This window comes from Pituophis catenifer, unplaced genomic scaffold (genome assembly GCF_029215685.1).
Source record: "Pituophis catenifer annectens isolate HBS135680 unplaced genomic scaffold, rPitCat1.0.hap2 SCAF_3, whole genome shotgun sequence".
Taxonomy (NCBI): Eukaryota; Metazoa; Chordata; class Lepidosauria; order Squamata; family Colubridae; genus Pituophis; species Pituophis catenifer.
The window spans coordinates 180,424,613-180,496,701 of NW_027256883.1; the positions used below are offsets into that span (position 1 = coordinate 180,424,613).

General features: G+C 38.4%; 1 protein-coding gene across 2 annotated transcripts; it reads right to left on the reverse strand.

Annotated features, from left to right (window-relative positions):
* Positions 1 to 10,058: 10,058 nt before the first annotated feature.
* Positions 10,059 to 55,725, reverse strand: ADORA1 (adenosine A1 receptor). Of its 2 annotated transcripts, none has more exons than XM_070939905.1 (3): positions 55,465 to 55,725; positions 50,452 to 50,635; positions 10,059 to 10,851 (listed from the first exon to the last, which is right to left on the reverse strand). In XM_070939905.1, the coding sequence occupies exons 2-3, from the start codon at positions 50,568 to 50,570 to the stop codon at positions 10,242 to 10,244; spliced, it is 729 nt and encodes a 242-aa protein (XP_070796006.1). In that variant the 5' UTR covers positions 50,571 to 50,635; positions 55,465 to 55,725; the 3' UTR covers positions 10,059 to 10,241. The 2 variants fall into 2 exon arrangements, with proteins under 2 accessions (XP_070796006.1, XP_070796005.1); XM_070939904.1 differs by having other exon boundaries at positions 50,452 to 50,828.
* Positions 55,726 to 72,089: the final 16,364 nt, after the last annotated feature.

Below are 72,089 nucleotides of genomic sequence, written 5' to 3' on the forward strand. Positions count from 1 at the left end.
AATTGAAGTTACAAATTCCATCCTGACATAGAGAAGAATCTGCCAATCATTATTATTGGCATAATGATTGAACAGGAAAGATTCTGCTGGATACATCAGGTTTTTCATAGGTCAAAGCTATTATTGGGGCTAATGTTGTAAAACATCTGGACATGGGTTGCACTCCATTATATTCTTACTCTCTAAAGTGTTAGAAACAAACAGTATTTATGACTCAATTTCCTAAAACAAATTGACTTATACAAATTCACTATTTAGCAAGCCACTAAACAGGTAGCCTTGAATGATTGAGTGTTACCAAAGCAAGCCCACTAAGTAGGAAGCACTAAGTGATTGAGCACCGAGTCTTTGCACTTCATATATTTACTCTGCTACAAAATAAAGTCAAATTCAGTTCCTGGCATCAGCACAAATGACTGCTCTGTGCAGTTTTCTTGACAACAGAAAGGATTTTCTGTAGCTTAAGAGATGCATTTAGTAGTTAAGTGCCTATACTGCTTCATAAGAAGTCATTCAGAAAGGCTTCTATTGCATGTCCATTTTCTGAATGTCTAATAGAAGAGTATCAAGTACCATCAAAATATTCTGTTCTTTATTTGTTAAATTTATATCCCATTTTCATCCAACAACTCCAACCTCCAATTCTCCCCCATGTCATAAAAATATTCCAATAAAAGAAACAGGAAGCAGCGATACAATAAACAATTCTTACTTTAAGATTCAGAGGTTTATTTCATGAGCAATTTTGAAATGAACAGCCATCATAACACAACATATCAATAACCCATTGCAATGAGATCCAGAGACGATATCTAGGTCCAGCAAGGACCTGAACTCATCCCAAGACATTTTTTTTATACTTTTCTGCATGTATTTCACAACTTACTTCCTTGTTCTTCCTCACGGACAGACAGTCTCCATATATACCCGTGTACATCTATTTATTTATTTTATTTGTTTGTCAAACCTGTACAAGATAGCAGGTATGAATATGAACATGAACATGAATGAAGGAAATGAATACAAATAAATGGGGACAGTAGGACAGGGATGGTAGGCACGCTGGTGCGCTTATGCACACCCCCTTTACGGACTTCTTAGGAATGGGGTGAGGTCCACGGTAGACAGTTTAAGGTTGAAGCTGTGAGGATTTGAGGATGTAACAATGGAGTTGAATAGAGCATTCTAGGCATTGACCACTTTGCTATCGAGTTTGGAACTTGATTCCAGAATCTGAGCGTAGATACAACTGAGTGTATCTACCAACTGACAACATCTCAAACCTCTATCCATCAGCTACTTTCAGTTCCCTATTTCTCACAGTTTCAACGTTCTAATTTCAAATGTATTTCAAAACTACATACTTTGCAAAATCGCATTTCATAGCAACAGCTCAGCAGGATTACAAATAGTTCTGATACACTTAAAAATCTTTCTATCTAAAACTTTGGTTCATGTAGCTTTTTAGGGTCTGCTATCCTTCTGAGACCTATGGACTCTGGTAGTCCAATAGGCTTTTTGTCTGTTTCTCACACCCACAACTTTACTCTGAAGGTGATGTATATGAGTCAATTTCTATAGCAATTGCATACAATAATGAGCTAACATTTCTTACATCATTTTAGTACAAGGAATCACTTTTCAAAAGATACAAGAAATGGAGAAGTTATAATTTGGTGTAATGATCATGTTATTCAGCTGAGTTAATTTTCTAGTTTGCTCTATCCAGGAATAATCATATCACAACATCAATCAGAAAAATCAAGCAGGATACATTTACCATAGAAATTGTTCACTAATTCCCTTAATTGTCCAGAGTGTGCAAATCTAGTCAACAATAAACTTCCTCCCAAAGATCATGCATTAGCATCAGTTCTGTGATGTGGACATACATACACTGAAATATCGGAACTCATATACAGTGAAAGGAAGGCAAACAGCAGTATCAAACAGCTATCATATATGAGAGCCATCTACAAGAACACTTCTGTGTAAAAGGCTATGAAATATAAGAAGTGTAAGAAGTATGTAAGTATAACCTAGATTTCTATACAAAACTCATATGTATAACCTTGTAGGAAAATGTGAAATTTGTATAAATACATTTTTATGGATGGTACCCTTTATACATTATAGGTTTTGTCCTTACTGTTACAGCATTTTTTTTCCCTCAATATATCCAAGTAAGGAACTATCAACTGAGTGTATCTACCAACTGACAATAAACACATAATGTTTACTGCTTAGTTAATTTAGTTAATTAGATTTAGTTAATTATTATTGCATTCTGCCCTTTCTCCGAGAGCTCAGTTGAGTGTACATAAGAGTGGGAGGTCTCTCATTTTATCCCAAGACCCTTTATGTCTGGTTGCACTGTGAGAACAAGTAACTAGAGTCAACCAGTGAACTTTATGCTCAAGTTCACGTCCTTAAATACTACACAACATTGCCCTTTTGCCTCTTATTTAACAAAAGGAGATATCACAATAAATACTGGAGTTGTTTAGGGTGTCACAAGGACCCATCTCCTCCCTTTAATTGTTAAATTTACTTCAAAGAATAATCAGTGTATAATTGATCTTGTGTTCTGACCTTTCTATTTTTTTTTAATTGATTCATTGCAGCATTCCAAACCACATCGAACTGACATGCATAATTTAGGAAGGAGCAAAGAAACAAATTTAATAGGCCACCAAAGTTAAACCCTATTGTAAGTGCTTTTGGTTTCATTGGGGATTTTATCCTGAAAGAAGCATTTCAAGCTATAAAAGAAATGAATAAATAAGACAAAGTGTTTTTTGAGGTCTTAGAAGTGCTTAACTGGCTGAGTGACTCTTTCCCACTTTTTTTTGCAATGATTTCAACTGCTGTTAAGTATAAATCATTTACACTGCTTAATTCAGTTCATTCCCATTCTATCCATAATTTAAATTGACTAGTTGCTGTTTGGTTCCCAAATAAAAGGGGGTGGGGTTTGTTGTGAAATTACTGGTTTTGCTGTTGATTTGAATGGTAGAGCAGGAAACATTTCTTGAAGAAACTCTCTCAGACAAGAGTTCTTGCTTTACACTATTTGGGAACAGTGAACTAGAATGCGTCTTCCAAGGGACCTCTCCAAATATGAAGGTAACAGCAGAGAATATACCAGGGATGAAATCCAGCAGGTTCCAATAGGTTCTGGAGAACTGGTAGCGGAAATTTTGAGTAGTTTGGAGAACCAGTAGTGGAAATTTTGAGTAGTTCAGAGAACCGGCAAATGCCACCTCTGGCTGGCCTGAGACTGGGGTGGGAATGGAGATTTTGCAGTATCCTTCCCCTGCCACACCCACCAAGCCACACCACACCCACCAAGCCATGCCCACAGAACCAGTAGTAAAAAAAATTGGATTTCACCACTGGAATATACCTCTTTTCCTTAGACAGAGAAGAGAGGGAAGGAATATTTTCACTTCCAAATTCAAATCATTTATCTTCCACTGCTGTTGATAAACATTGCAACAGCTGACCACTTACACCCAGGAAAGTTTCCTCTTTTGACAGGAAAGGATTTTTTGAATTCTGGAGAATGGGGGGCTTTCCCTTATTGTACAATACAAAAATATTCAGGACCTGTGCTTTTCTTTCCAGCCATTGGTTAGATAAGATTTGTTTGTCAAAAGATACTCTTTGCATTGTGATTCTTTATTCCTCCACATACAATCAGTTTCCCATTTGTCATCCTTAAACTCATCAGAGGCTCAGCAGGTTGAGGTGCCCAGCTGACCACATCTAGGCCTGGAAGCTACACAGGAGGGTTGCATTTGGTTAGAAATCCAGTGAGGAACTGTATGGCTATAGGCTTCACTGAAAAGCAGAATAAATATCCTAGAAGAAGCTGTGGAAACCACTTCAATATTGTTGCTAGTAACTACATGGAGGCATCTGTGAAGTTACCAGGAGCTGAGCTTGATTTCAAGGAAACTCTACAAGCTCATCAGAATATAACCCACTGAATCAGGGGTGGGTTCTACTTACCTTTACTACCGGTTCACAATGGAAGCTTCGCTCGCACATGCACTTCTGCGCATGCGCAGATCATCCATTATGACGTCCGGGCGGATAGGCGGAGCCTCCCACCACTTTTACGAACAGTTCGCAAGAACCGGACAGAACCGGGAGCAACCCACCACTGCACTAAATCCTAACAAAGACCTATCTACTTTTGCATTCTGCTTTTTTGCCAGGCCAGCAGCAAAAAAAAAAAAAAAGAAAGAAAGAAAAAGAAAAAGTAAAGTAAAACAGAATCCTGCTGTTTATACTTTCCAGTAACTGACATTTAGAGTTAGTTTGGCATTGAGCTGTATGATTATGATAAAAGAAGTATCCATTGCACGGATAATTTTGGAAACCTTTATCATAATCTTCGATATTCATCTGTTTCTTTTGCTTTAAAAAAAAAGCCTAAACATTGTGCTATAGCCTATTGATAACTTTGGTTATCTATTTCAGCGTTTTCTCTAGTTTGGCAATATCCTTTTGATTAAATAATCAATAATTTTAAATTATTATGGTTAGATTCTTAAAAGAGAGTTACGTGTGTTGCCTTGTGATTTTTCTGAAGAGGAACCAATGGCAGAGGAAGATCCTTACTGGATTTACAGGAACAATGCAAAGAGTTATCTTATGTGTGACTAGAAGGACAGAAAGAGAGTAAGACAGAGTGGAGGACCCAATACCATTCTTTTTGTCTTTTTCTCTTCCCAATTTTGTACTTAGAATAATGGAAGAGTCTTTCAGGGAACTTCTGAGACCTGCATGTTACTATGTATTCATCTTTTTTCTCTGCTTATTTCTAGAACTTGTCTAGTCAAGGGGAAAAAAGACCAGGCAATTCAGTATAAAACAAGAATAAAGAGACAAGACAATCTGGCTGATAGCTACTTCAAGAGAATCTCTGTTCTTATTATCAAAAGCTGGTAGCCTGCTTTCTCTTTAGGCATGAATTAATTAGTTGAGAACTGTTGCTAAAGTATTTTAAAGCAACTGGATTATTTGTCTTCTTTCTCCACTGGGGGGAAAAAAGAGATTCCAGCACATTTCAGAACATAGGACTACCTTATTTCATGAAAGGCATGGACATTTATTAAGCCGATAATCATACGGAAAGGAAGTTTGGTGCTATGATATGTGCACTGTTGAAATGGGAGTACTTTGAAACAACAATACAAATGGAAACAGAATGCTATTGCTTGTTAATTGGACTCTTGGTGCAGACAGGCTTCTAACCATCCTTTGACCATGGCAGTTTCTGGACCCTTCATTCTTCAAACTGCTGTAGATTTGCAGTTAGGTTAGGTAACCTAAAATAATAGGACTGTATGTTACTCTGAAATCAAGGTTATTCATGGTCAGTAGAAGCAAAGAAATATGTAGAAGCCAGCCTTCATTGATTATACGCTCTAAGGCAGTGTTTCTCAACCTTGGCAACTTTAAGACATATGGACTTTAGCTTCCAGAATTCCCCAACTAGTCAAGTTATGCTGGCTGAGAATTTCTAGAAGTTGAAATCCACATGTCTTAGAGTTGTCAAAGTCGAGAAACACTGCTCTATCAGCTAATTGTCTTCAATTTTGTAGAAGTGATAATTTTATAATATGTAGGTCTCTCTGGTCTGCATTAGTTAGTTGTACTGCTCAGATTACTAAATAGAATTATTTTTCATAATATCAATTTAATACCTCTGATGAAAAGAAAGGAAGAAATGTTGCCTGCCTATATTGTTAATTAATCTACATTAGTTCAACAATCAAGACTGGAAAAAACTAAGAAAGAAAACACAAGTCACAATCAATTTCATGGCCTGGTCCTGTTTTGGCTTCTTGATTATGTCCATTTTGGAATTCACTGATATTATTTGATCTGACAGTTCATTATCTAGTCAGGTGCTTCAATATTTATAGATTTTTTCAGGGCCTGAATCCTCTTCTTCCTTCCCAAGAAAGCTACTGTGATATATGATTAGTTCTACTTATTTAGATGCATAGGCAGTGGTGGGATTCAGCCAGTTCGCACCGCTTAGGGAGAACCGGTTGTTAACTTTCTGAGCAGTTTGGCAAACTGGTTGTTGAAAGAAATCATTAGGGCAGAGAACCAGTTGTTAAATTACTTGAATCCCACCACTGTGCATAGGTAGTCCTTGACTTATGACTGTAATTGAGCCCAGAAGTTGAGGCAGTCATTAAACATCAGTCATATCCAATTTTATGACCAATTCTGTGTTTGTTATTAAGTGAACACTGCAGTCATTAATTGCATGCTGAAGTCATTAAATGAATCCATTTTATCCAATGGGCATTTTTTTGGCAGAAACCTCAGAAATCTTGGGAAATCAGCAAAAAATGTAGTCATACGAATGCAGAACAATAGCCCTAAATGCAAGACAATTGTCAAGAGCCCAAGATACAATCACATGATAATGGGGGAGGTGTGGCCATTGAAACTGGGCTGTAAGTACCTTTGGGGGTCCATCATAACTTCTCATAAAGTGAGAACTACCCATAGTAAGTTATTTCTTATAGGTAGGGAAGCTGAATTTAATCTCATCTGCATGTCTAGATCAGTTATAAAAGAATCTGTTGACCTCTTCCTCATGAATTTAGCCAATCATCCAGGATACTCAAAATTGTAATCCAACATCTGGATTGGAAGACCTGCTTCTTCTAGTTATTCACTTCTAGGAAGCTCACTGAAACAAATCAATACAGTTTAAACATTTTCCTGACTGCAAGTGTAACTGCAATCATGATGCATGTATTCAAAAAGTGAAGATAGATGTTTTTGCTTGACAAAGTGAGATGTCTAGATAAAGGTGGCAGATTTTTTTTTTTTAATTTGATTTATATGCCGCCCTTCTCCGGAGACTCAGGGCGGTTTGCAGTGCATTAAGCAATAGCCTTCATACTTTTGTATATTTTATACAAAGTCAGCTTATTGCCCCCACAATCTGGGTCCTCGTTTTACCTACCTTAGAAAGGATGGAAGGCTGAGTCAATCTTGAGCCTGGTGAGATTTGAACTTGCAGTAATTGCAGGCAGCTGGTGTTAATAACAGTGCTTTAGTCTGCTGTGCCACCAGGGCTCTTTGAAGCAAATGGTCAATTAATTTAACATCTTAATCTTGCATTTCTGTAAAAGATATTTTAAGATTTTTATCTTAAGATATCAAACTGTCCTTAGAACTGTGCATATCCAAATTGGATATAGATGGTATTGTTGTAAAGAGGAAACTTGAAATGAAATCTTAAGACAATTCCTTCGCATCAAGGGCTACTAGATATAGAATAGAATAACAGAGTTGGAAGGGATCTTGGAGGTCTTCTAGTCCAACCCCCTGCTTAGGCAGGAAATCCTACACCACCTCAGATAAATGATTATCCAACATCTTCTTAAAAACTTCCGGTGGTGGAGCATTCACAACTTCTGGAGGCAAGTTGTTCCACTGATTAATTGTTCTCACTGTCAGGAAATTTCTCCTTAGTTCTTAGTTGCTTCTCTCCTTGATTAGTTTCCACCCATTGCTTCTTGTCTTGCCCTCAGGTGCTTTGGAGAATAGCTTGACTCCCTCTTCTTTGTGGCAGCCCCTGAGATATTGGAACACTGCTATCATGTCTCCCCCAGTCCTTCTTTTCATTAAACTAGACATACCCAGTTCCTGCAACTGTTCTTCATGTTTTAGCTTCCAGTCCCCTAATCATCTTTGTTGCTCTTCTCTGCACTCTTTCTAGAATCTCCCCATCTTTTTTTATTTTTTTATTTTTACAGAAATACAAAGACAATACAAAACAAGCAAAACTTCCACCACCCACAGCATCCACACAACATTCTACATATATATTTTTTGTCATCAACAATATATATAATATTTTTCTTTGCATGATAATAAGAAAATAATATTAGATTCTTAATTCAACTACTTAAGACTTAGTATGTATTTACATCCTCTCCTTATTACTTAATCTTTCACCATAGTTGTTATCGTCTACGGTTATGTTTATTTTCCTTTCCAGCCATTGGTACCATTGGTGCCACACCCGGTAGTATTCACTTTCTTCCTTGTCCTGGAGTTCCAGCGTCAATCTATCCATCTCGGCACATTCTGTTATCTTTGAGATAATTTTATCTTTAGTTAGGAGTTGGTCTAATTTCCAATTTTGAGCAAATAGTAATTGTGCTGCTGTCAGGATATGTATAATAAGGTATTTCGTCTCTTTGAGGTATTGTGCTGTTATCATGCCAAATAGAAAAAATTCTGGACTATCTTCAACTTGTAGATTTGTTATTTCCTCAATAATTTTTTTGATGTCTTGCCAATAGAGTCTCCCCATCTTTTTTACATCGTGGCGACCAAAACTGGATGCAGTATTCCAAGTGTGGCCTTACCAAGGCATTATAAAGTGGTATTAACACTTCACATGAATGATCTTGATTCTATCCCTCTTTTTATGCAGCCTAGAACTATGTTGGTTTTTTTGGGTAGCAAAATTCTTTTTTGGGGTAGCAAAATTTTGGGTAGCAAAATTCCACACGATCACCAGGTGGCAGCAAAGAGACACAAAACCCCCAAGATGTATTTATTTGTTTGTTTATTATTTATTTCATCTTATATGGCACTCCAGTTGATAACAGCTCTGCATTGTTTACATTGTCAGTACTAAGATAAATTGCAATCCATACCCATCATTCAAAATTAGAAAAATGTCATTAACCCACAGTCAGCTGGACCTAGCAAGGGAGCCAGCCTTTATTGCCAGTGAATCCAATAGGTTACTGTGCCTTTCCCATGGCATACTTAACTAATCTCAAAGTGCTTAATCACTTACGCTGTATAGTACAATGTCAGACTCCCTGTCAGCTGTCCTTGAGCGTAGATACCAGAAAATTTCCTACCCAGAGAGGCGATGCCCCTGTGATTCTGAACTCACAGAAACAACACAGCATTTACTCCTCCAGTGCCTGTATTATAGAAACCTCTGTACTAGCCTCATCTCACTATTATTGCATAAATTCCCAGGGTACACAGGCCAATTCTATACCTCCCTGCTGCTTTCAGATACTAAACTGCTACAACACACAATGTTGCCAGGTTTCCCACAACAGTGCTTAAAATCCACCACATGATCTGTAATAGATTTAGTTTGCCATATTTAACCGTATGCTCTCCTTCACCAATCTAATGTTTTATCCCTCCTTTTGGGCTTTTGCTTTTATATGTATTTATAGTTTTCAGCATTTTATAATGAATATTATTTTTAAAAACATTGAGGTATTACTTCATTCTTTTAATTAGCTGTACCCCGTTCTCTTTATGCTGGTTTTTTACCATAGTAGATATTTGATTTTACAGTCAACTGGCACTGTCTATACTCAGGACCATCACAGCTTGCTTGTCTCAAAGATTGTCTAGAAAACTCAAGTTTTAATAGACATCAGCAACTGCAACAATGATGGGCCAACCCTATCTTCAGGGACATCCTTGTCCAGAAGAGGGGAAGCACCTCAGGGAAGATTCCGGCTCCTTGATGGAGTTAGGATCTGCAGAAGGCCTTTTGAACCTCACCAAGTTGGCAGAACCCACTGTCGTCTATTATTCAGTTGTATTTTTGCTGATGTATTGAATTAATGTAATTGAATTAATTATATGTGTAAAGATTTATGGCAGAAAGAAAAAAAGTCACATAATACTTAGTGGCATCTGAAATAAGCTTACAATTGGCACTAAATTGCTGAACATATGAGGATATGAATTGCTTCTCTGATTTTGCTCATACAAACTCTTATTAGCTATTATACTTGTCAATATTAAATATAGATAGTGCCTATGTTTTACAACCATTGAAGACAAGATTTTCTTCCATATTTCTCTTTGTTTTTTCCTCTGGATTATTTTATATTGAGGACTTCAACATTTACTACAGTATATTGCAAATCCCTACAGGAAAAACAAAACCACTGAGATTAATTTCCTCTTTATTGGAATGAAAGATATGTCACAGCTTTTTGTTGGTATATTTCTCCTTTAAATATGCCAATTTAAGAATAGAATGCCAAGTGGTACAAGGAATATTGCTAGTAGAAGTAATAAATAATACTCTTGGTTGCCTCTGAGCTTTGCCTACTCAGAGACAATGGACAATGAAAGGAATATTTATAGATCAACCTGTACAGCATGAAGGTTGCAGCCCCAAACACTGCAGCCCATGACTCCTAAATAGCAATGTCAGTATTACCAATATTGTTTGCATTCCTGTCCACTTTGCAATAAAAATACTGGTTCCAGATTTGCAGGAATGTGGTCCTGAATTTTTTAATCCTAAATGCATAAACAATAGGGTTCATGGCTGAGTTCCAATGAGTCATACATATAGCAATAGAGGTGAAGGTGTGCAAGTGCTTCAATTTAGGATCTAATAGGGTGACAAAGTTGCAAATGTGCAGAGGAAGCCAGCACAGAGCAAAAAGGAATAGCACCAAGGCAAGAGACTTGGCAATTTGCAGTTCCTTCCCGTAATATTTTTCTGGGCATGCTGAACTGGATCCAAACTTTTTGCTGAGTTGTTTGCGAATGATCTTGAAGACAGCTATGTAGATGATGAGCATAAGGACCAGGGGAGGCAACACCCACCCGAAGAAATTGAAATACACCATGTATTTCATGCTGATGACGTTGTCAAATTGGCAAGTGACATTGGAGGTGGTGTTTCCCTTTTTGTGTTTGTTCCATCCAAATAGCGGAGTCATGCCCACAAGGAAGGAGATCAGCCAACAGCATCCAATAGCAACGCCTGCACGTCTGGGGGTCACCACATTCCTATAACTGCAGAAAGAAAGAATAAGATTGTGGCATTACAGACATAACTACCCTTTGGTCTCTCCCTTCTTACTTCTAACCATCATTCATTTATTAAGGCAGAGTTTCTCTGTATGATTTGAAATTATTGTTTCTAAGTTTTCTGCCATCATGTTTGCTGATAAGCCCTCAATAGTTCCCCTTCTATCTCTAGATTGTTCACTTCCATTACTTTCCCAGCCTTCCCACAATCTCTCAAAAGAGAGCTGTTTTGTTTATGAAATTTTCTTAAAACAATGCACAATCTTTTATTTTTCCTCCCTCTCTCCCTCCCTCCTCCAGGGCACATTCTATCCTTCAAACACTACAGAAATTACCCAAAGAAATTGATTCAACAGGACAAGACTTTAAGTTCTCTATCTGCTATTATTTTTCTCTAAACCCAAGCTAAAACATACATCCAAATAATAATTGAAAATTGTATGGATTTGAAATCGTGTTTGACATTGTCAAAACAAGATGTTAGCCCAGAGGTTTTCTGCAGACTTTATTAGCAATTTTATGTAAACATGTTTTGTATTAAATAATGAACCAGTTGCATTTATAAAAAAACCACATATAATCAATGAGTATATAAGCATATATAATCAATGAGTAAGGAAAATCCCAAGACAATGCTTATTAAACATCTACATGTAATTTTCCAATTTTGTTTGCAACAAATTAAAAGAAATAAAAGAATAGCGTGCGAATTCTTTTGATCTTTTTGTTAAAACACACACTGTTCACTCATTTCCTTTTTCATAGAAGCTAGTCATTTTCTTTCAAGTGCTGCCCATTTAATTCTAACATTTCCCTGCAATCTCTCCTATTATTATTCCTTTATGTGGAATCAGAATGAAGTGTTATGAATGTATTTATTTATTTGGTAAATGCATATGGCTGCCCATGACTAACAATTAAATACAAAATAAAAATAGGATAAAAAAGCCAAAATGAAAAACAAACAAAATCCCCCTATCAATAGCCTAGAACAGCTTTTGAGAATATCCGATGTCTCCCATTTAAGTCAACATGAAATGGGCTCACCCATACTGCCAGGGCCACAGAGGAATGGCACAGCCTGATTTGCCAAAGGCCAGCAGGGTCAAGCCAAGTCTAATCTCTGGAGGAGGATATTCCAGAGGGTAGGCATTGTGGCAGAAAAGGCTCTCTTCCTGGGTCCCACCAGAGGGATTTTAGCAATTTTAAGAAAATCATGCTGACTGGGGAATTCTGGGAGCTGAAGTCCACACATCTTAAAGTTATCAAGACTGAGAAACACTGCTCTAGTGGATAGGAGCCAGACAATACCACTCCTGTATAATTTACTTATTTTCCAATACTTGAGTATCCCCCATATTTGAGATTAAAAACAAAACCCCCAAAAATAAAAATCAGGGCTACAGTTGGAAAGCAGCATCCCAACAGCTGACTTAAAGTTAAGGCTTTTATTTTAGAAGTGCTAAAAGGACACTAAAGGAATGATACTTTTCCATAATGTTATTCCTTTCAATTTTAGTTTAGAGAATTCTGTGTATTAGCTGTTTGCATAGTTTTCATAACTATAATGCTTCACCAACACTTCTAATTTTCTGAGTGTTGGCAAATAACAGGAAAGGAGGATACTGTCCACCCTGAAAAAGATTAGCCCATCAGGGGTAACCCATCTTTTGGCAGCCAGACCCTGTACTTAAACACAGGGCAGAGTGGAGGGTAGAGAAAATTAAGTAAAGATACAAAATGGAAAATTAAGTAAGGATATAAAAGGGGTAATGTCATGCAACTCTGTCTAATAGCCCATAGTTTTTGCCAATATTCTTGGTGCTAATGTTTAGATTTTAATTCCATAATCCCCACATTATGAGGATTACACAATTACATGAGAGAAGCTAATGTCCAACCTATGTGATGGTACTCTTGAGGTTTATGGAAATGAAAGAATTTCAGTTCCAGACAAGCACTGAAGCAAACATGCAAGATGAGCTGGAACTGATTGGAATTAAGATTACCTAGACTAGTTCACTGCCAACAACAGTTCCCTACAGCTCAGAGATCACTCTGTGCAGTGCAAAAATCAGGGTACCAGCATCACTGAGAAAGAGAGGAGGGTACAGTTGAAAGTTGCTGGCAGAGCAGCTAGCACCAGATGGCTCAAAGAAGTAAGCCAAGTCACATATGAAAGGAGAGGAAAAAAGTCCTTAAAAAGAGCAAAATTATTTCCACACCTTGCAAACAGTTTTCACATTCACTTTTGTGAAAATTCTTTAAATTAGGCAGAAAAAATAAGATACGTCAGATGCCAGTTACTGCTAAAAAATACCGTTCTCTATCCCCCACATACCACCATCTGCTATAGTCCTGTTCACATTCTGAGAAAACTGAATTACCAGAATGCAATGTGGCTAATCTAGCGTAAACATCATCAGGTGACAGCAATTATTCTATGGCTCTCTCGGACATGGCTTCTCAGAGGCAAATGCTCATTTACCCCATAGAGAAGACGATGATCTCATAGGGGAACAGCCCAAGAGAGCGCCACAGTCAATCAGGAAAAAGTCTTCCCTCAATATACGGTTGGGCTTTATAGAAGAACAATCATTCTAAAGCCTGCAACAAAAGAAAATGGGAATGAATTTTCCATCTTGCAAAGTGCCAGGCCAAAAGCAACAAAAAACAGAGGTTTCTTTAGCAGGGTCATAATCTATCTATCTAGCTGCTGTGCTTCATCTCAGTGAGCTGCTCTGCATCATGGAGGCCAATCCTGTGTCCTTCATTGAGATATTTTATGTTACTCAGAGACCTCATCTTCCTCTCTTTTCTTTCTTTTTCTTTATCTGTTAAATTTGTATGGTTGTCCATCTCACACAAAAAAATAACTGAGGAATTATTGCAATAATCTCTCCCCCAAAACGGATAATGTCTATGACAATGGGTGACTCATATTTCTCCAGTTTGTGGTCTATAATGTTCTAAGGAAGATGGTTTACAGTTCAATGAAAATCTGACTCAATTTTTAATAGCAAGCCTTAGCACAGATAATGGAAGAATCTCAGAACTTGAGATTTTTCAAGATCACCCTAGAAGCTACCTTCCTAGCTTAGGGGGGAAGATGTTGAGTCGCAAACACCTAACAGGGCACCCATGTGATGTTTGAGACCCAACACCAATAAAAATTCTTGCAGCCAATTCCCAGACATTTTTTAATGAGATGATATTCCACTACTTCTCTGTCCTCCTGATTCTGTGCTATTATCATCTCACTTTATGAGTAATTAGGCTTACTAAACCCTCCTGTTACTAAAAAAACAGGAAGCCCACTCTCGCCTTAAGGAGTATTTCCTGGATCTGGATAACTATCATCCACTGACTAACCAGTTTTTAGCCAAGAGTTAGAAAGAGTGCTCCTGCTTACCTACAGACTTTAAGAAAGCTGAATATCTAGAAGCATTCCAGTCTCACTAGAAATCTGGGTACTGCACCAAAATAATCTTGTTTGCTCTGATTGCGGTCAGAGAGAAATGGGGAAGTGGTATCATGTTGAACATCTTAGATCCCTTAGCAGATTTTGCTAGTGTTGATCATAATATTTTGTTATAGCAGGAAATGTAAACATTGTATTACTATTACTATACTCTGTTCCTCTGTTCCTCTGTTCAGCTGTTTACTAATGACTCACATTCTGATCTTCTATTCCATTTGAATTGGGAGATGTTGCACAAGTGTTGAATGGTTGCTTGGAAGTGAAGGCAGCCTGAATCAAAAGAAATACACTAAACTAAAAATGAATGTTAGCAAGGCAGAGGTCAATGGTTATTCTTGGACCTGGGAGCTAGAAAAGTGACCTACTTCACTTCCTGTGAAGACACAGATTATCACTTGAAGTTTCAGCAGAGCTGGTTAATGTTTTCCCCATGATCAATCAGGGAGCACCAAAATTGGCCTCCTGCCTAGACCATGCTACATGTTGCTGGGTTTGCACAAAGTCAAACCTTTTCAGAAACATGGGCACTGCTTGACTAACTACCCTTGAAACACCAAGGTTAATTCAGTGGTGAAATGTAAAATTTGTTACTACCAGTTCTATGGGCGTGGCTTGGTGGGTGGGGTAATGTGACTGGGTGAGCGTGGCCAACTTTTTTTTTTTTTTTTTTTTTTTTTACTCTTAAAAGCATTTTTTCGGCCGAAAAGGTTGTAGAAAAAATGCTTTTAAAAGTCTCTGACGATCCCAGCTGAGCCGCACGATCATCAGAGACTTTCAAAAGCATTTTTTTTTGGCCGAAGAAAAAATGCTTTTAAAAATTAAAAAAAAGCCTCTGAGGATCATGCGGCTCAGCTGGGCATTGGGGGGGGGGGGGCAGAGATTTTTGCTACCGGTTCTCCAAACCACCCGCCACCATTGCTACCGGATCAGGCAATCCGGTCCGAACCGCAAGCATTTTTTCACCCCTGGGTTAATTGCGTGGGGAGAAGGCCAAGAAATCACGAGATGGGGCTTATCAGGAGTTCAGCCCAACCCTAACCCTCCTTTTTCATGGCTGTGCTTGCCCTCTGGAATGATCTGCCCATCCAATCTCTTGATAGACAGACAGTGAAAGCCAGTCTCTTGCCTTGAGCATTTGGGTCAGGATGATTAAAGCTGCCATCTGGGAGACTGCAAAAAATTTAGTTTCTAAACACTGAATAACTGCTTGCATTGGTTTTCTTATATTGTTTATTTTGATTTAGATATTTTTATTGACTGGTTTATTTTATGACAACTAATACTGCATTGTTTGAGTGGGCCCTAAATACATAGCTACATAGAACTTTCAAGACTGAAGAAAATCAACTCTGCTGCTTCACAGAGCAGCATGGAGATCTGGGGCAAAGTGATGCTGTCAACCTACAGTCAAAATCCCATGGAAATATAAAAAGAGGGAAATGCAGAAACATCAGAGAACGGGTGGGGGGATTCAGGACAGCTGTTGCAGTTGTGACAGCTGCAGCAGAGTTCTTTTTAAGAACCAGATCTAGATATTTAATTGATTTATCTCTAGTACTGTATGTATTGAAGCCATCAGGGTACGTGTAATATGTGAGGACAAGATGATACATTTAATTCTGTTGATAATCTAGTCCGGTATTATCTGCTTTAGCTTTTGGTGGATAGATTTTTTTAAAAAGTCATTTTAAGTCTTGCCAATTAACATTTACCAGCTTGATGCCTTCCGATACTGTACATTGAACAATATTGTCTATTGGCCAGGAGTTAGCCAACACAGCCATTAGCTGCTTCCCCCCCCCCCCCCCATTCTGTATTAGAGATTCCTGGAAGTTCCGGGGAGATCAACTGTGAGTTGATTAATCAAGTTCTGGGGAGATCAACTGTGAGTTCATTAATCAAGATTAAATTTGCCAAGTGAGAAAAGGTGCTAATTCCTTTAATTCAGTGCAATCCCACTGAAAATTTCCCTAACGATAGTATTAACACCAACAATCTCAGTTCCGATGATATTAGTTGAACCTTCTTTTTGGAGCAAATAACAGCTTCAAGTAGAAAGCAGCATGCATGGGTAGAAAGCAGTGGTGGGATTCAAAGATTTTTACTACCGGTTCTGTGGGCGTGGCTTGGTGGGCATGGCTTGGTAAAATCTCCATTCCTTCTCCACTCCAGGGGAAGGTTACTGCAAAATCCCCATTTCCTCCTGATCAGCTGGGAAGCAGAGAATAGATGGTGACGGGGCCAGTCAGAGGTGGTATTTACAGGTTCTCCGAACTACTCAAAATTTCCGCTAACGGTTCTCCAGAACTGGTCAGAACCTGCTGAATACCATCTCTGGTGGAAAGGTATAATAACTCTCATCCTCATATGCACAATTCTGATTAAAGCATTTTTTAATTCAAAACTTTAGGGTGAACAAATTTCAGAGGATCAAGGGTTGCAACAGGCTTCCTTCAATCAACTGATGGGCTGCATGTGACATTAACAGTAGAGGGGGAAGCTCACAAGGAACAGCAGAAATTATTTTTCCATGCAGCTTGTAACTTTTGCAACGTAAATGGGTATCAGAATGGAAAGTCTGTAAAAGGAGGACTCCAAATTTCATCCATACGAAGACTCCTTCCCCCCCACACACACACACACTCAGAATCACATTAACAAAATTGGGTAGCAAAATGATTTTGGAGTGGGGATACCGGTAGTTTAAGAGTGAAAATAAGACCAGTTTGTCTCTCAGAGGGACCTATTTTTCTATCCCCCCCCTTTTTTTGGAGCAACATAATATTTGCTATTAATAATTGCATATTCTACTATCAAATTTTGAAAACATGATCCTTAAGGTATTAGGAGACCGCAAGTGGAATGCTGGGGTAGTCAGATGCAGTTATCCATCCTGCATTAAGGGATCACATGTATCATATGCCTAGTATTTTTGTTTCACAACTCCTTGTGGAAAATATGGCTGAGAAATGTCAGATTACCCCATAAACTTCTTAGTTTGTTCTGAATTAGTTGTCATAATAACCGTGTGGAGCTCCTGTGTACCATTCATAAGCAGCAGACAAAAGGAACATGATATGCAATTAAAGCAGCTGGAGGAAACAAGTTTGGTTCACCTTTTGTGACAGTGAAAGTTCACCATTACTCCAGGATAAGCCCAGAATTCTTTATTTTAATAACATTCTACTTCCATCATTCTCTCATGCTCTCTGCACCTATTGGCTCCATAAATCATTGGAGTTTTAAAATATTCTTTATTGCATGCTTATGGGATTAAAACTGAATCATTACTAGCGAGAAAGGCTATTCAGTTCAGGTTAATCTAATACGAAAAATAATCGTTCTTATGAAAAGAACCTTCTCTAAATTCAGTTAGACATGAGGGTATATTGAAAAGGGCATATAAAATGATAGCTATAAACTCAGCATTAGGTACCAATTTTGGCTAGATGTTGAAGCTAATGCCTGGCAACGAGTGACACAAATTAAAATCTGACAGAAGAGCAGAAAAACAGAATTAAATTGGAAGAGCCATAGTAGATACCGCTGTTTAAAGCTAGCAGACATTCAGTAATGAAACAAAATTATCTTCCCAACTTATGACCATGTTTATGATCGGCAGAAAGTCAAGATTCACCTTATTAATTCTTCATAGCAGGTTCACACTCAAGTATCACTTCTTGACCTTTGGGCTAAGATCAAGGTGTCTGATTCATGGGACAAGAAGAAGTGGATGAGTTAAAATTCGGAAAGAAGGGTACAGAAATTGGTAGAAAAGAAAGTAGTTGTCTCATTCATGGCCAAATGTGGATGCAGTGGGACTCCAACCCAGTGCCTTGTTAGGACTTAGTGGGCAGAAACTGCCTCAGATTGAACCTTAGTAATAGTGTTTAATCAGAAGCCAACCAATTACAAGACTGTATCAAATTTGACTGTTATGTTCCCCCAGCAGTGGTGGGTTGCTACCGGTTCTCCCCGGTTCTTGCGAACCGGTAGTGGAAATTTTGAGTAGTTTGGAGAACCGTAAATATCACCTCTGCCTGCCCCTGCCCCCAATCTATTTGCTGCCTCCCGAGTCCCAGCTGATCGGCTAGAAGGAAAAAATCAGGGCTCACTTGACAAAGAAGAGAAAAAAAAACCAAGACGCCTTAGCTTTAAATTGAGAAGCCAAGAAGCCTCCCAACTGATCGACTAGAACCGATCCACTCCTTGTAAACCGCTCGGTGGTGGTAGATTGGCAACTGAGGCCAAGCTGCCTGAAAGCGGTTTCCGATGCTCTCGGTGGTGGCAGAGCGGCACTTCAAAGGGCCGCCCTACAGCTGATCAGCGGTAAAAGGCAGTGTGGTGGTAGACCGGTGCCTCCAAAAACAAATAGGTAGACTGGTACAGCTCTGTAAGCAGTTAAAAGCCTGGTAGACCAGTACCTTTGCTAAATCCTAAAGAATTGTTTGTCATATGACCATCAAACCATGCCCACAAAGTAAGCCACGCCCACAGAACCAGTAGTAAAATTTTTAGAACCCACCCCTGCCCCCCCAGAAGGAGTTAGCCTAAACATGGACATTCTCTTGTATTCACAGCTCTTTCCGAGAGAAAGTTGTGCCTTTGCTCACCTTTCCTGGAACATTTTAAATGTGAAAATGTGAACAATGGTCATAAGTCACTTTTTTGTGTGCTGTTTAACTTCAAATGGTCACTAAATGAATAGTTGTAAGTGGAGAACTAACTGTATAGTTAGTTCAGGTTGATTCAGCCTTCCATCCTTCCAAGGTCAGTAAAATAGGACCCAGATTGTTGGGGGCAATATGCTGACTCTGTAAACTGCTTAGAGAGGGCTGTAAAAGCACTGTGAAGAGGTATATAAGTCTAAGTGCTATTGCTATTGTATTCATATTGTGTCCTGTACTTACATATATATTTTTAGTTGTAAATCATGTTGCAAAATTCTGAAATATTCCAACTTTGTGCATACTGTACATGTTCTACATTCTCCTTTGTATTTTACAGGTTTCAAATCCATACACTGTTTAGATAAAGTGAGCTTATCCTGGATTTTGGATTGGATTTCAAAGATATGTTCCTACAATTATTTTAGAAACATGCATAACTGGTTCACCGCTGCCTTTTTCCACATCATTTTTCATCTTTCCAGTCTAGTTTACAACTCTGGGACTCCTGAAAGCCACTTACCCTGGCCCTGCTTAGCTTTTGCACCATAGCCCAGCGAGTGAAGGTCTGCTAAGGACTGCTGTGCTGCACTATATCAATCAAAGGTATTGGCCTCACTATTATGGTGCCAACTCATAATCTTTTTTGGCTGAGGATAGGTGCACTCAGATAATGACATCTCTCCCCCAGAAATGGGCGGGATCAGCCTAAAAGTAGATTTGGCTTAACGTAAGTGAAACATGTAATTAAAAGTTAATTAAAACTTAAATCAAAGTAATTAATATTTTAACTCAGTACACACGAGTTAAAAACAGCCGACTTCTCCTTCCAGCAGATAATGAATGTATGACTGGGTTGCAAGTTCTTAAGGGCCCCTGGGGGAAGCTTCTAAGGCTTTTAATGCTATTTGTGCATTTTTCTTATCACAGTAGTTCCAAGCATTAATCTCTAAAGAGGACAGTTAAAAATAGAACAAGTAGTACAAATTATTACAGGAGGATGGTTCTCACCTCCTCATTCCAAATAAATGGCTCCAAACATCTTGAACGACAGTTCTGGCACCAGAACCACTAGTCCAGGGGTGTCAAACTCACGGCGGCATCACGTGATATATCGGGACTTTTCCCCCCTTTGTTAAACTGGGCATGGGTGTGGCCAGCACATGACACATCTGGCCCGCTGGCTGGGAGTTTGATAGCCCTCTACTTGTCTGTCTCTTGTCTTTAAGGAAGTGTTTCATCTATAGGTATGATTACTAATTTGTTTATTAATTATTTATTAAATTTATATCCCATCCATCTCACTATCCAAAATGACTTTGGGCAGCTTCCAATGGCCTAAAAGCATAAATATAAAAGCATTAAAATTAACAGCAAGTAAATAAAGATTAAAAACCAAGAGCCTGGACCGTAAGGGGGTTGGATTTTTGTCTCTTGTCACCCAACCAACCACCTCCAGTATACTGTGCCTGCATTGTTACAGGTAATACTCGACTTATGAACATAATTGGCATTGGATTTCAATTGTTGAGCAAGGTGGTTGTTAAATGAGTCACACCCAGTTTTATGACCTTTTTTGCTATGGTTGTCAAGTGAATCACTGCAATTGTTAAATGAGTCATGTGGTCATTAAGTAAATACAGCTTCTCCCATTGACTTTGCTTGTTGGAAGCCATTTTCCAGACGGGAATGAGAAGGGCATTGAGGGCATTGGCTTCCTTTTGCTAAAAAAGAACAACTTGTAATAAAATATCCAAAATCTAAAGTGCTAATGTTTGCATGACACAACATTAGGCTACATACCTGGCAAATTAATGGGGAACCAATAGATACATATTTATATCTTGGGGTGAAGTTCCATGCTTCCCTATCTTGGAGCGCACATTTTTCTTATTGGGTAAGAGTGGCCCAACATAGCTCCCAAGCTCTCTAAATCAAGGGTGTCAAACTCAAGGCCCAGGAGCCAATCCGGCCTGCAGGGTGCTTAGATCTGGCCCACAGAGCCACCCTGGAAACAGCGAAGGACTAGCTCACAGTGCCTCTGCCAGTGAAAACTGAGCTCGGGAGGGCTGCATGCGGCCCTCACGAGCTCTGTTTTCGCTGGCAGAGGGTTACAGGAGGTCATTGCAGCCAAAAACAGAGCTCAGGAGCCCGTTTTCATTGGCAGAGCCCTCAGGCTACCACAGGTGCTCCCGACACAAGTGACGTTGTACTGGCCATGCCCAACCTGGCCACACCCACCCCTGTCCCCCAAGGTCAAACACAACCCGCATGCAGCCCTCAATGAAATTGAGTTTGACACCCCTGGTCTAGATATTCTTCTATTCAAAGGGGGAGCATTTCATTCCTGCAGTTTGCAAGGTTTTTCTTCCTAAAGTCATTTCTCAGCTTCTTTATGGTATTCCAATTTGCATTTTTACAAAGTTTAACCTCCTGGAAGTGATATAATTTGAATTTATAAGAGCAACTCTAAGTTCTAAGATGCATTAAGAATGCTGTTTTATGGTTAGAGACAGATTTGGTTTCTGTGAATGCCAGAGCCCATTTCTATCTCCTTAATTCTTGGATGAAATTTATTTTTTTCTTCTGTGGGTCTGCATTGGTTCTCGGAGGCTGTTTTACAACATCCTGACTAACAAAAGCTAAAACTCCAACCCTTAGGCTTTCTTTGGAAAATTTCTGTCCATTAGGACATGAAAATGCCAGAAGCCATTTTAAGCAATGTATCTGAGATACTGATTTACAAACCAGTTTAAGTCTGGTATTGCAGTTTATGGATTCTTCTCAAATAGGTGTGTGCCATTATTTTATCTCTCTTCAATTCTAACGATTTAGAATAAGAGTTTAACTTTAATTATACTACTATTCTATATCATCATTTTTAAGGCTATTGCATTAAATGTTGTATTTCTTTGATGTTCCCTTTAAATAAGGAACTCTTATTATGATGCCAACTTATATTAATTGCCTATAGAATGTATGCCTAGAACCAAGATCTACACTGCTGTGCTCTCTCCCTCCCTCCCTCTCTCTCTCTCTCTCTCTCTCTCTCTCTCTCTCTCTCTCTCTCTCACACACACACACACACACACACACACACACACACACACCACAGTAAAATACAGGGTCATCTTGCAATTACAGTCTTGAAATTTCCAGCATATTCAAGCTGCCATGTTGCATTCCCAAGAATGTGTCAGTAACTATCTCACACCTTGAATATTATTCATTTCTCTCTTAAAGTTATCTTTTCTCCTTATCAGTTTATAAGCTATTCTGTCCATTATGATCTACTTTTAGTGTACAGGCTTGCTCAACTTTCATTTAATGTACATTCTCTGCAAAATCTATGCAACTTTGGAGCTCTTGCTCTTGGCTCATCTAAGTGTAAGAGACTAGTGACTTGCTAGAACTTGTTAGCTGTGAAATAATAAAATAATTATTTGAATCCTTTCTACTGGTTGGTGTTACTTTCAGTGAGTTTTCTGCCTGTAATGATTATATCTTAACACACTGATCCTTTCCTTGTGTCCTAGGATAGGGGTCTCCAACCCACCAGGCCACAAACCAGTACCAGTCCATGGCATGTTAGGAATGGGGCTGCATGGCTAGAGGTGAGTGATAGGTGAGCAAGTGAAGCTTCGTCTGTACATGCAGCTGCTCCCCAGCACTAACATCACTGCCTCAGCTCCACCTTAGATCATATCAGTTATTAGATTCTCATAGAGCAGTGATGGCTAACCTTTTTGCCATCGTGTGCCAGGAAGAGGCAGGAACGGGGGTCACGGGCACACGTGCCCATATCCATAATTCTATGGGACCCACCCACCCCCCGCTCATGGCACGCAATGGCCCGGTAGGCCCATTTTTCTTTCTCACCTGGCTCCAGGACCTCTCTAGGCGTCTGGGGAGGGCAAAAACAGCCTTCTCCACCCCTCCGGAGGCACTCTGGAGGCCAAAAATGGCCTGTTTGACAACTTCCAGTCCCATCGGGAGCTGAGCTTGCGTGCCCACTGTTATGGTTACGTGTGCCACCTGTGGCACGCGTGCCATAGGTTCGCCATCATGGTCATAGAGTGTGAACTCTACTGTAAAAGCGCACATGTGAGGGATCTAGGTTGTGTGCTCCTCCTCCCCCACTTCTGTGGAAAAATTGTCTTCCACAAACCAATCCCTAGTGGTTGGCAATCACTGGCCTAGAAGATGATAGAAAATACCTGTTTTGTAAAGCTTCTAGTAGCTAAAATCCTATGCATTATAGTAACTTTTAAACTGCAATTTTTTTCTTTCATTCTTGACACTATTAAATACCGAAATATTACTACTGTTTTGTTTTTTTTTTTTTTGTTTTAATTTGATTTATATGCCGTCCTTCTCCGGAGACTCAGGGTGGCTTACTATGCATTAAGCAATAGCCTTCATTCTTTTGTATATTTTATACAAAGTCAGTTTATTGCCCCCACAAACTGGGTCCTCATTTCACCTACCTTAGAAAGGATGGAAGGCAGAGTCAACCTTGAGCCTTGGAGAGATTCGAACCAGCAGAAATTGCAGGCAGCTGTGTTAATAACAGGGTGCACTAAACCACTGTACTATCAAGGCTCTTTGTTCTTGCATGGTTTAATGTCTATTAATATCAAGCTGCTCTTAAAGTAATTTAGAACTAAAGAGATATTGTCTGGACTTTTATAGAGAAGAAAACTCTGCTTAAAAGGTGATCTGCTCCATGGTCAGTTTGAAAGGAGAGCAGTAATCTTGATCAACCTATCAGTAGCTATGGCCTCAACCACAGACTTTGTAGCATAATTAATATGGGTAGAGTATTTTCAGTAAATATACTTCAATGCGAATGATAGTAAGTTCTTTTTACTGTGCATCTACTGTATATATATAACAAAGGATGTGCAAATTTAATCTATAATTAATCTTGGTGAGGTGCTATTGATGTAGTCCACTGTCATCTGATCTAAAAAGTCTAAAAAGTGACATGAAAAACAAGCAGACTGTAATTTATGTATTTTAACCATACATAAATCTTCTAGAACTAAAACTATTTCCATCTGATTCTAATCCAATCTAAATTTCCAATCTAATTTTAATTAGAAAAAATTAAATCAGAATTTGCTAAATTAAAAAAAAAACTTCTTCAAAAATTTGCTGATTTAATAAATCTAACTCTAAAAGCAGATTGCAAAATAGAGAAGTATTCATGAATCCCTAATCACAGAAATAAAGAGCTGCAAGGAATCTTAGAAATCAGCTAATCTAATTCCCGGCATGATCTATCGGATCATCTTTGACATGATTAACCAGCCTTCATTTGAAGACCTTCTGTGAAAAGAATGCATGGAGCAGCCTATTTTATTGGCTGACAGCTCATACACTCAGGAATTCTTCCTGGTATCTACTGTGAACCTACTTGTTGAAGTTTTAACCCAGTGGTTAAAAGTGTGGTGTACAGAATCAGACACCAGATGTATGCAATTAAAATATAGTCACATTTAATTTCAGAAGGATTTCTTAAGAGGAAACAGAAAGTATATCAATTGAAATTTCTTTTAGATCATCACAGTGGATAGATTGTACCATACAGATTAAGATAATTATTAACACCTCCAAGAGAAGGAAGCCACTATGGCTGATAAGATGTAAAAGAATCTAGAAATGACAAGATATACTGTACATTCCTTGAAATGTGTCCTAAGAAATAGGTGGATTTTGTTATGTTAATTTATAAAAAAACAGATACGGTTAGTAAGAAACATATTTTGAAGATTATCTTACTAACAATAGTCTAACAAACAATGTTCAGAAATTGAGTTAAGATGGCTGCACTCTAAAATAAGAAAAGCATAGGAATATGTATGGGGATTTTCAGTCATTCCAATCATGGTTGTCTCAAAGGTGCTTTTTCAAAAGGCAATTTGGCCTATGTTTTTTTTTCTTGAGGAAGACGTTTCAGTTTAGAACTGAAGAAGCTTCTTGGATGAGAAATGAAACATCTTCCTCAAGGAAAAAAAAATAGTCCAGTTGCTTTTTGAAAAAGCGCCTTTGAAAAAAAAGCATGGGAAAACAACTGGAGGAAGAAATGGCAAGAGCAAATAAGTAAAAGTAATCCTTTGCTCAAATTTCCACTTCAGACACCATTGGATAGATGCCAATACTTGAGACTATGTTTAGGAAAAGGTGTCAGGCCAAAGGTAAAGAGAAATGTGAGAAATAACATTCTGGGATTAATCGACCTATTGCAACTAAAAGCCAATGGATTTTAATTATTAGTATAGCCTACATGAAGCACAAATATGGTTTACTGGTTTCCTATTAAAGCTTGACATTGCATTAAAATATACTTACTTTCCAGAAAATTGAACATAGCCAATATAACAATAACTTTTTCAAACAGTTTCAGAAGTCATTTAGAAAATTAGAGAATTATTAGCCTGTCATCTCCTCTGTATAAATTGGTGGCAAGTTATATCAAAGCTAAAGTTACCAGCCATTCAGAAGAGACTTTCTCAAACTTGGCAATTTTAAGATATATGGATGTCAATTCCCAGAATTCCCCAGCCAACCTGTTTGAGAAACACTGTTCTAGAAGAATCAACATAGCAGGAGTATCAACATGGCTTTTGTAAAAAAAAGTTCTACCACATCAGCATTTTAGAATTCTTTGAAATACATCGATTTTTGGTAGTAAATAGATAGAAATATCTTTTCACAAAGTCTCTAAACTTTCAAAAGTTTTGAGTAAATTTAAGTAATAGTCCATCTCTGTATTGGAAACCCATTAAATAACAGGATATAGAGGTAGAAATAAAAAGATCATTTTGACAATCTAAGCAAATAATCAGTAGGATCCACTAACAATTGGAAGCAGCTTGTCCATTGGAGCCAGAGCTGAACATGGAAATAGCCAGTAGCAGACAATGACAAATTATTCTAAAATGGAAAAAGCCACATTACTCAAGAACAGCTCCAAAATGTTCTCATTAAACAGCATGTTTGGGCAACATTAGAACAGTGCCATTTACTTTAAATATGTGTAACAATAGGTTTAATTTCCTAACAAGGAGAATGACTTCAAAAAAGGCTTTCCTATTTTTGCAGGCGTCTCTCTGTGAATTGGAGGAAAAGGAAGGCCATACATTGTGGATGCAGCATCACCTTAATTTATTGCAACAAAGCTTTAGATAGCTTGTTAAGCAAAAGGAGGAACTCGAAAGCAATTTCTATGTAAGAAAGGCTTTGATCTTTTTGCAAGGGGAAATACTTTTATTTGTTTAGTTTCAGTTATGTTATACTTCAGTATTGTCTGCCTTTGGCAGCATAGATGGGCACATAAAGACACCAGTAATGTACTGCACATGAAGTAGGACCTCCGCCCCATTCATTCACTTTGGCAGAACTGTGAGTAGAAGCTGTAGAGTATAATTAGCAAGACTAAATGACATCCATCCAGTTAAACATACAATGCCCATTTCAACCCTATGATTCTATGTTCTATATACACTTGTATTCCCCCATCCCTCCCTACCAATTCTCATTGTGTGTCATCACACAGAATTTGCTTTAGAAATTATTTCAGAGGAGGGGAAAGTGGACAAATTCTCAAAAGTGGAGTGGGATGCTTTTGTACTTTACTGTTTTACAGCTCTCAGCAAGTGACACCTGAACTTAGAGATGTTGATCCAGATAAGAGTTTGAATAAAAAAGCACCAATACATAGCATTCCAGTGCTGAAGTTAGGCAGTGAATTTGAACCGGGCCGAACCGGGAGGAACCCACCACTGGCCCATACACACCAACATAGACTGAGAAATTCCTCTGTAGCCTTTGCACTATCCTCAAATCAGTTTTTTACCCTTTTCTTCCTACCCATCATCTCCTTTTGGTAGCTGAGCTAATTTATTTCCAGATCAGCTGTGATTATCCTTGAAACAAGCATCCTTGTTTCTGGATATACTGTAGCTCTGGACTTTGTACATATAGACATCCTAAGAGTTTTCTTGCAAACTAGAAAGGACCATATCTATGCAGAAAATCAGTTATTGTACAGAATGTAATAATCTATGTGTGTGTGTCAACTCAAAGGTTCATTTGTAAGTCTCTTTCTCCCACACGTTTTGTGTGAATCATTTTTGGCTGCTCTCTTCCCAGACTGGAATGTATTTAAAGAGTGGTCTTATCTGAAATGCTTTGCTTCCACCTCACCCTCAGACATGCATAACCATCAGATTATCCCTTTCAGGATGATGCAAAGTGAAGAAGAAGTAAGAAATGATAATCCAAAGAAATTAAGGCATGACATAAATCAATGAAATACATCTAAATCTAGTTTATACCAACACAAATCACTATACGTCTCTGTATTTTTCTAAGACTGCAAAGCATTTTTCTTTTCACCATGTCCATGCACCATGTCCACCAGGTTGCCTTTTGTTCCTTATATTTCTCCTTTTTCTCATCTCAAATATCCAACATGGCATTGTCTGCATGCACATTCATATTCCAAACCAACTCTTCTGACATCACTACTTACATTACCTTTATATATTCATCCATAAATATCTAAGAAGACATTATACCTCCTTGTCTGACTCCCTGCTAAATGTTAAACCAATAAAGGGTAAGCATTCCCTTTATGTTCATGTAAGCTTTATTTAACTCCATTGGGATAAAAATACAAGCAACCTTCAACTCCATATTCTTCCGATACATTCAAGCCTGTTTGCTTTACCATACCATTTCTTTTAATCAACAAACATAGAATTAACTTTCCCATTTTCAATGATCAGCAACAATCTGATCGGCACCCCGACTGCCCAGCATAAAACCATACTGTGCTTCCCAAATGTTGCTTATTGTCAGGCCCATTTATTACACATTTATTTACTTATTTACATTTACATGTATTTACAGTTCTATCCTGCCACAATCGAAATCAATCCTTGAACTATCCTTTCTTGTACTCCGTTATTCAAAATTCTGACCAAAACTTTCCTAGGCATATGTGAACAAACTAGTTTTTGAATTGTATAGGAGGTTTATAACAGCATTCTTCTGATTATCCAATACTGATAAAGTCTTCACAGATATTGTTGAATAGTAATAGAGGCTCTTTATTAGTAAATTGCATTTTTATTTGAATATGCCTTTAGATACACTATCTATACCAGCAATCTTATCTTTCTTCAGCATTTTCACAGCACTTGTGACTTCCTTTTCATCATTTCTTTCTGCACTTTTAAAGCAGTCTTTGTCACTATCATTCCCATAAAAATCTCTAAAATATTGTTGCCAACATTCCTCTACTCAAATTGTGTCTCATATAATAACTTATTCTTTACATGCACTCTGCCAAAACCCCATATTTAGCTCTAATCCTCCGCTTGCAAATATTTTTGCTTCCATCCAGTCTACTCTGAATTTTCTCTGCTTCTTTTAATCTTAAGTGTTTTTTGCTCCCTCTAATTACTTTCCTTGCAACTCTCTCTATATCTTTCATCCTCATTGTTTCAAGCAATCATTTTTAAATGCTTTTTTCTCATACAGAGTCGCTCTCATTTCCTCATTCCATTAAGTTTTGTTTTCAAGCTTATTAGTGTAACTCCAGAGAGGTTTTTTTACTGTGTTGGAAACAACTACTATATTATGTTTGCTTGCTGTATCTGCCCCTGTCCTAACATCAGTCACATTGCAATATAATAAAAATAAACCTGCAAAAATCTTGGGGAACAAATAGAAGCATTTCTACAGTAGTATTCCAAGCCTTTGGATTTCAACTCTTGTAATGAAAATTAAGTTTCACCCAAATAGTGGCAACAAACAGGTGAGGTAATATCAGCTGGGGGAGCCCTGCACAAACAATCAAGGCAGAGCAGTCTGCCTTCATGATACAAAGAACAATGTTGTGCTTTCATTTCTGTCACAGTGTCCACAGTGCTATCAAGGTTAAATTTTTTATCCCAAAGGTGCTTTTCAAAAGACAACTGGACTTTGGTTTTTCCTTGAAGACGTTTTGCTTCTCATCTAAGAAGTTTCTTCAGTTCTAAACTGATCTTCACTCAGAACTGAAGAAGCTTCTTGGATGAGAAGCAAAACATCTTCAAGAAAAAAACCCCAAAGAAAGTCAAGTTACCTTTGAAAAGCACTTTTGGGACAACCATGACCTGGATGACTAAGAATCTCCATAGACATTAAGTTTTCTAGGACTTTCATTTTTAGTACAGGTAGTCCTCTACTTACAACCATTCGTTTAGTGACTGTTCAAAATTACAGCACTAAAAAAAGTGACTTATTAAAGTTTTTCACACCTACCATCTGTGAAGTTTCCGAAAGATGCCCTAATTAATTCATGAGCCATGAGCCAAACTTCAAAAGAAATACAGTCATTTATTAGGAGCACCATTTTGGCAATATTCGGATGCAGTTAGAACTAATCCCACGTAGATTTACGTTCCCCTATGACCCTGTCTCTCCCCTCCTCCCTAGCCATGTCATAAATCACATTCTCCAATTAACCACTTTGGCTGGCTGTGAAACCCAACACCTGCTACTGATTACGGTAAGAAAACATCTATGGAATGCAGCTTTAGTTAGGGAAATCAATCAGCTCTATCAGTTCTCCCTCCCTCCTGCTCATGGCAACTTGAAAGCTTTGCAAGTTGACACCACCATTGCAGCATCCCTATGGTCACGTGATAAAAATGTAGGGGCTTGGCAACCGACTCATATTTATGACAATTGCAGTGTCTCGGGGTCATGTGATCCCCTTTTGCCACCTTCTGACAAGCAAAGTCAATGGGGAAGCCAGATTCACTTTACAACCGTGTTATTAACTTAATAACTGCAGTGATTCACTTAGCAACTGAGGCAATCAAGGTCATAAAATGGGACAAAACTCACTTAAAACTGTCTCACTTAGCAGCAGAAATATTGGATTCGACTGTAAGTCAAGGACTACCTGTTAGCAAGTCCATTCTTGAGAGACTATGATTCTCTAGCAATAGCTGTTGTGCTTCACTTTTCGCACACTTTCTAATGTAGGTGAAATAGTTTTAACCAGGAGCAGTATTTTGGTGAAGATGTCTGAACTTGCTGAAATGGCAAAATCAACTTATCTGTTTAGAGCAGAGGTCTTCAAATTTGGCAGCTTTAAGACTTGTGGACTTCAACTCTTAGAATTCTCCAGCCAGCTCTGCTGGAGAATTCTGACAGTTGAAGTCCACAAGTCTTAAAGCTGCCAAGTCCACAAGTCTTAAAGCTGCCAAGTTTGAAGACCTCTGTTTTAGAGAAAAGACAATATCTACATTCACTGGGGATTGGAAACCCTTTATGGACTATTTGCATAAAGAAGAAGAAAAACGAACTTGTGATTTACAGTTTTGACGATTAGACAGGATAGAACATAGAAAGAAGAGAGTCACGATGTAACTTTAGGGAGATAAGTTAAAATGTAATTGTACTTATAACCTTGAATATGCAAATAGTCCTGATCAGCTGCATCAGCTACTTATAACCTTGAATATGCAAATGGTCCTGATCAGCTGCATTGGATGGAAGAGCACAAATCGTTTTCACAAGGATGCTACTATCTATGGTCCAGCTGGCAGCTTTACTGCAGACCACTTTCACATTAACTCCTCTTTCTATTCCATTAATTGTACCACCAACTTTTGGTTTCCCTGACTGACTATAACCTGAATATCAACAGTGGCTTCTTTCAACCACTCTAGCAATAATGATGTAATTATAACCACTTTTATTTCCCTTTCATTGGATTGGGCATGGCATGCCAGCAAAAGCTTCAGAAAGAATTCTTTCTATACTACAAATTTGAAAAATCTGCACATTTTAGCCATTTCATGATGTTTTAGACTCTATTCCCCCTTCCTTTTGAATTTGTGAGCACCATTCAGATTATTGAGGCAGGATATGATAGAGTACATAACCTAAATGGAATAAGATTAACAGCATTCCTGCCAATATGTCAAGATCAGAAACTGGGACATAGTTATGCAATGCAACATTCATTTATTTTGCAAACCTTCAGCTGACTTGAGAAAAAGGCATTGTGTCAAGAGCTGTTTGCTTTTTTTCTCACTGGTCAAGCCTTCATTTTTATTAATATTTATTGAATTTATGGTCAAAGACCAAAAGAAAACACACAGCTATGATTTAAAACAATAAACAAAAACGAGGAATTAATGCATGACAGAAAGGGAGATGGTGCAACTTTAAACATTATTGATTTTCTAGGCTTGGGTAACCATCCTTGCCTAACATACTGCAAACCATTTCTAAGCACCTTGCCTCCTTCATCTTCCTGCCTTTCCTTATTTATATGGAGTGATTGAGAAGAAATATATCCTTCTTTGCAGACACATTGGTTGAATTCACCGAAGAAATATAATCAGATCAATCAGAGCACAGAGATAAGCCTGTACATACAAGTCACTTTGAAGAATGGCAGCAATGGTGGTTCAGGGTGTTCTCTGAGAGGAATAAGGGTCCACCAGCAGGTTTTGTAAATGCTATAGCTACTGGAGCTAAAATCCAGATGTCTGCTAGATCAGGGGTCTCCAACCTTGGCACCTTTAAGACTTGTGGACTTCAATCTCCTGAGTTCCTCAACCAGATGGGTTAAGAGACTTCTGCATTCCTTAGTTGCTATTAGCAATTGTTACGATTTCTGCAACTGGTAACTCTAATCAATGCACAATGAAATTGGCTACTCTGCTCATTCAATCTTGCTTCTATCTGCAACTCAGTCCTCACCCATCATGCCACCCTTGACAAATGCTTATGGATGCATGCATACAGCCTTCATGCCATGATGCAAAGATGCCCCACTTATCATTTCACCCTACCATGTCCTTACTGTGTAGCCGCTGTGTCATTGCCAGCCTACTATTGACGCAGACTGAAGCCACAGTGATCTGGCATGAAAATGTTTTTCCAAGTCTTGCAGCAGAAGACCTCCTATCTGGATAATCCACAGTGCATTGAAGTCAGCAATCTCTTCGGCTCCAATTAACTCAGCAGGGCTGCTGTGGGTCCGCCCCTTATCATCATGAAACTTCACTTGCCAGCTATTTTGTTCATGGAAGTAGAGTGTGACTGAGGGATTGGAAGTCTGATTTCTTCTAAGGCCAAATTCAGGTCAGTATTCCACTGGGAAGCAAAAACCTCCTGGATCTTTCTTGATGGTGTGAAGCCTGTGTTTTCTCAGTTTGCAAGCTATTTTAAATCAAAGGGTAGTGTCATCCTTTCAAAATAAGTTACACAACTATGCTGCCTTTGGATTATGATTGTGATAATGTTCCTTATTTATTAAACATCATTATTGTTTTCACTTCTTTAACTCTCTCTTGCTTGGAACTATTTCTCCTCTCTCAGCTTTACTTGTTACCAAGACATTTTAGAACTGTTCTATCCTACAACTCATTTTAAATTAAACATTATTAGAAGGATTTGAGGAAAGATGTGATGACAATGTGTGTTGTTGATCTTTTTATCTTTCTTTAACACAATGTATGTATCTTTTTTCAACACAATGTGTGTGTTGATCTTTTTTTTTTCTTTCTTTTTTGAGATAGTTATTATTTATTCAAATTTCTGGGCCACCTGATTCCAAATGATTCCGGATAGTAATAATAATAATAATAAATAATAAAACCCAACAGATAGCATCACCTGAAGAGACCATCAATAGACAAAAACAAACAGAAAGGCCCACCCAATCATTCCAGATGGCTGAACTACAAGTTCATGTGGTATATTTGCTGTTAATTCTTCATTTTATTCTTTTAATGAATGCTGTGTTGTTTTTGTTTTGCTTGAAAGATCAACCTGTGTGTGTATGTGTGTAGGAATTATTCTCAGACTGATGTTTTGGAAATACAGATATATTTGCTGTTTGCTATATGCTGCCAAAATATCTAAAAAATTAAAATGGATAGAACTGAAATTCTTTCCTTTGACATTTATAAGCTTGCTTGAATTCAATAATCCTATAATCAGGGTTTAATTAGAGCCCCCAGATATTGACTGTACAGTCTAGACATTAGGAAAAGATATTGAAAAAAGAACTTTTTGGCTGCCATCTAGTAGAATTCTGAATTTTAGCAATTTGCTTAATGACCATAGTGGTTTTACATTATGACCACAGAAGAAAAGGTTGTATAATCGTGCTTAACTTGACTTAACAACTGCATCGCTTAGCAATGGAAATTCCAGTCCCAATTGTGGTTGTAAATTGAGGAGATTGAATATGTATGACCATGTGAAGAAAGGGGGTGGGGGAATTACCACCCTTTACACATGTGTGCATGCACACATGTTGGATGATCTCTGAAATCCCTTCCAATTCTTCAGATTCTATGATAATATGTATATCCAATATTTGCATAAGCAGACTGACTTCTGACAATTAATGAAATTGCCACGAGCAAAAGCACAAATCAAGGCAGCTGTAGAGAAATAGAAGCATTAGACAGATGCTTTGGAAAAGTGAGACAGAGGGAGAAAGAGAGAGATTAGTGGCTGTTCTCCTTCTGTGCATTTATCAATCACATAAATTGTTTACATCTGACAAGGCTCAGACCAATAAAACTTGGTTATACTCAAAATCTTCCGCCATCACTACATCGTTATGACTCCCACTGCAGAAAACTTTCAGCTTCCATCAGCTTCTCAAAGGTCTGCAAATTGACAACAGCAGGAAACCTATGGTCAGGTAATAATACTGTGTTTTCATTAGGACCAACCAATGTACCCAGTGATGGAGAGGCTTTCAAATAAGATGTTGCAAAAAGTAGTGATGAGTAAGAAAGGAGATGCTTAGGGGAAGGATGACTTGTGCTTGAAAGCATTAGATCTCCCAAATCAGAGGCCTAGAAGGATCTTAAATGGATTGTGTTCTGCTATAAGGCTGCAAAAACAGACTTCACAATAGTGTGTGCCTTGCAGAAAGTAGCCTTACGTGCAGCCCTTAGAAACTCCCCAAAAGTTGCCATTAAATTGCAGCTTTTAGTTGGAAAAGTGGGGGGGGGAATATCCAACAATCATGTTAAATGTATTTAATATAAAGATAATAGAATACATGATAATACATGAAGTCATATTTAATTCTTGATGCTTATTTCTTTATTCTCATACTTATTGACACGCTGCATCCCTCCAAAACACCCTCAAATAACCCTCTCCCAAATTATGCATTTCTGTTTACTAAACTAAAATGGGTAATTCCCACCTTTTAGAAAATTTTAAAATTCAGATAGCACAGCTTGTCATAGAAAACCAAGCCTGCCTGTCTCTCCCTCGATCTGTGCAGTCAACCAGTTAGCCCATTAGTAATTCAACAGACATTTGAGGCCATAGTTCTGGATGCCTGTATTACTTATTCTAGGCACAGCAGTGGCCATATCTTTGGATTACCAGGGAATCTTAGGTTTCTGACTGCCTATGAACACCCACATCTGTGCAGTTATTTCAGTGGCAAAGCAAAGTGCCATTCTGAAGCTTCTTCCTATGAACAAGCATCTCCCTAAACACACTGTAAACAGAAATATCAGAATCCCCAATCAATTAAAAGCAAAATTTTTCCTTTTAAAAGATATCTGCAATGTGGGATGCCTCAGGGCTTGAGTTTCTCTTTTCCTCTTTAATATCAACATGAAAACACTGGGGGAGATCATTCACAAGTATGGGGTGAAGAATCATCAGCTGTACATCTCTACCCCAGGCTGGGCAGGTGTTGCTGTTGTCAGGCTGACCAAGTGCTGGAAGTCATGAATGTCTAGATGGGAAAAACAAAGCATGACTCAACTATATGATTAAACTTGGTTCCCCCCCCCCCAACCTTCCTCTCCTTGAGTCTAGGGATATGTCATCTTTGACTCAGGGCAAGGTTGTACTTCTTCAGATAGAACCGATGCACAATGTGGGGTCCTCCAAGATTCACAGCTACTGTTTAATAATCATGTGGTAGCCATGGTTAGGGAGTCCTATGCAAGGATTTGTCTTGCACATCAATTGATTCCCATCTGATTATTGCAATGCTCTCTACATAGAGTTGCTCTTGAAAATCACCTGGAATTTATAAGTGGTCCAGAATGCAGCAGTTTACATAGTGTTGGGGGACCCTGGGTTTGCCTATAGCAGGGGTGTCATCACCGAGTCGTCTCATCGTGACTTTTTCCCCCTTCACTAAACTGGATGTGGGCGTGGCCAGCACGTGATGCATCCGGGCTGTGGGCCACCAGTTTGACACCCCTGGCCTATAGCATGCTGGCTAGGAATTCTGGGAATTGAAGTCCACAAGTCTTAAAGTTGCCAAGTTTGGAGACCCCTGGTCTATAGTACATTTCTGTTCCATGAGCTGCACTGGCTCTCAGTTTTCTTCTGGGTACAATTCAAGGTGTTTGTCTATGGAAATTCTCAGTTATCCAGGTCATGGTCGTCTCAAATGTGCTTTTTTAAAAGGCAACTGGACTTTGTTTTTCCTTGAAATCAAAGCTTTCCTTCAAGGAAAAACAAAGTCCAGTTGCCTTTTGAAAAAGCACCTTTGGTACAATTCAAGTGTTTGGTCATTACCTTTAAAACCCTACATGACATAAGCACCAGGTTATCTGTAAGACTGCCTCTCCCTGAGGACATCTATCCATCAAATCAGAGTGGAAAGGCCCCTTCCCTTAAATATTGCCATCTTGTGTTACCTCAAAGGGGTGCTTCTATATTGCAGCCCCTGCCTTATGGAACACGCTTCCCCCTGAGATCTGACCAAACCCTCTTTCTAACCTTCTGGAGAGCACCTGAAATCTGGCACTTTCCCCAGGTGAAATAGGGTGATGTCACAGTGTGAGGAGAATGTGGATGCAAGTTTTCCTGTTTTTATTTTTATTGCTATTGATTTTATATAGTTTTATAGTGTTTTATTGACTGTAATCTGCCACAGTTGTTTTAAAACAGATGGCTGAATAAATATTACAAACAAATATCTTTAGATTAAAAAAAAGAGGAAGAAGGAAATGCTTGAAAGAATATCTTGGAAACACGCCTATTTTTTATGAGTGGGGTGGTGGTAGTTTGCTGGAATTTCAGAAGTTACAAATTAAAGCTTTGTCAGATTTAACTATGACAAGTTGACTGTTTTTCTTAGAAGACATTTCTTTGTCTAGATAAGTTATCTTTGATTTTTGAAAGCAGTGCCTTCTTTTCTTTTTCCTACAATAAGAAAGTAGGGTTTCAAATTATATCTCTTTGCGTTTAACCAAGCAAAGCTGCCTATACCAAGGGAAAAGGTGAAATCCATCTGTCTTATCTCATATTCATCCTTCTTTCTCATCTTAAAATTTTAGGAGTAGGAAATAAATTTTACTCACTCTCCAGAAACTACTAAATATAATTATAGGCTATGACGAAGATTTGCTCTTGGCTTTTCTCGCTCCTGTCTCACAATTAAGCTGCAAAGCTCCCTAGCATTTTTCTTGACTCTCTACAGGACTGAACTATCTAAACCGTATCTAAACTGCGTTTTGAAGGGGCTATTTGTTCTGCCAAGGTGAGAACAGGCCATCAACCATTCATTCATTCATTCATTCATTCATTCATTCATTCATTCATTCATTCAATTTTTATTCCACCTTTATTGGTTTATAAGTAGCTGAAGGCAGCAAACATACGTAACACTCCTTCCTCACATTTTGCCCACCACAACAATTCTATGAGGTGAGTTGGGCTGAGAGACACTACAGTAATTGGCCCAAAGTCACCTAGCTGGGTTTTCATGGTTAAGGCAAGACTAGAACTCACAGCCTCCGGATTTCTTGGCCAGTACTTTAACCACTATACCAAACTGGCTTAATGAAGTCATATTTCCCTTTTTAGTTCCCAGCTTTTGTCTTCTCCTTCCCTGAGATACAGTATGTACTCATTTAAGTAGAGTTGGAGGAGATAATTTCTTTGGAAAAATATTACTTTTTAATTTGGTCTTCCTATAGTGAAGTCCATACAATTCCTATTACTAACACAAAGTGAGGAAATTATGCTACAGATGATATTGAAGCTAAAGCAACCCAGTGAAACATCAGTAAAGGACAAGCAAGACTAGTCAGCCTCCCAACCTTACTTTCCCAGGAAGATCCCTGGAGAAAAACAGGTCTCCCTATCAAATTGGCATTTCCCCCAGAAATCCATGATAGTATATTTGCTGTTCATTAGCTGTTTGTGGTCTTCCACCTAACTCTATATCTATAGACCTAAACCTCATACATTTGTAATATGGAGAAGACGGTAGTTTCAAGCAAACATATCAGTCTTAGAAGGTGCTATAAAAACTTGACAATAATACTTTTTTTGCATAAGGGACAACTGAGTGGCAATTCTATGAACAGAAGAAAGAGTGCAGAAACAAGAGTTACACAAAGTGTATTATGGAATTGCATCTGAGCTGACATGTCTCACAGGGTTATGTGGCTACATCCTGGGTAGGCAAAGGCAAGAAAACATTTTTCTTGGCAGCAGGTTGAGGAGTGTTTGATATCATTTAAAACATTAGTTATGAAAAGTTGTAGTGCACATTAACTGAAGTGAGGAAAGATGACATACCAGTTATCTTGATCCAGGCCAACCCTTACCAGCCCTGGTAGCAGCGTATTAGCAAAACTTGTATATGCTCTATGTTCCCCACAAAGGGACATTCTGGGGAACAAAGAAATAGACATTATGCCAGTAGTGTGCATAGCACAGACCTCCATTACTAAGAAACCGTATATGTTGGTTTTCCAAGAAGATAGAACCTTAGTTATATCCTAGGGTTTGTTCCAGTTTTTGATTTTTTCTAATTAAAAGAATGACAGTGAGTTATAGAAGTCTCCTCAAGGCCTTGCAGGCAACTCTCAATCAAGGGATATACTTTGACCAATTGTTACTAGTTTTAAGCTGACCTTTACCGTTATAGCCAATCCATATTCCAAATTCTTGCCCCCAAAGAAACCATTTATTTTAAATTTTTCAATAAGATAGTAGCCCTAGTTCTTTCTCAGAGGTTTCAGGATTCCTATAACCTAACCAGCCAGAGAGCAGTAAGTCTGAAATTAGGGTGGAAAGAAGTTGGCATTTTTGCAACATCTCCTGGATGCTGTTTAAAAAATGCAGAAGGAACAATTAAGAATTGTTTTAAAAAAGTACCAATGGAACAGAATAAGATTTGCAGAAGTAAGTCAGAAACCATAGCTGCTGCTAGATTAGATAGGAAGTTACAGTTCCTGGCACATTAAACCTTGCATGGACTTCCTTTCTTAATCATAACGTAGAGGAGAATGAATAGATATACAATGTTTAAGGGAAGTGGATATTTGGATTTTAGATAATTTTAAGCAGTTCTCAGAATCATCTTGTAAAATGATATCTCATCCAAACATATTTTATAAAATGATTCTAAGAACATCCTCTCTCCCTTCACCCCCACCTCAGTTCTCTTTGGTATATGCTAAACTGACCCTCTTAAAGGAAAGGAGAGCTGTAGATCTAACACATGTCTTTAAAAAACAAATACTTGTCTAGTGCTGAATCCAACATTCCAGTACACTTATTTTACAATTCTAATTTGCATGGTTTACCACACTACTTATCAGATATAATCTGGAGTTTCCTTGCTCCCTTTTCCAATAATTTCCAAAGATAAATAGCATTAAAATAATCCAAATATTTAATCATTTTTGGACCACTGAATATTTCAAAAAGCATTTATGTCTATCTCCTCTATTAGTAAATACTTAGAGATTATATGGAAAAATATGATTGTTAAATCATATTTAAAATCCATAGCAGAAACAACAATAAGAGACATATGGTTAGCCAGCCTTTATATCAGTACTGTTGGGAATACAGCAATGGAAAAATAGCAGATGGCCAACCTTAACTAATATTGTCAAAAGCTAAGCAGGATGGGGCCTCTTCCAATTAGAGGCTACCAAGAAATCTTAGGGTTCCATATTAGAACTGGAATTCAGACTAAACAAGGACAAACTTTAAAAGTAAGACAATGGCAAAAAACTTCTGTTGTTCTGAAAACAACATGGGCATGTAGTCACCTCTTATTCAATTCAGTTGAAATAAATCTTTATATTGAAAATTATTTAAGTAATAAGATGTGACACTGCCAATATCTAATATTTTTCCACCTTTGAGAAATCCAAAGCATGATTTGAGAGAAAGATTACAAATGTGTAAGGAATCTAGTTGGATGGGAACACCCAGTCAATTTAGATGATATTGGACAACCATATAGGCTAGCCCTGGTTGTACTTTAGATGGAAAGAAGCTCTTCCAGCAGCTCTAAACTAGATTTGGAATTCTCCCTGCCCCATAAAGGGCAGAAGGCACTGGCAACTAATTTTCGTAATATCGTCAAATGAATTGAATTGAATTTTTAGGCAGTGGGGCTAGAAAATAGGAGACTGAAAAATAAGTATTCCTTTCTTTTTGCCTCATTTTTATTTACATATTTATATTAACCCAGGAAAATAAAACTAAGAATCCCATGTCTGTTTGTTTTCAGCATCACTCTGATTAGTGGGACTGTCAGATTCTTCTAAACTTTCTTAAGTACAAAAAGTTGGCCTCTTCACGCTGAACAGAAAACCTGAAACATCTTCAGGAAAATTACACTGTGTGAAGGTTTCAGAATTGTTTACCCCTAAGTACACTTTGACTTTTTTTTTTAAAGGAAGCAGAAGACAAAGTATGGATGAGATTTTTTTTTTTTTTTACAAGTTAAGGTCTTAATTTAAATGACACTTCTTGATTATGAGAGTCAGTTTGATGGAGTGCATGGGTGTCCAACTCGCAGCATCACATTGCCATCCTATGACGTTTCACAATGTTTTTCCTTCGCGGAGCTGGGGTGGGCGTGGCCTGCGCGTGATGCATCCAGCCCTTGGGCCATCAGTTTGACACGCCTGATGTAGTGGCTAAAGTACTAAGTGAGGAATCAGGAGACTGTGAGTTCTAGTCCTGCTTTAAGCACAAAATCAGCTGGGTGACCTTGGGCTAGTCATTCTTTCTCAGCCTTAGGAAGGAGGAAATGGCAAACCACTTCCAAAAACATTGCCAAGAAAACTGCAGGGATTACTGTATTCTAGGAAGATGCCAGGAGTCAACCCTGACTCAAAGCACCATTTTTTTTAAGGCTTGATTAGCACCAAGATTTGCAGGTTGCAAAAACACTAACTTTAAAGAGAATCAATACATTTTAAGTAAATTGAAAATAATGTAACAAAGCATTGTTGCCCATAGTTTGCACATAAATACAAAATAATTTTTGCTTCCCAGTTGCCTCTAATCAAACATGATTAGAGAACACAGACAAACCCCCAAGTGGCCTCAACGACTCATTAAAAAAGAATGCAAATGACCAGCTGTCTGCAAGGAATATAAATCCTTCCATTCTCCACCATCCAGTCAGAGCTGAAGAAAAACAAGAAAGTCCAATTGCCTCTTGAAAAAGCAACCATGGGACAGCCATGACATGGATGACTGAGAATCTCCATAGGCACTCTAATCAAACAGCATTTTGCAGATTTCAAAATCAAGAAACCCCTAACCATAGAGGAGTGTGAGGAGTGATGCCTCTTTCTTTTCATTTTCAATATGTTTTGGAAATATTCTTTCTATATTAGAGTGGACCATTCTGAGATGTGGTCTCTTCCTCTCTTTCTGCGTGTGTCTGTGGTTATGCACATTTCAGGGAGTCTCTAAAGATTGTTGCCATCTATATTATCTAGTCTTTCTTTTATGTTGGGACTGAAGGGTAGCTTTTATTTTATTTCCAGGATACATCTTGTTATCCTTTTCCTCAATCAAGAGGTACAATTTTTAGAGCTTCTAGCTGTTTTCTTTCAGACAATTAGACTCCATATGGATTTCCTGCAGGCATGACAGAATTTAGCCAAAAAACAACTATAGAGAGATGCATGTGGGGGATGGCCAAGAAAATACTTCTTTGTATTTATATCCCAGAAATGGGCAAGGATGTTCCTGTTTGGGAGACTTTCCTGACAGAAGCTCCCCTCCCTTCATATCCAATCACTTTGATTTAAAAATTGGACACTAGAGTTTGCATGCTTTGTCAGCAGCAAAGAAAGATAAATATAAATTGTATGCATGGATATCCTTGTGTTTGTGTTCATATATTTGGAAGAGAGAGATCATCCAGTAAATGAATGAGCTACTTTTATTCTGCTTGAGGACATCTGTACTCGTAAACCTTTACAGCAAGTGTGGGTAATGTATAGCTTTAGTTCACATGCAATTTCAAACCTCTTTTTGTGACCTTCAGAGTTGTTTGCAAACATGGTTGCTAAAAATTGTGGGTCAGTTTTGTCTCGCTTTGAGGCAGTTTGGGAAAGTGTGGTTTGAGAGAAGATTCTCTGAACTTCCTCTGCAAGCGAAGAAAACAGCACAAATGGCCCTTAAACATACCCAATGATGTGTTATGTTCTTGACCATTTTGCATCATCATGACATTATGATAGCTGTCAATTTTTCTCAAAAAGTGTGGTCACTGATCATCCAAAACCTTCCCAAAGCATCTTTGGAGAACATATAATATAGAACAACAATATTGGAAGGGACCTTGGATGTCTTCTAGTCCAACCCTCTGTTCCAGCAGGAGATCCTATACTATTCCGGACAAATACTAACTTTCTTTAAAACCTTCAGTGATAAGACATCCAAAACTTCTGGAGGCAAGCTGTTCCACTGATTAATTGTTCTCATTGTCAGGGAATTTCTTCTTAATTCTAGATTGGATCTCTCTTGATAAGTTTCCATTTCTTACTTCTTGTCCTGCCCTCAGGTGCTTTGAAGAACAGGTTGACCCCCTCTTCTCTGTGACAGCCCATCAATTATTGGGAAAGTGCTATCATGCTAAAATGTTCTGTGTCCAGAATAACAAGTGCATTAAGGGCCCTAATGTTGCAAGAGAACCTCTATCTTCTTCACAGTTTTGAACAAGAAACCTTCTTCTGCAGTTTCAGGAGTTCCTTCTGGGCTTTATGAAACACCACAATGGGGCAATTGTTTCAGGCTCCAGAGAGGAAGGAGTCCTCATTCAAAATGTGCTTCAATAATTGAAGCACACAGATGGATTGGCTTCTTCATTCAAGGCAGTGATCGATCAGATAAAATATAATTTCAAGTGCTTTTTTAGTATATAGGTTTTCCTCACAAACTCCTTTGAAGGACAAAAAAACTGGAGAGAAAGGGATCTTGACATGGGATACAGGAAGAAGAGAGGCCAGGGCAAATTAACATCCCTCCATTCATGGGATTTTACAGAAAAAGACTGGACAAAGTTGTTACAACTGATCAATAATCAGAATGAGGGTGATAGGATAATTCCTATAGCTGCCAATAAGAAAACTCATCCACAGTGTCACAGGAGACACAACACAGCTCTTGGAATCAGTCATCTGCCAATTTTCAATTAAAGGCCAGTCATGCCAAGGAGCTTTATTCTACTTCTATCTTCATTTACATGGGACACCTGGAAGCAGAGCCAGTTTTTTTCCTCTCTCATTAAGCAGCTGCCCCACTGTGTTTACTGTATTTGCCATGTGACAGATTCTTAAAAAGCATCCATCTCTCACCACAGGCAGCCAAGTCGAAATGCTCAGGAAGGGAAAGAACCTCCCTCCCCAAGAATTGGCAGAAGGGGAAGAAAGAGAAAGCAAAAGGCGAAAACAAGAAGAGAAATTTGAAATCTTGCTAGACTACTTTTTTACCAACGTTTCTCAATTTCAGCAATTTTAAAATATGCGAACGTCAATTCCCAGAATTCCTCAGCCAGCATGGGGATTCTGGGAGTTGAAGTCCACACACCTTGCCATTGCTGAGGTTGATAAAAAAAAAAGACAATCAAGCAAAGTGTGTCTTTTCCTAATGTCAGCAGCACACAACCTTGTATCAGGCTTAAAATAAAAGTAGTTCAGGAGAAAAAGCAACCTTATTGCAAGAGCAGGTCAAATCTTTAGATGTTTGTCTGCTCAGGAACATCAGGAGGTTGGAGGAAAAAAGTATAGATGTCACAACTGCAAAGATGAAGCTTTACCCCTTTTATATTTGCATTGCAGATGTGACCCAGGGGAAAAGAGGGGGGGGCAGAGCTTCAGTCTCATGGTCGGCATATCTGTTTGTCTGGTCAAAAAACTTGAGATGGTATCTGGACCTTTGATCAAAGTTCTGCCTGTTTTTATATTTATTACATGAGTTTTAATGGGTTTGACAGACTCCCCTGCTTTAAACTTCAACTTCTTTCTCCCTTTGTCTTTCCCATGCTGGCTTAGACTGATCGGATCTGAAATCCAAAAGTTCAAAGGGGCATCAAATTGCCTGTTCCCAGGGTGTATGTGGGAGGGGAGTAAAAAAAGTAAAAATGGTGGCCACATCTGAATCCAGGGGTGAAATGCTCCCGGTTTGGACCGGATTGCCCGATCCGGTAGAGATGTCGGCAGATGGTTCAGAGAACCGGTAGCAAAAATCCCTGCTCCCCCCCCCCCCGCATGCCCAACTGAGCCGCACGATCATCAGAGGCTGGGGTTTTTTTTACTTTTAAAAGCATTTTTTCTACAATCTCTTCGGCCAAGGAGGTTGTAGGGAAAAAAATGCCTTTAAAAGCCTCTGGCGATCCCAGCTGAGTTGCCTGATCGTCAGAGGCTTTTAAAAACATTTTTTTCTACAACCTCTTTGGCCGAAGAGGTTGTAGAAAAAATGCTTTTAAAAGTTAAAAAAAAAAAAGTTGGCCACGCCCACCGTCACATTACCCCCCACCCCCCACCAAGCCATGCCCAAGAACCAGTAGTAACAAATTCTACATTTCACCACTGTCTGAATCCCTAACCTTTTTTATGTGGCCCACATGAGAAAAAGGGTGGGTGTCTGCTACCACCTTGACTCTTTGGGGATTCTAACAGATGCACTGCCTACTCCCTCTTTATTGTATCAATGGTTTTAACTACCTTCCTTTTTCACTATAAAAAGGAGTTATGAGATTCAAACCATCTTCACTTCCATTTAATTTTCCCTAGTGAAATCAATGCATGTTTTAAGGATATGATTATTAAGTTGCCACTCTCAAACCTGATCTGAAACAAGCAAGTGATAATCCAGCTGACACTGCTGGTGATCTTCATTCTTCTTTCTCATTTATTTGTTTCCAAGTGTGATTGAAAATGGGCTACACCAGTATATTTCTACAAACAGCTCTGCTGTCTCGTGTGGTTGCTGTCTCTGCCTCCCAGGCAGAAACATTTATGGCATGTCCATAAATAACACTGCAGTGGAAGCTCTCTGACAAGTGGTGGGGAGAAGAAGGTGTGGAAGAAGCCAACAAGCAAATGATTGCTTCTCTGACTACTGTCTTAACCCAAGTCAAACTTTCTCTGGCTTTATTCATTAGGAGCCCCAAATATTGTGGTGCTGATTATCAAACATTTCAGAGCGGACAAAATGTGTGCTTATGCAGGAAAAAAAATCATCTCTACAGAAAGTTATACCACAGATTGATTCAAATGCAAAAGAAAATTAATGCTACAAATTCTGCTCTGATGATCTAAGCCACGTGATCTGGGCAGAGAGAACTTTGCTGTTTTTACTTTATATGCATGTTGTTGTTTTTTAGTGCTGAGATCTGAATCAAGAATAGAAAGAAACCAACCCTTATTATCAGCCTCTCCTCCTCAACCACCGATAAGGTACCTACTGCAAATAATCTGTTCTCTTCTACAAATAGCAAAGGGGATTCCAAAGCAGCCCAGCCTTATAAATGGGATCAAATAGTTTCATTGACATCTGGAGGATTTGGCAGCAAGAAGCAAAACTGGACACAAAGCAACAGGCAGACTTGTGAATAAGACTGAATTCCTAGAAGGTCTGTACAGGACTCCCCGCTCACTCCCCTACCTCTAGTAGATGCTGGCCATGAGCAGTGGGTCACTCTGATCCCTTTCTTTCTTTCTTCCTCCCTTCCCAATTTACAGGACTATATTGTCAAATTTTGGGACAAGTTATGAAAAACATCCTATTTTTAAAGAAGAAAACCTGGGGGGGGGAGGAAATAAAAGAGGCAAAGGCAGCCCCAAAAGTCACCTTATCACTACCAGCGGCCATCAGAAGCCAAAAAAAAAAAAAAGGTAAACTGGATCAAGGGCAACTCAGGGTTGAAAGGTGAGCTGCCTTTCTTTTAGAAGAATATTATACTCAAATTATGTCATTGCCTGAGCAGAAAGAACCTGCAATTCAAAAAATTGAAAGGAAAACCACTGAATCGTAAGTTTGATTCTTAGAAATCTGGCTTCAATCCTTGATTGTTTGGTCATGTTTGCAATACTCACTTAGATTCACCAGAGTGTGGTTGTGTGTGTATGTGTGTGTGTTCAAAATAATCAACCCCGGCAGCTGCAGGGTTGTACAGATGAATACATTGCCACGGCCACGTTCTTAAATTTTTTTCATACCTTTCATACCATTTTTTTCCTGACCTTGTGAACATTCCTGCTCATTAACTCTTCTTTTGGCAGGGTCCTTGGTTTTAACAGTAGGAGCATCACAAATTTCACCACAAATGGAATAGAAGAGCTATTCACTTATTTTAAAACATCCAACAGAAGAGCAAGTGAAATTATTCAATTCCACATGTGGGCAACTTTTAATCTCTTTCTCATTTGACTCATTTTCCAAAGGTTTGGTCTGATATGATATTGTATCCATCTCTTTTAACCATATAGAGGGATAATGTTCCACCACCACTAAAGGTCACCATGAACAGCACAAATAAATATTTCCATTTGAGACCTTCATCCTTTGTGAATCATGACATGTAAAGCAAAGCTCATTCAGGTAAGCTCCTGAAACTGGACTAAGCTCTATTGCCTGAGGTTAAAATGTGTCTGGATATGAGTCATCATTCTTGGGATTGCAGTAGCAGCCAGGCACACTGAAAGAGTTTCTCCTGAGTCTCTCCTACTATCATGCCACCTGCAGGTTGCACACAGTCAGCAAGAGACAAACTCCAAGTAGCACCCAGTCCAAGGAAGCGAAAGAGAGCACTATACATTTGAGAGAGTACATGAAAAGGAAAGCTCTTGTCCTTTTGATGACATATGCAGTTTTCCCAGTTTTCTGCTATGAAGAATGCCTTCCTGTTTCAAAACAAATCAGCAAAGCAATCTATATATATAAAAGTGAAATACCACTCACACATCATCATGAAATCTCCAGAACCGTAAAGCCTACAAACTTGAAATTTGGCACGTATGTTCCTCTTGGCTTCTAGGTGCTCGCTAAGAAAGGATTTTTTGAAATGACCATCAGATCATTAGTATTTCTTATATTATTATTAACACGCTCTGATGCTAAGGAGTTAGACATTCTACTCCCCCTCCCCACCTGAAAAGAACTCTGTTCCAACTGCCACTTGGCCATGGCCATGGGCAGCGCGTGATTCATCCAGCCTGTAGGCTGGGATTTTAGATATTCTACTCCCCACCTGAAAGGGAGAGAAGGGGATAAGATAGGAGAGGCCTCTGTGCGGCAAGCCTGAGGGAGAGAAGGGGAGAGGAGAGGCCAATCAACTACTCATTAATTTTCAAGCTGTAAGTGTCGATTTATCAAACCCGATCACATAGTTTCATAGTGGAGCACGGGTATCCAGCTAGTCTCTTATAAGTCTGAAAGCTACTAGTCCTATCCCCCCCCCAGAAGAAGATTGATTAGTTTCCAGATAGGAGGCTAACATTTAAGCCATTCCCAGCTGGGCAGCCAGTGAGAATGTCCTTGCCTGTGGCTGACTAGATCTGCTCTTCTCTTTATGCTGCCAATTAGAAATCTCACAAGCAGAAATATTTAGGCTTAGCTCACGTAGAGGAGCTTACCTGGACCAGAACAGGCCAGCAACCATATTTGGAGGAAGAGTACTATCACATTGCCTTCTATTAACCTCCCACTCATTATCAACGGTCAAAGCAACCTCTGGTATGTTTTTCGGCTTTACTTCTGGAGCATTCTTTCCATATGATGTCATCTCAAATGATCCCATTCGTTTTGGGTAGCACACTTTATTTTTTATAATCTCATTGGTCCACTTCACAGAGCCAGCAATGACTATTCAATTGACTCTATGGTTGCTACAATTTCTAATAGCTTTTAGAGTTACCAGGAATGCTGGAAAGTCAGAATGATTACACTTTCCTTGTAAACAGAAGGGTGCTGGTTTGAAATCTGACAGATTTTATATTTTAAAATATATTACTATGTTTTATTTCTCTGAGCTACCTAATTTTTGGTGTACCATCTCATAATTTGTCCACTCACCTGAGGTAGAAGACTTTTACCTCAGCTTCCAAATATTTCATAGGATGTTACATCTACCTATAGCTATACTAACACACACAGACTTACAAATGCAAAAGCATAAATCCAGTAAGATTAACCTAAAGAAAGAAAAGTGATGGGTGCTTGTTTGTGGAACAAAAATGTAGGAGGACACAGCAAGAAAATTGTCCAATGGGAGATAACCTGCTGCCTTTGCGAAATATCTGCTGTTGTTAAAATGTCTTAGTCAGAGTTAATGTTTCACATGTATTGTATATTTTGGGCATGCTCATAAAATGGCTACTAGGGAGGGCACCAAGCACATATTTACCAGAAAGTAAAATAGGTAAAGTTCTCTCCATCTCAACTCTATCATGCTAGGAAGTAACCCATCATCTTAGGTTTTCTTTGTCTTTTTTCCTCGGTAAATGTATATAAAGCAGGGGTGAAATCCAGCAGGTTCTGACAAGTTCTGGAGAACCAGTAGCAGAAATTTTGAGTAATTCGGAGAAGCGGTAGTGGAAATTTTGAGTAGTTTGGAGAACCAGCAAATACCACCTCTGGCTGGTCCCAGAGTGGGGTGAGAATGGAGATTTTGCAGTATCCTTCCCCTGCCACGCCCATCAAGCCACACCCACCAAGCCACTCCATGCCCACCAAGCCACGCCCACAGAGCCGGTAGTAAAAAAAAATTGAATTTCACTTCTGATGTAAGGAATACTAAACTGCAATCAATCACCATATTATTTTTTGGAGTTAGACGAAGAATACAGTATATTTGCAAAGCAAAGCACCAACTTTCTAAGCATTTATTCATTCAATTAAAGTAAGGTAATAAATAGGATTTATTTTCTGCTTCACAGAACAGCTTGACCAAAGAGGAAAAGGACATAATTTTTAATGGAAAAGATGAGAAACAGCTGAATGTTGTTCTTGCAAACTGTCAAGCATGGACATCATATTTGCTACAAGCAAGATCTGTGACAGAATACCTTTACAACTTCAGTTATATAAGAGGAAGAGCACTGTGTGCCATGTGTTTTGCAGTCCTGAAGCTGACATATGTAGGAAACAATCTCATTTCATTGTTGAAATTTGGTTAGATTCATACATGGTAGAGGCTCAATACTGCATTACAAAGTTATAGATATTATTAGATTGAATTGTAATCTTGTTTACTCATCTTACTATTCTTTAATTCTAAAATTGTACTGACAGGAGGCATCTGTTTTGTCATTTGCCCACTCCTTTGGCTGTATGTACCCATAAACAAATTCTGTATAAAATAAGTTTTCCTACATTAAAAAATCTACAACTGCTAAATTTCTGCATACAAGCAGATTTTAAAGATCCGGAAACCATCCATTATTATATAGATAAAATTACATCCTTTTGTTCAGTGTTAATTATTGCATGATAACATCCTTTTCTCACCCACACACTCAAAAGGATGTATTTAAAAGGATAATAGCATACCGATATGTTATCCTTTACAGTACAATTAGCACTTGGGGGAATAATTTATATGCTCCTTAACCCTACCCCAGTGCCAATAAATATCCATTTATTACAATTTGATTCCAATCCTGGGTTCATCTCCAGGCATTTTCACTTTCTCAATTTCCTGTATCAAAATCAATTTGGCTGCAAAATGGAGACTGAAATTGTTTCATATATATTCATGGTTGCATATAGTACATCAGTTATTGCTTAATTGTACTTGGAAGAGGAGACTGACCAATGTGTTTTTAAAAATTCTCTCTGACCTTAAATGTATTTTCATCATTGTTCTCTTCCCACTACTATTACTTTCCTATCATCCAACCTGGGCATCCTTTGTTCATCCTTTGTTCAAGAAACTCACTAGTCAGAATACAGTTAAAAATATTCTGCTTCCCAATCTCACAAAGAGTGACAGAATCGTTCTCTCAAATCAGACAGTCATATTCTTTTATATCTGGGTCTCCCAATATTTCCTATCTGGAATTCTTTAGAAAAGCCATACATAGAATAATCAGAACTTAATCCAGGCCTAATACTTAGGACAGAACATGCCAAACAATTAGAAAGACTTGAAATCAGAACAAAGCCAATGCAGGGGATAGTGATTAGGTGCTTTCAGGCAAGAATTTAATACCTCAAAGTGGTGCTTCATTTATTAATTTTTAAAAGGGGTCTATACAACACCATTATCCATTTATAACAATACTACATTTTTCCACAGAATTTTCTGTATGTTTTCCACAATATTCCATAGGGGAATACAAGATGGAATAGATCCATCATATTGTCATTTATTTATATAGGTAGTCCTTGACTTACGACCAAAACGGAGCCCAAAATACCTGTTGCTAAGTCAGGCAGTTGTTTTAAGTAAGTTTTGCCCCATTTTACGACCTTTCTTGCCACAGTTTTTAAGTGAATCACTGCAGTTGTCAAGTTAGTAACACGGTTGTTAAATGAATCTGGCTCCATCATTGACTTTGCTTGTCAAAAAGCCACAAAACTTGATCACATGACCTTGGGACAGTGCAACCATCATAAATGTGAGTCAGTTGCCAAGTGTCCAAATTTTGATCATGAGAATTCTGCCATGGTCGTAAGTGTGAAAAACAGTCATAAATCACTCTTTCAGTGCCATTGTAACTTCAAATGGTCACTAAACAAACTGTTGTTAAGTTGAAGACTGCATGTACTACTCAAGGTCCATCAGAAAGTAACCCAGGACTGCAGGGTGTAAAACCAACTCTTGTCTGCCCTGATTACATGAAATTAATTTTAATTTTAAATTTAATTTTTTTAAAATTTTTGCTTTACTAAAAATATGCCTTTCTTACTTTCATTTCTTTTTATTTATATATAAAGCACATGTAAATCCAATGGTCATCCATGGATTGGACAAATTTATCAAACACTTTATTAACAATGTTCAATAAAATCCTTTTGAAAAGAAGTTATTCGTGACATTTTTAAAATTTTGTCTCCTTGCTGTGCATAGAGGTATATGAAAAAATTCAACTCCCATTCCTGACTAGGACTTATCTCTCAGGCTTTAGCTCTTACCGGATAGGAATCTTGACTCGGAGATAGCGATCCACAGCAATAGCCAATAATGCCAAAATGGAGCTTTCTGTCAGGATGAGGAGAGGACATATCAACATCAGGCAGCTGTAGAAATCCATAGTTGGTCCTTGGTATATAATGATGGCCAGAGGAATTGCAAGTGTTCCCACAGCTGCGTCTGCCACTGCCAGAGACACAATAAAGTAGAAGGTGGCATCCCGTAGAGACTTGTTCACTTTGACAGCCCAGATCACCAGGATATTCCCGGGGATGGATACAAGGGCAATCAGCACCTCTATGCAGATATAAGTAGTCTCGAATACCTTGCTCTCTGACATGATGTCCTGATGCGCACTAGCTGCAGACCCTTAAATTGCCTGAAATGATTAACACAGACATAAGATATGGTCAACAATAGCTACTACAGCATTTCAAGCTATCCAGTTACTTTACAGAGTGTGGCACAAAAATATGAACAAATATTCACATTTTTCACAATCCGTATTTACAAGCAAATTTTACAAGGCAAAAGAGTTTCTGGTGCAGGGGAAGTCTATTATTTTAAATCCTGCACAATTACAGCATTTTGTTTAAGCGGCCCTTCTCCAATTTGTCACCAAGAATGTCACATGTTGAATATGTAATATGAGTCAAGCTACTGCACAGAAAAACTTCTATTCCATCAAAAAGATTGCTACAATTAAGGCTGGGTCCTTCCTCGCTGCTTCATTTGATCCCAACCATTCTGTTCAGCAACCATATAGAGTTCATCTGATAATATCTAAAGCAGGGATATCCAATCTTGGCAACTTTAAGACTTGTGGACTTCAACTCCCAGAATTCCTCAGCTAGCAAAGCTGGCAAGCAAAGCTGGCTGAGGAACTCTGGGAGTTGAAGTCCACAAGTCTTAAAGTTGCCAAGATTGGAGACCCCTGATCTAAAGGACCGTTTCTGAATACAGCTGATTCACAACAACAGTGAAACCTTCCTTGAAGAAATCACCCTTCTTGAATGCATACACAATTGATATCTGCAATATTGCGATTTATAGTATTTTGCATTCACTCTACAAAATTGTAACCTCCTTGCCTTCAAAAGCAAGGAAATTCCAAAATGCAACAACTCCTTGGAAAGACTTCCTCATATGTCTGCTTACCTGAGAAAACACCACACTCAAAAAATAATGCAGGGACTGGGACGTCAAGGCTTATCTCCCAACAGTTTCTTTACCAATCTGATCCCTGCCTGACTGCATATGATGGCACTTCTGTTATTTTGGTATCATAATCCCAAATAAGTCATTGTGATGTAGTGGTCTTAGTGCAGACAGAGTGGGGAGACCTAGATTTTAGTCTTACTTTACCCAAGGAGTTGGATGATTTTATTCTCTCATTCTCTCTCAGTCATTCTCTCTCAGCTTACTAGATATGACTGACATATCTATCAACCTGTACCAGAGCACTGTGGTACTTGATGTCCATGATTATCAATAAACGATCCCAAGTAGGTGCACCTTAAAAGTCATAGATTTTGAACTATAAAAACAATTCACTAACCCCATATATTTTAGCAACAAGCAATACAAGTAATTAAAAAAAAGGGGGGGGAACACTATTAAACATATTCAGATATGTAAAAGTCAACAGACACAAACATTAAAAATATGTAATTGTAGGGGGAGGCATGTGATTCAGCTAGACATCCAAAGTCAAAGATTATGGATAACTGATATGCGTAAAAGTGTCCTTTATGTTTATGAGGATAATGAAGAAAGCTAATAGGTATTTGACCCTAGGCACGATTTTTATGAGACTAGTAAGGAATTACTTATGGGGTGTCCATGGGGTTTCCAAAAAGTCATAGTGGTGGCTATAACTATGTGATTGAACCCTTGTTCCTTTTTTGCATGCACTGCATTACTGCAAAGAAAAATTGAGAACCCTTAAGATTGTGTATAAACTTGTGCATTGTTGATCTATGGAGCTGAGATGTGCAACTTTTTCAGGATAAAGGCCCTCATATTGCCTTTGAGCGCAATGCCTAAGATTACAATATCAAAAAAGTAGGTACGATATTTAATTTTTCCTACTTCATATGTATATTTTATTTAACTAAAAGCACTTCCACATAATAGATTTACATTTTTCCAAAATAAGTTCACCACCTACATTATCTCGCATTGTCTGTATTCTCAGGCAATTTATTTCCAGCTCAGTTGCAACATATCCACAAAATCACAAAAGTGGAATCTTTTCATTTGCATGTTGAAACTCTACAGAACCTGTCAGCATAACATTATTTCGTTGGCGGGAAGTTGCTTGCCTGTACCTTCTAGATCTTGGGCTCAAGCCAATGTCTTCCTCCTTCTCTCAGAGGTTTGGCTGCCATGGGGTCTTAGCAGCTTTGCATATCCCCTTCCCCAATACTATTGTTTTGTTTTCATTACTAGGTAAATACACATACACAAACTAAAAATCTAGAAGGAAAGGCACCGATTGTTTTTCCTGGGCTCTCTTACTGCAGAACTGAAAGAAAGAACTAACTTCAGCATTTCAAGTGCTGACCTGAGACACTGGAAAATATGCTCCTACATGAAGAAGTACAAGTTGGTAACAAGCTGAAAGCTTCTGGGGCTCACAAGTGAGATGGGAGACCCTGGTGCATATATGGGTTATTACTCAAAGAAATTTACAAAAACAGGATGCATATACTGTCATAAAAACAGGAGCAAGAAATTTATCTAAAAGGCAGCCAGCAACTGTTACGATATGTCCCAAATACATGACAAAAGAGCCAAGTTTTAAAAGCAAAGTGGTTCGGGGTATTCCCTATCTCAGGAGGCAGAGCATTTCAGAGGAAGTTGTATCATTTTGCTGCTCCCTCACTCCCCGCCCCTTTCCTTCACAAGGAATGGGGACCCTCCATAATCTGCCTCTGCAAAAAAGACTCGGAACACCTTACATTCTGCAATGATACCTCAACACTGCCAAACATCACCATCTACCTATCCCAAGTCCTTAGGAAAGATTTGATAAGTGGATAAAAATGCCAAATCCAGTCTGAACATCTGGCTGATTTTGTGATGAACAATAAATATGGATAGTCCCACAGGCCCTTAGCGGTTGATAATAATTACTTTGGGCAACCCTGATCTAGATAACAATCAACATCATTCCAACACTTTGATTCAGAATCATGGTTTTTCCTCTATTTTTGAGCTGTAGGACAATTTTAAGATGTGAGCTGGCAATTACCTTATTTTTGTCTTGTGATTATTATAGATTTTAAGCCAGCACTGCTGTCAAATAGATGGACAGCAACTATTTCATCCTTTCTTCCCTCAAAGATGCCAGCAAGAGTTGAACATGGATATTTTGTGTGCAGTGCATATGCTCTACCAATGAGCTACCCCATTCTTTTATGATGGATCTTATCATCCTTCCTACAAATCTAGCAATCAGAGAAGATTTCTTCATCCTATAAATATAATACAGTATCCTGTCCCCCAGATAATAGGTAGAGTTCATAAACAGGCTGCAGTTTCCATCTAAAAATAAAATGGGGATAATATACAAATCCTCATAGGAAATGGGAAACAGAGCAGTCCAAAATAACTATACATAAACAATTCCTAAATAATGGCAAATAAGGAGTGGTATAATTTATAATTAATCATATTAATTATTCAGTAGTCACATCAATAGTTACAAGCAGCATATTGCAGATGTTGGTAACAACAGCAATGAAAGCATAACTGAGGAAATGAATAATTACATTTCTCCAGGTATGACAAGTTGTGCTGTTTATTCTTGAAAAACGTGATTCCACTGTGAGACAATGGCAACCTTGGAGGGAAGAAATGTGAATTATGCATAACAAATGAGATGCAAATGTGGATGTATTAAGCAAAGAATAGGCTTTATCACAACACAGACTACTTGGTGCTACACAAGTTCCTTTTTTGTCCCATTAAATAGTTTCTCATTAAACGGATGTAGCATATTTTCAACCTGTACCGGGAAAAGGCTATGCATTGAGGAGAGGCAGAAGGAACAAGGCTTCAGGAATATGTCAGCAAATGTCGCAATAGATAAGTGCAAGATATTTTTGAGCAACGAAGGCACCTCTTGAATGAATCCTCAAACATTACTTGTTCCCATTTCCACTCCAGAACACCTTTGAAGCTGTATTTTTTTTTCCTTCTGCAGTTTCCTCCACCACAAACCTCGCATCACCAATCCTCCCATCACCAAACCTCGCATCTTATTTTATTACATCGTCCCTTTAGGCTCTGGGGGGGGAATAACTGGTTGTATGCAACCAACAAGACTCAGTGACAAAATAATGCAGATACTCTCTAAGATACTGCTGCCCTTTTGTGTTTTCTCCTTGAAATACATTCATTTGGGGGGGGGAATATCAGGGTAGCATCCCCATTCCCGGCCTGGTGCTGTCGAAACGGCCACCCTGCCTATCAAGCACAGGGGAGTGAAAGTCTCTAATCCAGTGTTTCTCAACCTTGGTAGCTTGAAGATGGGGTGGACTTCAACTCCCAGAATCCCCCAGCCAGCAACGCTGGCTGGGGGTTTCTGGGAGTTGAAGTCCCCCCATCTTCAAGCTTCCAAGGTTGAGAAACACTGCTCTAATCTATCTGAAAGGCATCAGGTGCAGGGAAGGCTGGGAAGCACTTTCGGCGACTGGCACAAATCCTCCCGCCCTTCAGAGAGAAGTTATGGGTTAATGGGAAGAACGACCACGGCCTGACCTCCAGCCTTCCTTTTCTCTGAGAGTCGCCCCGTTAATCTGACTGTCCCCCCCAACCTCTCCCTGCCCTTTTCCCGTCCGGCTTACAGCTGACCTCAGAACAAAGGCGCCCCCTGCATTCCCCGCTTCCCTCTCCTCGGTCCCGGCCCCGAGATTCAATCTTCCGATTTCAGGCAACCCAGAAAGAATCGAGGTCACCAAATGCCAGAAAGCGCTGCGCCCCGAACCCGCCCGCGCTCCGAGGCTCACCTGGCCCCCCGCGCACTTTCTTCCTCCAAGCGAAGCCTTCCCACTCAGGACAGGCTGGCGGCTGTAGCGGCAGCGGCTGCGGGAGAGATGAGGTGGGCGCATCCTCCTCTCGGCCGGCTCGGTTACTGGGCTCCTGTATCTCTTGGCATCTCGGGATGCAAGCAGCCCGGCCGGGACTTGTGGAGTTTGGGGCGGTTCAATGCGGTGAATCCGGACCCCGATGCAGGCAGGCGGCTCTCATCCTGAAGCCTTCTCTGCTCTTCTCGCCCTCCCTCCCTCCCTCCTCCCCCTCGCCGCTTCCCGCTGCCGACCGAAGGTATCACATGGTCCGGCGGACTGCACCGAACAGGGTTCCTTGCGGTATTTTAAAGAGGAGTCGCCTGCTTTGAGGGTCGGTGGGGCGCAGTGCGCAAGCGCGCGGGTCCGGGAGTTTGGGTGTGTGTTCGCAGAGGCCAGAATTCCAACAGCGCCGCTGCACCAGAACCGCACCGCGCCGTGCCGCTTTCCTCTCTGCCCCAGGAGCTGAAAGCCAAGGTGTCTGAAACTGAAAGGGAGCCGAGTCCGGGGGTGCCCTGCTCGCCTCCTTGCCCTCGAGTTGCCAGAAGCCTTAAAAGTTACCCGAAGCTTCTAAGAGCCAACTCTGCTCCAAAGCCCCTCCGTTCTTTTCCGCTGCACGTGTGCCGACTTGCATTAGGGTCAAAAAAAAAAAAAAAATCAAAGCAGAAGGCTGAAAATAATCAAGGCTTCCGTTAGCGTGAAGCATTCTCTGCTGTGTTGGCAGGCAAGAGAAAGGCTTCCACGTGAGCTCCGGGCCCCGGAGTTCTTGGGTCTCTTCCCATGAGCCCAACTGCCTTATCTGTGGCATCGGTGAGGGGCTCACTCAGCTCCCAGTCTGATCCGAACCGTCTGATCCCTAGGAAAGACCTTTTGGCCTCCTGGGATTTAACCCCGGTAGAGCAGGTGGTTCTGCTGGTTTTAACTCCTGATCTTATTGTTCTGCAGTGGTGCTGTTTTTGACTCTTTTTGTTTTACAAAGGGCCTCGGAAACCGATCTTCAAAAGTAATGTGTGTTGTGAAATAACATAGTCTCTCGCTGGTTGGGAGAGATTGTAGGAAGTTGGAAAGGATGTCAAGGATCCTTCTATATGTGCAAGAACTCTACCTGTATGGTATTTAAATAAATAAATAATTGATTGATTAATTATTGATTAATAAATTTCGGCCAGAATCAGATCAGCAGCAAGAGTGAGAGAGATCTAAAATTAAAAATATTGAATTTCATAAATAAGGTGTAACAGTTATTTAAGAATGTCAGCAAGCAAATGCATGAAGATTATCTAGAGAAGTCCACCAAAGGCTCTGGAATCAATTTAGCTAGGGTGGGATCTAAACACTGTTCTTTCTTTCTTTCTTTATTTGTTTGTTTGTTTTGTATGGCTGCCCATCTCACCAAGCGACTCTGAGTGGCAAAAAAATTTTTTAAACAATACAAACGATTAGAATAACGTGAATATTAAAATACACAGCAGCCAAGAACAAAGCACCCGACATAATGACTAAAAATATTAGGTATTACCAATCCGTAATTTTTGCAAAGGAGAAATGCAAACAATCAAGTTCCTCAATTACAACTTTTGAAATTAGCATTTTTATTTTTCTTCATAAATGCTCTGGAGAGTTCAGATAAGCAATGATACAACCATGTCTGCAGAATAAGAAATCGTATAAGCAGTATAAAAAGATTGTTCCAAACTGCATGGTGAAAATAATATTGGAGCAAAGTGTAAAGAATTACACTTTGCTGCAATATTACATTAAAGAATGTCCATTATGGCAAAAAGGCTTAAGTTCTTATATATCCAGCTGGCATCAAAACAGGAGGTAACTGGAAGAGAAAAAGTTCTGAGTTACGTTAGTACAGTCCTTGGTGCTGAGCTAGGATGATTTTCATTACCAAACTATTGTTTACTTCTTGATTGTTGGTCTGATATAATTAAGGAACTACTAACTCAGAAAAACAAGCTAACGGTAAACAACAGACTAATGAAGGAAGTTCCAAGACCACTTCCACCAACACTGACAGGGCAAGCCACTAGTTAGTATATAAAATAAGAACAAACCTCACTCCTTACTAGCCCTGATAATGTTACCTGGTTTGGTAATGAAATGTCTGTAAGAAAACAACCAAGCTCAGAGAACACCAAGACCGCACAGTTCAACCCTGAGCTACAAATGTTCTCTTCTATCAATTACGTTAATAATTTGAAACATGTGGCAGACTTCCACTCTAAGGATCACTAAAGAAACAGAAAACATAAAGCTGCCAAGATTTAAGTAATTTTAAGTAACACCCATATTTATAATTTAACAATAATTAGATTTGAAATATCTTTTTTCCACATCACAAAAAGGCTATTTTACAGCTGGGAAAAGATAGTAGAAAACCTCAGGGGGCTGGTCTGACTCTCCTATGAAGAAAAAATTTTTACATTTGCATTTTAGAAATAAAAGATAAGCAAGAACAGACACAATAGAATTGACTGGACTAATTGCAGAGGAAATTTATAAGCATGGGAAAAATGGAGAAAGTAACATTTTCTATCTCTCTTTCATCATTCTAGAACCTATTTAAGATTATCAAATCTAGCATAACAATGGATGATTCCAGTCAAATATCAGGAAAAAAAAATTGTTTTCATGCAAATGACAGCACAATTAATCAGTAGAACTGTCAGATGTAAATGCCTTATTCTCTAATGTGTAAATAGTATATGAACGGGGTATCAGGGGTTAACTTATTCTTCACTTCTTAATGTATTCATAATTCACCACTCCCATATCTAGCTCCACCCATTGTATATATAAGGAGCTGTATGCACCCACTTCCTTGCTTCTATCTGTGAATATTCAGTGAATATAGAATGCCTAATGTAAATAAAAGAAGATATATTTAAATCTTTAACTCTTGCTAAATTTATTGAGTCTGATCCTGAAAATATTGCAACAAGCTGGTAGCAGAGGATGGTTAATTGACTCAATAAATACTTAAAAATGTCTAAGAAAGATAGGCCCAACACCAGGGCATACAGCAAAGAAATGGAAACAGAACGAGAAATAATCAATGAATCCACAAACGCGATTTCGAGAGAATCCGAAGAATACACCACTGAAGACGAAGAAATAATAGATGAAAATGATGATCAGGAGGAAATCGAAATAGAGAATAACGAACTCAGGTCAGAGATATTAAAACTATTGAAGAGCCAGAAGAATGATGAAAGCCTCATCGCGAAACTCCAAGATATGCTGAAGAACAGCGGAGCAGCGAGAGAGAAGCACATCACTAATGAAAAATCAAAAGACCCAAAAATAGTGAGTGATATGACTGCAAAAAAAATTATTGTGAAGAAGAAAAACGGTGATCCCGCGCGAAATTTTGAATGGCAGCCATCTTGGTTTCAACAGACCTCCAGGGTGAGTGAAGCAGAGCCAATCAGAAAACTCAATTCAAAATTTCTGGCGCGAAAAACATTATCAGACAACGAAAACGAAAAAGAAGATTCAAACACCTCAGAAGAATCAGAATCAGAAAGCGAAGGTGATTCAACAAACGATCAAATAAAATCAGCAATGAAAACGCTTTTTGCTGCATTTGGGCCAAAACTAAGAATTACTAAAAAACTAACGAAGAAGCGAACGAGCAAGCCAATGACTCAAGACCTGCCCGCTCCCATTCTGACTACGAGAGCGTCGATGCCCGAACCCAGAGAGCCCTGCCGATACCGTCCCACGCCACAGACCGAAGCAAGCACCAATGCACTCAAAAGAAGAGGAAGAGCAGCCGCCATCGCCAGGACTCCCAAGATCGAGCCAGAGACCGATTCGTCTGAGGAGGAGCAGAGCGAGCGAGCCGCAACGAGGAGAACCTCTCACGACGACTCCAGGGAAGAAATGGACAACGCGCATGCGCAAGACTACGCAGACGGTCCGGGAAGACATGAACTGACGAGAAGACCATGCAGGCTCGTTGTGAGCATCCCCACGCCGTTTTGTGACTTTCTGCATTTACGAGACCACGGACTGCCTCAGGTTGTAAGTAATGGACCTAATAATGTCGGGAATTTACCCAGTGACTTCCCAAAGCTAAGGATAGATGGCATTAATTTACAAGAATGGTATCAGCAGCTCCAGGTTGTCTTTATGAAGGAAAACTTACTATTTTTTATCACTAGTCCCCCAAAAAAACCTTGGACTCTAAAAATAGACTGTTTACATCATAGAGCATTTTTCTTATTAATATCTAGTATATCTCCTGCAATGTATCACAGCATTAAGCAAAATCTGACTGTTTCAGAAATTATTCAATGCATGTTCAATTTGTTTCACAGTGACAGTGTAGCTACCACCACAAGGATGTCTAAAAATTTCTTTTCATCTAGGATAAAACCAGGGGTTTCCATAAGTGAGCACTTAATATCTTTAAACAAAATAAGAGCTGAACTGCATTTAAGGGGGGAGGTGATTTCAGACCAAACAATGAAAAGTGTTATTATCAACTCACTTGATCCATCATGGGACAATTATATGTCACATTTAGACACAATCAATCTAGGATACTTATCCATAGAAAGTCTATCTAATAAATTAATAGCAGAAGACAATTCAAGAAGGGATCGTTCTAACAAACACATAGAACACAAACCATATAGGAAAGTAGCTTTCCAAGAAAAATATAATGAAACATTTAAATGTCATAACTGTGGATCCAGGGAACACAATAGAAGAGATTGCCCCAAAACTTCAAAAGAAAGACATAGGTCTGAATATAGAAACAAATACAATTATAGACAGTCTTCCATGGATAGACATAGATATAGAAGCCCACCAAATTACAAAGAGAATAGAGGGGGCAGAGATAATTCAAAGGATAGAAAATCTGGTTCACTGAATGGACTAAATAAACAAGACAACATTAACATACAGCAGAACGAGAACAATAATTGGCTTATTGATTCTGGAGCAACTAATCACACCACTAATAACAAAAATATATTGTCTTCATTTGTAGAAGATAAATTTGTAATAAAGGTAGCTAACCAAGAAAAGGTTCAAGTATTAGGTAGAGGGAATGTAACCTTGCCTGGTCTAGGAAAAATAGAGGGGGTATTGCTAATACCTGAAATACCTCATAACATACTAAGTGCCATAAAACTAAGTAGAGATTCTGATATTAACATTGTTTTTTCTAAAGGAAAGGCGACTCTGGAGAAAAATAAAATAGATATAGGCACCGTGATGATTAAAGGAGGCCTACCTTATCTGATAACAAAAGAAAAATGGTTGCATAACATTGACTCAAATATGGAAGATTGTATTGAAGTAGATGATGGAAACATTAGCAACAGTGACAATGATGAATGTAAAATATCTCATGATCACAAAGATGCACACAATGAAAAAAAACCAAAAATAGGTAAACCAATTCATGATGAGTGTGCTCACATCTTACATAGGAAGTTAGGACATGCCAGTTTTCCTGTAGTACAAAAAATGACTGAACACGCAGAAGGTGTTAAAATAAAAAATTGTGAAAACTATTTGGAATGCTCAGTATGTAAATCCACAAAATTAAAAACTAGCCCCAGGCCAAGAAAATCTACTAGATCAACCAACAAAATTTTTGATTTGGTACACATGGACTTAGTTGGTCCACTAACTCCATCAATCACTTATAGAAAACGTTACTTCTTGACCATAGTAGACGATTATAGCCGCTATGGATTTGTTTATACATTAAAACACAAAGATGAAACCTTTCAAAAATTTAAAGAATTTTATAAACGCATAGAAACACAACACAATATCAAAATAAAACAAATCATGACAGATAGGGGATGTGAATTCATGTCCAAGGAATTCTCCCAATGGTTAAAGGACAGAGGAATGTTACATTACACGTCTAGCCCTTTTTCTGCGTTCCAGAACGGGATTGCAGAGAGAAAGAACTCAACATTACAAACCATGATTAGATGCACATTGGAAGATGCTGGCTTAAGCAAACAATTCTGGTCAGAAGCCCTACATTATTCCAATTACACACAGAATAGAACCTGGTCCAGCATTGTAAATAAGACACCATATGAAGTGATGTATAATAGGAAACCAAAATTAGCACACATGCACATATTCGGAGTCACTGCAGACGTACACATACCTAAGCAATTAAGAAGAAAGGGAGAGAACGTGTCCAGGAGACTCAGATTTATGGGATATGAGACAGGCACTAAAGGGTACAGATTCATTGATAATAATAACAAATTTATAGTCTCCAGAACAGCTGTATTCCATGAACAGGCCAACTGGTCTAAAATACATCTTAATGAAATATTTCCAAGTAAAGACAAAGATACAAAATCTCAAGAGAAAGGGACTATAGAAAAGCAAGATATCAACAAATATAAAAACAAAACCAAAACATGGATAAATAGCCAACACAAAATAAAGACAGACACACTAACAAAAAAGGAAGCAAGATATTTGCATGATAACAATAGTAAACCTGAAAAAATAATTAGAAACACCAGAAATCAGATGCCTAACAAATACAAGGATTATATAATGCATATGGATGGTGAGCCAACGACACCTAATACATATGAGGAAGTGTTAAAGCTCCCTCATAAAGAAAAGGAAAAATGGGAATTAGCAATGAAAAAAGAGATGGAAAGCTTACAAGGATTAAATGTATTTACACCTGCAGTTGCACCAAAAGATAAAACAATTATTGGTACCAGGTGGATATATAAAATTAAGAACTTAGAGGGAGGCAATAACCTATACAAAGCTAGACTAGTTGCACAAGGTTATGCACAGAAATATCCGGAGGACTATACTGACACGTATTCCCCCACAGTAAGAACTGAGAGTGTCAAAACAGCTCTAGTGGTAGCATCAGCACTTAATCTAGATGTATTCCAATATGACATACAGACTGCGTATCTACACGCAAAACTAGATAAGGAAATATATGTAAGAGCACCTCACAGTCAATACACAAACAAGAATGAGACTTGGTTGTTAAACAAGAGTTTATACGGGTTAAAACAATCTGGTAAATGATGGTATGATTGTTTAGTAAAAGTACTTAAAACCATGGACTTTAATGCCACCACTGCTGATAACTGTTTCTTTGTTAAAAAGGATGATGATTACATAGAATTTGTATTGATCTATGTGGATGACATTTTATACATAGGAAAACATAAAGAGAGAAGAGAAGCTTTTGTGACTAAGCTAAGTGAACATTTCTCATTGAAATCTTTAGGCAAAGTAAACAAATATCTTGGTGTTCAAATTAATAAGACTAAAAGAGGATTCAAACTTACTCAGAGAGATAAGATCATAGAGCTCTTAAACAAATGCAATCTAAGTGATGCCAAACCTTGTGATACTCCTATGCAGACTGATTTTCTAAGAAATGCTGATGAATCATCCCCTGAATTCAAAGATAATACATTTTATAGATCAGTCATAGGTTCACTTCTTTATATATCTAACTGGACAAGACCAGATATCGCTTTACCCCTCAATTTATTATCCAGACATGTCAGCAAGCCAACAATGTACCACTGGGAAGCTGTTAAAAGAATATTAAGATATCTGAAAAATACACTAGACTTTTGTTTAATGTTGGAACCCAACGATAGTAAAGAACCAAAGCTTACATGTTACGCAGATGCGGACTGGGCTGGAGACATCTCATGTAGAAAGAGTACATCTGGTTATATATTTCTCTTAAATGACTGTCCAGTTTACTGGTACACTGGTAAACAAGAATTAGTGGCCACTTCAACGACAGAAGCAGAATATGTTTGTTTATCTAAAGCTGCAAATAACCTTGTATGGTTTAATGATTTGATTTCAGATGTTTGGAAAAAACCTGCTTTGCCTTTTGTTATGCATGAAGACAATAAGGCAGCTATTGAAATATCTAGATCTGACGCCATTGGACAAAGGTCCAGACACATAGATATAAAATTTAAACATGTGAGACAATTATCTCAGGATGGATTTATCAAAGCAGTACATTGTGAAACTTCAGAACAATTAGCCGACATATTGACAAAACCTTTACCTTCTAAGCAGCATAAATATTTAACTTCTAAGTTGTATGTTTTGTACTGTCCTGAATCTGAATGTAATTGGTGTTGCATAACGAATCGGCATTTAGAGGGGGATTTGTCAGATGTAAATGCCTTATTCTCTAATGTGTAAATAGTATATGAACGGGGTATCAGGGGTTAACTTATTCTTCACTTCTTAATGTATTCATAATTCACCACTCCCATATCTAGCTCCACCCATTGTATATATAAGGAGCTGTATGCACCCACTTCCTTGCTTCTATCTGTGAATATTCAGTGAATATAGAATGCCTAATGTAAATAAAAGAAGATATATTTAAATCTTTAACTCTTGCTAAATTTATTGAGTCTGATCCTGAAAATATTGCAACAAGAACGATTTGCCTCCAGAAGTTGTGGGTGCTTCACCATTGGATGTTTTTGAAGATATTGGACAACCATTTGTCTGAAATGATATACAGTGTCCTGCTTGAACAGGGTGTTGGACAAGAAGGCCTCCAAGATTCCTTCCAACTCTTATTCTTTTAAATAATATAAAGTTCGTTAATCAGATACATTAGGTGGCCATTCCACTAAAATGACATAGCTTTTAAATAGAGATGCATTCTTGGAGGATATGTATGGTGTGGTTTTTCCAGGACCCAATGCAAGATTGTGAACAAGTGACAGAGAAGCAACTGTCCAAAGGAAATATGGGCTTCATAGCTTACGGCTTCTTGGAGGCTCCTCAGAGGCAGCTACTGCCAGTCTTTTTGAGAAGCAGGATGAACAGATTAGGCTTTCAACACTTTCTTATATTTTTAAATAGAATCATTTTGATCTAAATTGGGAGTTATCTAGATTGGGGTTACAATTTTGGATATGATGACAGAGATTTGTGAATACCCATCCTCAGCCCTATAGCCCTCTGCAGGAAACACCCACTCAGTTCCCAGCCTAGATTTGGGGGAAGGGGGGAGCAGCAAGAAGAATTTTTTAGCCACACATTTTTATCAAGTAAATACTCCCCACACTTCAAGTGTCATGGTATAATTAGAGAGCTGGATGAATCTTGAGTAGAGTTTTTTCCCTCCCAGCCTATTCCACCCTATGCAGTAGCTGTTCAGATGATTTGGGAATGGGTAACGGACATATATGGCACCATGAGTTCCGACAAATGCAGTATATAAATGCAACAAATAAAGGAACATCAGAGCAATTCACAGAATGTTGGCTATATTTCTGTGATGTCACAAATGGCTTCATTCCTAGGAAGGGATTAAGACATTTCCTGTTGTGAGCATTTCTGTTGCAGAGACAGCATAGATCTAATAGAATTCATTACCTGTTGTAATCAGATGCCAATCCTTCCTATAACATCACACACATACATTTTGCTTCAAGTCTCCACTGTATGCATGTTTTTAAATTTGTTGTTTTTAAAGCTATGTAATGTTTGGTGCATAAATACCACCATCACTCATTTGCTCCAACACCAGGAGATGCTTTCCTAAGCAAAAATTCTAGGCACCATGATGAACTCATATATGTAAATCAGCAACTTACAAACTGTATCGATCATTGCTGTATTATGCGCATAGTACATTTTGATGTTTAATTAGGGCTATTTATCAAGAGACATACCACAGCTGGGCTTCCTGCAAATGCTTCTAGATTTGTACATTAAGTGGAGCCACGTGGAGCTAAGAATCAGATGATGAGGTTGTGTAATTGTTTGAATATATGTTTTTCTTTCCTATCAACTCATATCTTTTTTTTTTTTATTTCTCATAAACACATTTACATGTACAGTCATTTCCATCATTTTTCATTCATCTTTTCTTTTCACTTTCATTTTTAATTTTTACTTTTTCGGGACTGCTCTTTTTCTTTTCTTTTTTTTTTCCCAACTCATATCCAACCAGACTTTTCATGGCACTATAAATGACTCCTGAGATATCATCTGTGCATCCATATAGGAATGGCATATAGGAATATTCACAATGAACGGTTTCTTTTTTTATGTGAACATTATGTGAACCTACCCACTGTTTTACACCATGCTTTAATATGTTGTGTGAACCCTATAAATGGTAGACTTATTTAACAAAACATGGTTAAACAAGTCAAAGTTTGCTGCTGCACATGCATTCCTCATTTCAGACCCAGGCCATTGGCCTAGCCAGATCAGTAATGTCCACATGCTACCTGACAGTGTCTTGTCTGGGTTTCATAGAGGAATAAAGTTAGCTTTTGTAGTAAGATGGGCAGCCTATAAATTTTATAAATCAATAAAATCAATAATATCAATCAATAAATAAATATTGAGCACATTGTAAGCCGCCCTGAGTCTCTGGAGAAGGGCGGCATATAAATCAAATTAAAAAAATATATATCTTAAGATGTTTTGAAGTAGACTTTCTGTAAAGAAAACCTGAGCCCAAACCACCTTTTTCACAACACACCAAAGTGCATTGACTCAGACTTCCAGGGAAGAAATAGCAGATTGAAGACAGCTCTTTTGAAAGGGAAGCTGACAACCACAGTGGACTGAAGAGCTGCTGTGTAGACTGGCTCTTCATAATTCCTCTCCTGTCACCCACAATTGCTCCAGACATTTGCTTCTGGTGAGGAGAACACAAGACAGTGGTCTCTGATAGATTTAGATCTCTGGGAGATGAGGGGAAAGTCATCTTGATCAAACCATAGTTGGCACCTTTTAAAATACAAAGTTTCACATACTTTTCTAATCACTTTTGGAAATTCCTTGTTGAGTATTTTTCAGCTATTAAGATCCTTTATATCAACAAATCTGAAAATACTAGATGAGTTTCCTTCAATCCTTAGTGAAAGAAGTTTGAAATATAAATTTAAGATCTTTTTTAAAATAAACAATAAAAAAGGTAATTAGAACTTTGATTTTTTTTTTGAAAGTTACAAACAAACTAAGGGTCCAAATGGATTTAAAATAAGATTCTGGAATTAATTATAAGAATCCTTCCTACAGGAAAAATGATTTTGTTTTGAATTCCTTAAAAAACATAGGATGGGACTTTGAAGATTGGACACTAGAAGGAACTAGAAGGAAGTTAAGATTAGAATGAAAGGAAAACAATTAAATTTGACTTATAATTACAGAATGAAGCAAATTATTTTAACATACATATTAAAAGATATTTTTGAACAATAGTCCTTGAAGTTAATTTTAAGAATATATTCCACAATAGATAGACTGTGTTTAAAAGATGTTATAGAAGAATAAGTTTTATCTGACAAGATTGAAATTGATCTGAAAGTACATTTTAAAACGACAGGCTACAAGAATGGTATGAAAAAAATGCTACACTGGACATAGAAAAGAATCTGGCTGATACCTTAAAAATTAAAAGGAACATACAAATAGCAGTCCAGCATCCTGGATAATTTGCCTATACTAGATTTACAAAAGAGTCTTGTTAAAGCCTTGAAGAGAAAATGAAAGTAAAAGAACAAAAAAGAAAAAAGAAATCAAGTTTTAGGATATTGATTGAATGGACTAAAGATCAAGAGTGTTAAAAGGAAATAATATGAATTCAGTACATTTTATCAAGGCTAAAATACCTATGTTATTATCTCTGATCAGGACTAAAATGACAAGTTTTAAAGAATTTAATTATAAGAGATGGGATATGGGAATCAACCACAAGTATGTTCAAAAAGTAGTAGGTACTCCCAATGTGCTATTTGCACCCTCATAGTCATACTACATTCTGTTTCTACAGTATTAGTTAATCGTTTCCAGAACTTTAAAGAAACCTCATTCACTCGTTCAGCTTCAACAGAACAAACTAGAAAAGTCTGTATGTCCGGAAGCCTCCCTCATATTTTCTGCTAAGCAAGAAGGCTGGATAAAATCCTTGCAATTATTGTCATCAGAAGATTACAAAAGTACTTTTCAAAAGGCAACTGGATTTTCTTTGTTTTTTCCTTGAAGAAGTTTCGCTTCTCATCCAAGAAGCTTCTTCACATCTGACCAAATTGTGTGTGGGGGGGGGGGGATGGTGAGAATGGAAGGATTAATATTCCTTGCAGTCATCTGGTCATTAGTACTCTCTCTGAGAGTTGTTGAGTCCACTTGGGGGTTTATCTGTGCCTTCAGGATCACATGAATCAGAATGCAAATGGGTGTGGAATCTTCTTGGAACTACTGAAAGGACTGTAGTGTAAACAGGAGATAAGTGGTTTCTTATCCTGCCCCCTCTGTTGAGAGAGGACTGTTCAATTTTAATGTAGATGGCCTTTCTGACCCCTCTTTCAAACCAGTGGGAGGACTACTGTTTGAAAGAGAAGTCAAAGAGGCCATCTACATCAGATACAATCGGAAAGGAAAAAACGAAGAAAGTCCAATTGCCTTTTGAAAAAAAAGGCACCTTTGTGATAACCATGACCTGAATGACTGAGAGAATGTCCATAGACATTAGAGGATAACTTTATCTAAATAAAGATGAGTGATCCAGCTTCCTTAATGAATTATCAACATTTTTTCCCCTTATCTTTTAAAGTATTTTAATACACATGAAAATCCTTTCTCCCCTAAAAACTAGTTAATATAAAAATGATTGTGTGGGAAGGAAGAAATAGAAAAGAGTTGACTTTCTGGCTGAAAAGTTTAAACAAACACATTGTTTAAAAAATAGTAAACCTATCTGATATATCCAGGCAATGCAACTAGTCATACATTTCATATAGGAAAATTCCTTCTTTCTTTCCCTCCCTTTGCGACCATCTGGGCTCCCTCAAAAAACTCTGTGAGGATTGGAGCGGTCCCAGACAATATTACTGGGATGCAGAGCATGAGAGAATTTTTTTCTTCTTTTCCTAGTTTCCCTCTACTTTTGGAATAACCTAAACAAGCTACACTTAATGCCTTACAATCTGAAGGAGCTTTTCAAAATGTTCTTGTAACAGTTTTATTTGAATTTCAGAATGAAAGTAATATAAACCCTCTTCTATGGCTCACATGACCCACATTAATTAATTCAGAAAGTGCTTTATTCGTGCTTTCTTCTGCACATATTCATTTTCCTCTTAAAGGGGGCTATTTTTCACCTTGTCACAAGGTTATTACAGGTAGTAATAACCTCAAATTACAACTATTTTTTTAGCAATCATTCAAAGTTACAATAGCACTGAAAAATGTAACTCATAAGCAACTCACACTTATAACTGTTGCAGCATCCCCATGGTCACATGATAAAAATTTGGGTGCTTGGCATATTTACCATGGTTGCAACATGGTGGGATCATGTGATCCCCATTTGCAGTCACTGACAAGCAAAGTCAACGAAAAAGACCAGATTCATTTCATGATTGCCAGAGTCACTTAACAACTGTGGAAAAAGGTCATAAAGTTGGGCACAACTCATTTAACAACAGCCTTGCTTAGTCATGGAAGTTCTGGTTCCATAAGTCTCTTGTGTATACTATTCACAGAAAAGGCAGGAATGATGGATCAAAAATTAGGCCAGTCAGACAGGAAAATGAAAGTTACATGAGATAAAAAGGAAGAAGCATAGGAATATCCATAGACAGAACATTTACAGCAGAGAAACAAAAAATAATGGGGAACACTGCAGCTGTTTAACTTCTGCTTACTAGATAATATATACTGTAGCAATTCAGTTGTAAAGGTTAGACAATAAACATCAAGAAGTTGTTCAGAAATCTGCTAGAGGAGAAATTAAAACATCAAACTAATTCTATGAACAGTTAAGTAACGTGCCTTAGAAACTTTAGTCAACAGGACTAAAACCTCTGTGGAATTAACGCAAAATAAGTAAATTTATGAAATACTAGAAGTAGTAATGGTCTTAGAACAACTGCTCTTAGCACAACCAGTACCCTTGACAATGCCCTATCCATAATCAGCAACGAATTATCTTGGGTAAATTTTCTCTGTTTGATTTACTTGCAACCACAGACTTCTTTTCTCACTTATCACCTACAGTCCTTGAGCTAACCTCTGAATCCAAGAATTACTTGAATGTATTTGCAGCAGGAGAAAAACTGGTGCAAAACTCAACCTTTCCTCTTTTTGAAATCAATTTATATAAGAGGACTCTTGTAATTTTAATTCTTTTCAGTCACATTATTCATCTTATCAGTTTAAGATTAATACAGAATAGTATTTATAATACCATTCATAATGTTTGGGAAAGGGCAGGAGGGGAGTAAACCTTTCCATCAAAAGTATCATATATAACATTATTTACAGAATAAAAATACCAATTTCATCAGCAAGACAACATAAAGGAATATCCATTTACAGCTCTTACATCATTCTGAGACTTCTAGAGGCAATAATAAACAAACAAACAAATAAAAGCGAAGTTGCAATCTGTTTTTACCTCCAAAGATAGGTGCAGAGTAGTCTGTGTTCTCTCATCTCCAGCTTGAAAGGATAGGTGGAAAAAGCAGTAATGATACATTTGAGAGGAAAAGAAATGCACAACACTAGATTTTTCTGTGGAATTAATGTAATTTGCTGAATACCCAGAAAGACGCTCAGGAAATGCAGTTCCTTTTTTCAAGAATATATGCTAACGGTAATCTAGAATTTACAATGAAGTGCCATACAAATTTCACCACAGTAATGTCATCTACAGACTAGAGGATCAGAGTTTTGAAGGGGCTGGATCAAAGCTGATTGCTGGAAATCAGGAAATAATAAATAATGTAAGCCTAAGGTGTTGAGTGTGTCAACAGATGAGGAAGAGAAAGAAGCAGACAATTTTCAAGGTCACACTACACAAAGGTTTGAATGACTACTGTTGTGCAAACAGTCCAAAATTTAAAAACAAAAACAAACTAGCTACTCAAGAAGATGGACCATATTTGACATTAAGGCTATGCCTGGCAGACAAAGACATAAGATTAAAAATAAAGAACATAACCTCCTTTTGTTGGCTGTCTGGTACCCTAGCCCCATGATGGTGAACCTATGGCACATGTGCTGGAAGTGGCACGCAGACCCATCTCTCTAGGCACACCAGCCATCACACATTGCTCTTCCAGGTTCTGGCGCTGGACTTGGTACGCGTGGGAGCGCCAGAAACTGGAAGAGCAGCTCCCTGACATTCATGTGTGTGCCAAGAAGCTGAGCTTCCAGTTTCCGGCGCACACATGTGCACCAGCCAGCTGGTCTTCACGCACGCATGCGTGCCAGAAACAGAAGACCAGGTGACCAGCACGCATGTGCACACCAGAAACCAGAAGCTAAGTATCCCAATGTGCGCATGTGCACTGGGGAACTGCTCTTCTGGTTTCTGGTGCTCCTGCACATGCATGTGAGGCAGCTGCTCTTCCAGTTTCTAGTGCTCCCCTGCATACTCCTGTTTCTGCACTCGGTGCCAAAAAGGTTTCCCAAGACTGCCCTAGCCCTTTCTCCATCCACTCAGTTCCTGGTCAGCATCGTTTGTTGCCATTCTGCTGTTATCTTCCTGAAATGCTGGGTTTAGCAATGGTCTTCCAGATTTACACACGAGCAATAGGGATGCAACTTTTTAGACTAGGCTTTCCCTTTGCACTCTTTGGCAACCCTTCAAGTGTGGCCTTACCAAGGCATTATAAAGTGGTATTAACACTTCGTATGATCTTGATTTTATCCTTCTGTTTATGCAACCTAGAACTGTGTTGGCTTTTTTGGCAGCTGCTGGAACATATTTAAGTGATTGCCCACTAGGACTCCAAGATCCCTATAATATATAGAAAGAGATAATATATAGAGAGAAATATAGGTCTAATATATATATATAGAAATATAGGTCTCATTTCATGTCACTGATGCCATATTTTATATCACATTTTATGCCAACAGAAATGGCCGTTGCTGCTTGAAGTTTTTGGAGCAGAACATGCGAGAAGGCATATCTGTTGTGGAAGCTCACCTGCTTTTCTGAAGATGTTTTGTTTAAATGAGTTGGCAAGTTCTTTCAAATTTGGAGAAGAAAGATGGTTTCATCTATGCAGATGGAAGCGCATGATTTTTATCTGGACCTGTTTCCTAAACAACGGAAACTACTATACATAATTTCCTAGAATCAAATCTGATGTTGCAAGTTCTATGTCTGTAATTAAGCCCATTAAATATAGTGGCACTGATTTCTGTCTAAAAATGCACCACATCAATAGATAAAAATACAGTTAGTAGATATAATTTTATTGCTACAGTGCAGTCTTCAGAGGAGAGTAGTAATAGACTTTAAAAAAAAAATTTTTTTTAAAGAAAAGAATACCACTTACTTCTTGAAAGCCTGATCCTAAATTGAGGCCATATTTCTTGATTTCCAAATATTCCATGATAGACTTCTTTAATATGTAAGAAAGCACCCAGAGAGATGTTTTGCTTGCCAAGAATGTCCACCTCCACCAGCAATTAACAAAATGGATCAAAATGGAAGTGAACAGTTATGACATAGTTTAAAGGATGCTGAGGAACACAGTGTTGAGGAAATTATTGTTTCC

Bases quoted from the DNA above. Each gene is read 5' to 3' on its own strand.
- ADORA1 (XM_070939904.1), bottom strand. From the start codon at position 50,789: ATGTCAGAGAGCAAGGTATTCGAGACTACTTATATCTGCATAGAGGTG. The intron at 10,852-50,451 runs GTAAGAGCTAAA...TTCTTTCTGCAG, and splicing joins CGAGTCAAGATTCCTATCCG to TTATAGGAATGTGGTGACCC.